We start from the raw sequence: 56303 nt of genomic DNA on the forward strand, positions 1-56303 counted from the left end.
AAGGTATGAAAAGCAAATGTATGAACAATTTACGTCAAAAGCCATTCGTATAAAAGACGCAATTTTAATAAAAAATAATGTCTCCAACATTGAAATGAAAGTCGTCAATATGTCGATCAAATTGTAGAACAAAGCATTGCTTTGTGAAATTCAAGAATTGACCTTCCGATAGTATGACACGATTTATTTGTTATTCGTGGTTAAAGTATGCTGGAGGTCGAACATTTTAATAAGATTTATTGACTTCTTTCGGCTCATAATCGGAACTCATCGGCTTGTATTGCTGAGATAAAGCCCCGTGTGGGTCCAATAGGGGCACGACTTTCTAATATGGGTCCCAGGTGGGCCCCCACATCGATAACCAATACAGGGCTTGCCCAGATATAGCCCATATGGGCCCCATTTGTGCTTGTTTGCTGGGATCTAGCCAATCTATCTCGAAGCTTGCCGGAGATGGCCGAGTTGTTACGATTGATATCAATATCAATAGCCATATCTTGATACTACTACTAGCCGAGAAATTCCGATTAGATTGAAAATGTCTCCCTAACGGGGTTTTTCCTTACCGACATACATGTATGTCTCCGTGCCGGATTTTCTCCGTACCGACATATCGTAACCATTCGGAACTCCTCAGTCATTTTATCGAAAACAAATAGCCGAGGAGCTCCGACATTCGGAGCTCCTCGGCCATTTTTATCGAAAACAACCTCGGATGTATTTGGACGGTTTATATACTCAAAAAGAGGTACGTTTAAGTCCGCTGCAAGTAGATCGCGTAGTAATTTTATAAGCAGTTAAACTTTATGACTTTACTCTTGGAAATCTTAATTATGTTTGCAATAATATACTTCACTGAAAATCAATTTAAACTTAGATCAATAAATACAATTCTAAAACACTTCATTTCATAAATGATATAATCAAAAAAACTACTTCAACTGATGTACCGGCATACATCCGAGGTTGTTTTTGATAAAAATGGCCGAGGAGTTCCGAATGTAGCTCCGAATGCTCCGGGTCTTTAGATACACATCTTCTTAAACAGAATTTACAAAATAGTTTTCCTGTTCGTAACGAAAAATAGATCTACTCGAAAATTAATAGAATTCTGGCAGGGGCGTAGCCAGGCCATAATTCGAGATACTCCCGCCTTTCTAGGGGGTCCGGTTCTAAGGTTCCAAGAAAACCTTGAGAATGACGCTGCTGCACGCGAAGAGATGGACCGGCGCACGAAGCTCCAATCTTTGTGCGAGACCCGCTGGGCCGCAAGGGCAGAGGCGTTGCACACGTTCCTGTGTTCATATAGGTATTTTCATAGTCAAACATTCAATACTTTGCAAAAATAATGAATACTCTGATGAAAAGAACAGTTTTTAACTTATTTCATACTATATTTATAAACATGCATAAAACATTAAATATAATTTGTACTCTACATGATTGTATTAAAAACATAAGAACATTTTAAATTGAGTTTATATTCTCTGATTTTTGCGATTAAAATGCCTGTAAATGCCTGAAATAGTACGTTTCAAAACCACTTTATTAATTCTTTACTTCCATATTAAACTATTCATATTTCAGAGTTGTTGTGGGGTCATTGGACGAGCTAGCGAGCGACTATGGGGACACAAAAGCCGCGGGATATAGCCGCTCAATACAGAACTTTTGAGTTTGTCATAACATTGGTCGCGGTAGAGCATGCGTTGTCGGGTCTTGTTAAGACTGCGACTTGCTTGAGGCAGCCGAGGAAGCACGAGTTGTTATCACCATGCTGGAGGTATTTTCGTTATTTCATTTATATGTAATATGTATATAAATAATATAGTATTAATATTGTATGTATGTATGATCAATTGCCGTTCAAGTTGTCTTGTTCCAGACATATTCGTAATGTCTATAGATATAGTATAATAATTCGACTTACTGGAATTAACAAATAAGTTTTACGCATAGCAACTCTCGAAAAAATAATTATGTACTATATGATTGATGAATTAGCCATTAATATAAGACTTAGTATTATGTATGATTGTGTAATGGCTGGATTAATGCTTATAAACAATATGCGTTTATATGAATATCAAACCACCGCATTTCTGTGTGGTATTAAAACAGTATTCTGGTCATATTTATATTTATACATTTAACCGGAACTCATTACAGAATGAACGAAATGACGATATGCTGTGGGACCACCTATATGACAAAGCCGTTTCTCTAGCAGACGACATCGGCGTGGAGGCCACCGTTCCTCGTTGCCACGGTCGGCAAGCCAACAGACCAAACGCTCCGGCCCAAACCCCTTCGCAATTCTGGAGAGTCAACATGTATCTACCATTCGTAGACCATCTCATTGTGGAGTTGACGAATCGGCTGTTAAATCCACATGGAAGATTCACTGCTCAGTATCTACTGCCAACAAAAGTACAAATTAGTTTGTCTTTAATTTTGTCTTATATTTATATTTTATATGACTAGTGAATTAATACATGTTTCAACAATGATATAGAGGATATTTGTTGACTTGAGTGTATGATCATGTTATCATTCACGGGTGGTCAGAGAAATAATATTTTCACGAGTAGCGAAACATGTTTCTTTATTATTAATAATATATTGGCGTGTAGATATTATATCGTTAAATGTCTTCATCATATTGGTAATGATACAAACTAGTCGCGGTAAAAAACAATTGCAAACTTTATAACCATGATTATTGTTTTATTATAACTATAGGCTGCTGGGCTCACACCTGCTCGGGCTGCAGAGATATACGCAGTGTACCAGCCAGACCAACCAGTGTGCGACCAGGAGACGTTCGTGCGGGAGTGCAACAGATGGACGGCTAAATGGACGACAACATCCCCTGCTCCATATCCATGCCTAGAATCAAGCTTGGGCGTGGCAACTGAGGCGTCCTATCCTAATATCCGGATATGCATGATGATTTTGTTGTGTATGCCTGTATCCACAGCTACGGCAGAGAGGTCGTTTTCAACGATGAAGCGGGTCAAGACCTACATCCGAAATACCATGACCACAGAGAGGTTATCCGGGCTTGGGCTACTGAATATTTACCAGGAGCGAAACATTAACGTTGAGCAAGTGGTGGATGTTTTTGCCCGTCAAAAAGATCGTCGCCTTGCTCTTATTTTCAAAGTTTAACCATACTGTAGACGAAATCTTTGGTTAAGTGGTTGCATAAACACTTAATGAACTAACTGACGCCGCAACGAAAGATGTTTGATATTATATGAATGTTATTTTAACTTTAAAAAAATGTTTAATGAAGTTAGTATTTGTTACGTATCGAATGTTAATATATGTGACTTTGCATTTTCCTTACATATTTCCATTAACCCCCCCCCCCCCCCCCGATATATTGCACGGTATAAGTCTTACAATTTTGATGCCATAATGCCCTCAGATGCCGTCTAAGACGGTCTGTGAATTAAAAAATTTCCGGGGGGGCATGCCCCCGGACCCCCCTAGAAAGGCGGGAGTATCTCGAATTATGGCCTGGCTACGCCCCTGAGACTGGTTTCATGTCTTTAAGTACTGGCTCTATTTTTAAACGACAAGGATAAAACTGTATTGAAAACAAATTGATTTTAAATTAAAAATAGAATGAATAATTTGGGGAAATCATAACCATCTGTGTCGTTTAATAAGTGAAGGGGAGTGACTGAATTACTAACTAACTGCATGACTGGTTGATTGAACGAATGAATCAATCGATCGATCGTTCGACGAATCTACCAATCATTCAATCAATCAAATAAACTTGCAATCCAGAAAATGAAGCAAGCAAGCAATAAAGCGAACATTACATTGAAAGTCAACAGAGGTCAATCTCTGATATCAGACCTGTTCGCAGTACAGTAGTTAAAAATACTTCTTATGATTACACATGATAAGGCAATTTGCATAAAAGACTGATTATCAGCTTAATAAGCACCAGATGTTCACTGATGAAATACTGATAAGCCATCTGGAAGGTTCTGGACCCTTCCGAATGCCGGAAACCTGCTGCGCGCCGGTGCTCCGCGCATATCCATATTCGGAAATACCTGCTGAGAAGAAGCAGTATTTATCTCCCTTGGAAGTGGCTGGCAATGTTTGCAAGAATCGGGTTTTCGTTGAACTCAAATAGATTAAGATCGTCTTGATGAATGAAAGTCCACCTGAAATATCTGTTAGTTTTGGAAAATATGTGAAACTCTTCACAACATAGCATTTTATTCAACTGTTTTGTTTAATTCTTTATAATTGAAGACATATTTTGAGAACTCTTCATCAAGGAGATTTTGTGAGTTCCGGCTGTCAAAACGTGAAAGTAAGTAAAACTTGATTAAATTATATTCCTGCAAGATACAGACGTTAAATAGCATTTAATACGTAATGTGTGAATCATGTTTGTACCATAGCACTTATATTGAATGAAGAAAATTTGAATTACTGTCGAAATGTTGTTTTTGATGAAGTCCTAAATGATGCCGGGTACTAAAGTAAATCTTGGGAGAAAAAGTGCCCGGTGTTGGGCTCGAACCCAAGACTGCCGTTACACTAGCAAGTTGCTCTAACCAACTGAGCTAACTGGGTGTGTTCTAGCCCACATACACTACACTCCTCCCCCAAGTACCCTTTTAGGGCTGGAACACTAGCACTGTGCTCTAACCAATTTGGCTAACCGGGCAGCTGGTTCTAGTCCACACACACTGCAGTACTTAAGCTGTGTAGAGTGTGTGGCTGTGGGTTCGAGCCCCACACCTGGCACACTTTTCCTTCCTGCCAGGATTTCTTTAGTACTACTTTCAAGCCATGTGTGACCTATCTTTAATCAGATGTACACTTTCAAAGTAAGCATAGCAAAAGGGTAAAGGTTATCTCTTTTTCCAAAAAAATCTCCATCTAAACCACAGGACCCTGAATGACCATGAGTGTTACAGAGCTGAAAGAAAAGGGTAATGAGAAGTTCAAAGCCGGAGAATATGAGGAAGCATTGGTATTCTACACACAGGTATGTTCTTACCAAATATTTATTGCAATGGCCTAGCTACTCTAAAATAATGGACATGTTATACGGGATTCTTCCAATCCCTAACAAAAGTTTTTGTGCAGGGGAGGTGTTGAAAAATATTGAAATTATATTGAGAGAAGTACTTTATATTTTTTGACAGTACGAAATGAATATAAACATATCAATATCATAATAATTCATTGGATATTTATTTATTTATTTTTTATTTATTGGCAAAGTAAGGATATAAAGTACAATAAATTCTGAGCATTGATTGCCTACAGATCAATCAATTAACAATAACATAAAGGCGCAAGCTAAACTTGTTTGAAATAGTCTTATAAACAGTCGGATGTCTCCCTATTGTGACATGAAGGAGAAGTCAGTATAAACATATATATTTATAAATAATATAGCTTGCTTGCCAAAATTCTTCCCAAAAATGATTATAATTCTCCCAGTTTAAGGGTTTAGCATGAGCCCTGAACATGTTAAGCTATGTACTTCAGGCACTGGGTCTTGGCGACCTTAAGGATTCTGACAAGGCTGTGATCTACAAGAACCGATCCATGTGTCAACTGAAACTGGACAAGTACGAGAAAGCGGTTGCTGATGCCACAGAATGTATGTCTATTGCTTATTGTATTTATATAAGGGAAAATCCTCTTGACTGTTTGCAGGGTATACTTCTTTCAGAAAATCTTAATGAAATGAAAAGATGTAGAAATAGGATATTACATTCATGGTCATTCCATAGAACTTATTGCCTTATTTCTAGCCCTGATGAGTTTTTATCAATTAAGGAAAGTTAAATTACTCCTGTATAACTATGAAATGAACTAATTAATGTGATATTCTTACCAGTAATACTAATGTGATGATTTACATCTCTTAATGTTGCTTTAAAACTTGCAAATTATCTGCACTTTTCATTTATGATGTCAAGTCAAAAGTTACTACACTAGTTTTATATGAAAAGTATTTGTGATATAAAAATTTGTATTAGAGCTTAATGTGATATTTTCTGTTCTAAATTGCCAAAAAATTTCGCTACACATTTAGAATTGTTTAACATCATGTTCATGAGTAACATAATACATGCAATTACCTATATCTTTTTGATTTTATGTTTTGTGGTGATCCATGCTTAATTTTCCAGCATTAGAGCTTGTTCCCAATGACCCGAAGGCGTTGTACCGACGATGCCTGGCGTACGAGAAGCTAGACAGACTTGAAGAAGCGTATAAGGATGCTGGAATGCTGTTGAAAGTGGAGCCTAAAAATGTGGCTGTTAAACCTGTGCTGGCAAGATTGACTCCTGTTATACGGGAGAGGGTAAGTGAAAAACAAAATAATTATGTTTATTCTTTGAATGATTGAAACGGCAGGATTTATTACAATATTATACGGAGTATAGGACACTAACATAGATAGGATGCAGGCAAAATATCGTTAAATCCTTAATACCATAAATAGGAAGCAGTGAAAAAATGTCAAAATAAGCAGACACCTTTTTTGGTTTTGATGAAACTACTGAATTGTGAAGGTTTTTAAATGGTACAGCACATGTACATAAATAGTAAAATAACAATCCCAATGTTGCTCTCTGTCAACGTAAATAGGAACAGCAACAGCCGCATTTTGTACATAAATGTTATCAACATGTTAACACTGTGAGCTAGTCAGAAGCCAAATACTATAGATAGGAAGCGGGCATTTCCGGGGCAAAAAGTGCTTCTTATACACAGTATAATACGGTATTAGTGCCATGATGTTTGCTTAACTATAGCTAGGCTTTAATAGTGGGGATTTCATCACATAGCAATTTGAAAACTTCACTATGACATCATCATATACCTCACAGAAATGGTAAGAACTCAGAACTTAAGTGTTCTTTATATTTAATTTTTCTTGATTGGTTTCAGGTGAAGATACAGAACAGTACACAAGAAAAAGTTCGGCAGATGTTCAACCTGGCATTTGATGGGGGAAAGGACAAGGAAAAACGCCTGCAGGTAGGGGATGGGAATTGAAGGGGGGGATAGGGGAAGGGCTATGAAGCCTATGATAAGGGTCTTTGCAAATGACAATGATGGTGTTTTTCCCCCAATGTTTTCACATACAGATATGTCTGATATGTATATTCATGAATTTTTAAATCAACAAGCAAGAAAAAACGGAAATGAAAATGTAAAATGCTCACATTTCAAAATAGAAAGACCTGACTGTCCGGCCATTTTGAAATATAATACATATATTCCTATATAATTACAGAAGGACAGAATGGAAGGTAGAGAACTGTGGTGGCTTCAGAGATACACATGCTAATACACTTTAAACACATTTCTTCCAGGCGTGCAACAATCTGATTGTTCTGGCACGAGAGGATGGCGGCCCTAGTGTGATCATGGAACATGGCGGGATGGGAAAACTGAAGGAGTTTATGCTGTCAGAGAAAGATCCAGACCTTTTGCAAGCTGGGACCAGAGTACTGTCATGTCTTACACAGACCTCCAAGGACAGGGTATGTACAATCTAACGCTGGTCTGTCTTTTAAAAGCTCTTGACTTGTATTTTCAGTTAAAATTTTGTTTCTTTTATATACGAGTGATGTTCTGATGATGGATTATAATCGGAAATTGATTGAGTAGGCCTGAAATCAGCCATAATTAATCTTGATTTAACGTTCTTTTTTCTTCTCGTTGTTTGCATTCAGTCAATGTCTGCCAATTTTCTCCACTGAGTTCATTTATACATTTGGTGTTCAATTGTTATTGTTAACAACATGTCCGAAATCAACAAAAACACTAAATAACTTCAAACACACGCACACCATCAGTTAAGGCTTACGAGTTATTGCACAAGAATAAAAATACAATTGAGGTATTGTCAAAAAACAATTGTACTACTGATAAAAGGTTTCTTGAGTTTCTGTTGAACTTCATTATCACTAGTTAAACTGGAACAGATTCCCAACACTATTTAATATAAATTTAGCACTCTTATTGTTTTGTTTCTGGTTTTTACACAACATAAATAGAAAAGTATGTGAATATCTAGTAGTGGTGGATAGTATTGGCAAAAACTAGTTGCTATGATAAAGAAAGATATTTATCCTGAAATTAGGATTGTAAGCATTAACTACAGACTACTGGTAGTGTACATTTGTAAAGATTTTTTTTGCTCAGGGCTATTCCAGTAAAACATTTAACCCCCGGGGGGAAGGCAATTATTTTAATTGTATATGGGTGGGTTTCTTTTTTGGCTAATTTAGACCCCAAAAGGGTGAATTTGCTTCTGTAGGCGGATGGCATAATTTAAAAGTGCCTTCCCCCTGGGGGTTATATATCAAAATGGAATAGCCCTCAGAAGAAATTGTAGGAAGTACCTTGAAATAAATTTAAAACACTTAAGAAACTATTTCAATAGAGATCTTCACTAAAACACCTGCAAAAATAAATATGTGAGAACCTTGGGTGGGTGGTGGTGTTTCTATTGTCAGACCTCATTCACTAAAGCACCAATAACGGTTATTTTCCTGAATTTGTCCCACCCATCAGTGGCTGTGGGTAAACAAGAACCAAGGTGTTATTCAGACGTTTTTTTTCTGATGGTGTTGTGTTCCTATTTTTTGACCAATGTATTTAATTCTGAAGCAAAATCTCATTCAGCCAGTTTGTTCCAACTTTCAGAGTCAGTGGGTGTATGAAAACCTCGGGGTTGTACGACTTGGGCAGTTGATGGCAATGCCGATCGAGGGTCTTTCTACATCGGTAGCCCATCTCATACACAATATGCTACACAGCATCACAGACTGGGCTGACTACCAGGTCAAGGTGGAGGAGTTTCAGGAGAAGAAGAGGAACCGTGACCCTGCTATCCATCCAAAATTTAAACTGGGTAAGACTTAATAACACATATCTGGTCTATTTGATAATTTATTTATTTTAGAAAGCACTGTGTAGATTTAAAATGCATGACATGATTATTTGTATCATTAAATTTTGATGAAATTTCAACTATTGGAAATAGCGAAAATGAATTATAGCAATTTTGCCAAAGAACTGCAATTTCCAATTGTTAAATTACATAATAGCTTTCTTTTACTCATGTTTATTGGTACAATGAATATTGTACTCCTGACTTTGTTTTCAAATATGCCATTTTTAATAAGTATACACTTAATTAAGACATCAACAAGTCTGCTCTGAAGTTCACCCTTATCTAACTCATCTTTCCGATTACAGAGGAGTACCAGCATAAGTTTATAGACGAGGTTTTCCATGGTCTGATCAAGATGTTACAGCATCACAAGGTGTCAGCATGTGGGCGAGACGCAGCCATGGAGCTCATGATTAAAACTGTTCCACGTAAAACTGGGCTGCAGTGGACGAAGAAGTTTTTGGAATCTGACGGTAGGGAGATGGGAATATTGATGTGGTAAAGGGGAATCTGTGTATCTGTATAAGCAAGCATAGAAGTTATTATTATGAGATACTTGTTGAAAATGTATGTTTTGGAAGTCTCAAAGATGTAGAGGATAATTGTTTGTTTCAGTGTAAGATCATAAAATATTTCACGTAATGAGCACCAAAGTTATATGCCACGAGTGAAATATTTACTTTTGGTGTTCATGAGGTGAAATATATTGCCATCTTACACCAAAACAAAACACTTTTTTTATGAAAGGTGGTTGAATTACACTTTTTTTTAAATTGCGCCAATTTGAATACACATATAAAGTTATTTCAGAAACAACGTTGTTGTAATTGAGTCCTAGCCCTGAGCCCGCTGACATATGGTTTGGACTAAGAGCAGGCTAAAATATTGAGACAGTGAAAAATATCAATTTGATATTTCCACTGTTTAAAACAGTGTGATATCATATATTTTTTTCACTGATAAATCTATAAACCACCGGAAATCATATAATAAATCATCAGTGGTAGTTGAAATGATGTTACTAAATATCAAGATGATCAAAATGAGCAGCTTGACACAGATCCAGTAAGTCTATAACAAACTGGTTCCTCGCTTGATAGCATCGAAAGTGACATATCTATAACCATTTTCTATCCAACTACAGCTATCGAAGGCCTGCTGGTCATTGCGGGAACTGTGATCCAGCACCAGAGCATACCTGTCACAGAACAGTCACGCATGCACGCATCTCTACTACTGAACACGATCTGGGAAGATTTGGCTGGCGAGAAAGAGGCGGAAAAATTCAAGGGAAAAGTCAGCGAATTCTTCACGTAAGCTTTTATTTCCACATATTGCAAGCCTGTCGACCTCATTTCAACATGTGTCTCGTATTCCCGTTTACATTTCTGTGCTATGAGTGGGCCTATTATATCTCTTGTACCACCCTAGCTAGACAACTAGTTGGTTGAAAAGTGCTCTAAATGATATGAATTTTATATTATAATGAATTACCATCTATAATAAACATCTATTATGTTAAATAATACAATGAAAACTACAAAGACAAGCCCACACATATAATCACCACATACACAAATACAAACTACACAGACAGGCCTTGTGAACCTTAAAACTTCAAAAAGGGAATCATTTGTTACTGACAGCAACTTACTGCATGTCATGACATTGACATCAGTTAATCACTACGCATATGCTTTAATATAATGTATACAAATAGCATTTACATCATCAGATGGTTCAATATCTCAGCAACCCTTGATAGAACGCATGCTCTTGGGTGGGATGTTTGAATCTGTCACATACACCTGAAACTTATTATGTACATGTTGTTTTTACATCTTTGAATGAAAAATGTTAATTGAAAAATTGTTTGCAAATTCAAGTTTACTTTCTGTATTTCAAAATCCCAGTATAAAATTCCAGTATTCTTTGTGTATATCAAAATTCCAGTATACTTTGTGTATTTCAGGGAGATGTTTGCAAATGAGGACCTGGACTCTAAGGTGGAGGCTGTGAGAGCCATCTCCATGTTGCTCCAGGTAATTACATGTACTAGTATTAGGGGATTTTTTCAGTTGAGTGGGAAAGGTGGACATGCCTTTAAAGCTGCACTCTCACAGACTGACTTTTTTTACAACTTTTTTTATTTTTTTGTCTTGGAAAGAGCAAATTTTTGTGTAAATATTTACAAACCAGTGATATAAGACTGCTGACAAAAAATCAGATCGTAGATTTTCATATTTCCGTTCGAAAATTAATGTGTTATGGCTTAAACCGTTACTAACGGTTTAAAAAAAATGCATTAAACATTAATTTTTGAACTTAAATATAAAAATTTGCAATCTGATCTTTTGTCAGCAGTCTTATATCGTGGTTTCCATGGATTTTTGCAAAAATTGGCTCATTCCAAGACAAAAAATAAAAACAACTGTTTTAATTTTTTTTATTTTTTGTCTTGAAATTAGCCAAACTTAGCGAAATGTCTGGAAACCAGTGATACAAGACTGCTGACCAAAGATCAGATGGCAGTTATCATATGTACATTTAAAAATTGCTATCTTATGGCAAAAGTGTTAGTAAAGCTTTAAGAAAAATGAGTTTTTCGGCAGTTTTCCAAACAAATGAGATTTGTTTTATTGTGAGTTATCATATCTGACTGAATTGGAGGCATTGATACCCAAATCCGCCGATTCTGAGACAAAAACTTAAAGAAATGTCCATCTGTGAGAGTGCAGCATTATTAGGTGAAGTTTACGCTTCATTTTATCATTACGATTATTTTAAGTGTACTCAAGAATGCATGTAGCATTAATTTTCTTCATTTCAAACAGACACCAGTAGTTTAACTTTTTTCACAAGTGTAGAATAAACTTAATTGAACCGCAGCTAAAAGAATCACTACATAATATCAAAACATGATGGTGTTCGATCAGATGGCATTTTTGATTTATGTTCACTTATACATTTACTAAAATAGGAATTACTTTAAATGATTATCATTAACTATTGGGGGATAATAAAAAAAAATCTTAAGAGTCATTTAGAAGAATAATCTGCAGACCTAATGACACCCCTGGATCTTATCATTTTGTGCAATATTTATTCATGATTTTGGTATTGATCAACATGTAATGATTTAAAAAAAAAATGGATATATATTGATCATATGATGTGATTTCTGAAATTTGTTTGGTATATAACTATATTGTGAATTTCTATATTGATATGTTTTGATTTCTGGCTTAACTTGTGGTTTATTTAAAGTCTTTCAGAACATTCATTATGTGAAATACTATTTTCAGGGTCCGTTTGAGATTGGAAACATGATTCTCGGGTTTGAAGGCGTCACACAGATCATGTTGGCCCTAGCTCAGAGCGACCGAATCATGCATCAGGTAAATGGCAGAGTCTATTCAGAATTTTAGATTGTTTTTGCTTTTGGAAGAAAAAATGAAAAAATCTTGGACTTGTTGTAATTTTGATATCATTGTTAGTGACAATAAGGTCAGGCCCCACTTTCAACCATGGCCATTGCATGAAAATTATTGGTGTATTGATTTTCATTTTATTAACCAGTATAATTAATATATATCTAATATATACCTGTGAATGATTCATGATTTATTTCAAATCTAATAAGCCATATGGCTCTTGTCAGAGGGCAAAATGTGAGACATTATCTATGATATCTCTTGGTCATAAAATAATACTGACTGTGTATGTAAATGGCCAAAGGTATTATGTTGATTGCCAATAAACTCTGACTGAATGACACATATTCAGATGAAATGAACTTGTTAATGGTAAAACAAAAGTTGTTTAGCAAATGGAGTCATTCTAATCTAAATATTTGGAAAGATGTGTGCGTATACTTGTATAACTGATAAAAAAGAGATTCGGCATTCTATCATCATTGCACACTTGTTATTGAATGATGATCATTAGCAGTGAATCATTAAAAAAAATATGTGAGAAGCCTAATACTATAGATAGGATGCAGGCATTTTTTTCCATTGAATTCCGGGGCATGTGTCCTGTAAACAGTATAATATAGTGTGTATGATCAGCATCAGCAGATTGTATAAAACTGTTTAATTCTTTGGTATGGTTATGGTGAGACAACAAGTTTATTCATTGGTCAAAATTTATCCCATAACTACCGTTGACCAATCAAATGTGCTAACTAGCTAAAAGATAACCTGTGGATAAGTTATCCAGTTTTATATAATTGGCTGCAGATGTTTGACCTTGTAAGAATGATGCAATGAGTTCTTACTATCTTTTATGAAATAAACTGCCAATTAAGAAGACATTCCTCCTATTTCAGCAAATAGCTGTGGAGGCTATCGTTCACTCGGCGTCCAAGAAGGATCGATGTACAGGGTTACTGGCAGAGGCGGTGCCGGTGTTGAAAAAGCTCTACCACGATGGAGGAGATGACAACATCAAAGTCCGAGCTCTTGTGGTATGTATAGTTCTAGACAATTATTATACTAGACAAGCTTAATTAAATGTCACTTGATATAAACACAGGCATCATAAGTTTGCTTAGGTATTTGAGACACAACAGGAGCGGTATTCATAATGTCTTGAGTCCAAGTATGAGGCTCAGACTCTAAAAGCAAGATCTTATTTTTGTTGTAAAAATGTTATTACAGAGCAAAGATGGTAACCATTGTTGTATCTGTCACAAATAAGCTTTCTGCATTCAGGCACACATTTTTTTGTCAAAATTAGCTAACTTATGGATATTTTGCAAAAAATTAAAATTTCTGTTTCTTAGCCTGACTCAAGACATCAGTGAAAATGGAGCCAGGTGTCGACCAGTGCTATACCACTTACTTTATTGTCTATCTCTGAAATCTGCTGATATTGGAATGTCTAGATATATTGTCTACTTTCCATTAAAGTCTGCTGCACTGGTATCTATGCTTAACTGACTAGGGAGCCATTTAATGTCAACTGAATGCTCTGATATTCACTAGCTGATATTCACTAGTAGAAAGTCATATTCACTCAGAATACTTTTCTGCCAGTGAATAGATCAGGTCTTATTCTACAGCTCCCAGGTCAACATCTGTACATCCAAAATATGGCAGGGTTATTTTCATGACCAAATTTATTATGAACACTTAAGCATAAGCATACGTTTTATGATCAAGCTAAAAAGCGTGCCAATGAGAGCCTTTTAAAGTGACATAATTTACTGATTACTGTCATTTAACTTCCATAAACTCATGTAAGCTATAGATAACTCTTATCTTTGTAAACCAAGAGAGACAACTCGTATTTAGTTACATATTTGTATTTTGTTATATTTGATTTGCATTGTAACATGTATTATGGGCTAGAGGCCTTTTATTGAATAAAATTTGGTTCATCGTTCGTTCATCATTTTTGACAAAATACTGGAAATAGTTACAGTACTTCAGAAATGAATTCATTGAATTTATCACTTATGTCTCTCTGTTACTGATGAAAGAGACATGAATTGGGTGTTGCTAATGGACCATGAATATGAGTAGGGAAGGAACCCAAATCATGAACTGCATTACTGATTGTGCTCTGGGCTTATGAGAGTCTATTTATAGGTCATGTAATAAAAAAGATTAAAGGTTCTTAATGGCATTTGCTGTATACCAAACATGTATGTATTTATCAATAACCATATATATTTTTAATAGGGCATGTGCAAGCTAGGGTCGTTTGAGGGATCAGATGCCAGCAATCGACCAATGGCTGATGGCTCCACAGTTACGCTCGCCAAAGCCTGTAAAAAGTAAGGTTCAACATTTTTAGACTGTCAGTGTTTCTGGGAATAAGTCAAAGTATTGTCATAGATTTAGTTGCGTTGGGTTGCACAAACTTTAATATAATCGGCCATAACTCAAAAAGCATTCCAGTGGTTTACATGAAATTTAGTATCCATGTTATCAATGGCCATAAACACATGTGTAGCAAGGCCCATAACTGGGGTTGTGTATTTGTTGCTCTGCCAATCAAATCTATGAATTTATAATCAATGGGCATGGTAGCTGTTTTTAATTTTAAGTATGGTTCCATCAGTAAAACATTTTCTTTCCAATTTGAGGCTTGGTTGATAGCAAGTTTAGGCTTGGTTGATAGCATTTGACTGAATCAGCATTATTCAGGGGCCCTGAATTCAATACCGATGCATGGACACTCTTAAGACCTCTCATAATGGACACTTGTACTGGCATCCTACAAACCATAGATAATGAGCTATAATCTGTGACATTTATCATACATGAGGAAGAATAAAGTGTTAAAGAATGCATTTGTTTATTCTAAGTTTTCTTTTGAAATTTTATTGAATTTTAAACTGAAAGCTTATATAATCATGTAAACGAAGCTACTCAGAACTTTTTTCAAATCCAGCACATCCTGTCAAATTCATCTTGGTTAAGCTAAAATAATATTTTATTGCTTGCAGATTTTTGTCAAACCCCGATGGGAATCTGCAGATGAAGCAGTGGGCTACAGAAGGTCTGGCGTATCTCACCCTGGATGCCGATGTGAAGGAAGAATTAGTCAACGACCCTCAGGCACTGGATGCTGTCATACAGGCCTCTGCCGTAAGTTGTGTTCTTGGCTGAAAAAGGTTCATTTGCCAAGTATGCAAAATATTAAGGTTCATTTGCCAAGTTTGCAAAATATTAAGGTTCATTTGCTAGCTTTGCAAAATATTAAGGTTCATTTGCTAGCTTTGCAAAATATTAAGGTTCATTTGCTAGCTTTGCAAAATATTAAGGTTCATTTGCTAGGTTTGCAAATAAGTCAAGCTTATTTGCCATATTTATCATTATCAAGTTTTTTTGCTAGTTTCCCTAATCAGTAGGGTTATTGGTATTGTTAATACCATAATACGTAAATTACATATATTAAAATAGGTTATTAGTAAGGTTTATTATCTAGTATTGTGAATTAGTAAGGCTTATTTTCCAGTATAGGGAATTAGTTAGGTATATTTGCTTTATAGCTAAAAAGTAAGATTTATTTTCCAGTATTGCATAAAAATTGATTAGTTCATTTTCCTAGTATTGCTATATAGTAAAGCTATTTTGCTATTTTAGCCAATAAGTATGGTTTATTTGCCAGTATTGCAAATATGTAGTGTTTATTTGCAAGTTTTTCTAATAAGTAAGGTTTATTTGGTAGTATAGTTCATAAGGACAAAATGTAAGATTGATCCCACCCAAATGTCCAATTTTGTATTTTTCGTTTGTCTTGTGCAGAATATCCTCATGTAAGTATGTATAAGGTGAATTGTTATTCAAGTTAATGTATATTTAACCTTAAATTTTATTGGTTGATATTTATGCCTTCACCCTCACATACTTATTTTCTCCATCTCTATTGTTTACCAAGTAGTCATGGTCATTTTTGCATGAACCTCCTGGGTAAATAGTATTAAAGAATGCTGTTAAGAGGTTGAATTTGAATTGTTGGTTGCGGTGAAGGGCAGTGCCAATTGTTGGAATTATTTTTATGACCTTGTTTGCATTTAAAACTTATACTAAAATCCTTTTTTTGTCACATTGCGGCATTTCTTGTTATACTTCATGAGGATAAAGATCATGCTTCATTCACTATTCGAGTTACCTCTTTCATTACTTAACTCTGGGTAAGACTGTAAATTCAATGGTTAGAAGTTATAGCCAACATGTTATCTCCTGTTTCAAATCAAGATACTAATCTCTGTGTCTGTATTTTTCAGAACCCAAGCACCAGTCTGATGTACGCAGCAGCCATATTGTTTGTCAACCTGACCAATAGCACGGACAAGCAGGAGGTTGCCCCAGAGATGGTTGAACTTGCCAAGTATGCCAAACAACACATACCTGAGGAACACCCCAAGGTACAATTTGACAACAGTACATTATGTTGCTTTTATGACTTTACGTACCACAACAACTTCAGAAAAACCCTATCCTACTCTTGAACTGCTGCTGGTAATTACCTTGGAGAACTAATACCCAAACTTATAGGTCAATTTGGTATCACTCCAACAAGACTAATGTTGGGGCATTTATCACATTCCTGTGACAGATCTTATTCATGCGTTTTTGCAGTATTTAAGCTTGAGTGTGAACTTGAAATTTACTTGAGGATGCTTCTTGTATCTCAATCTTTTATCAATAGTCAAATATTGTTATATTGTCTTTCCAATTTATTCTTAATTATTTTGTGAAGTAAACGCCAGAAAATACCCAAATTATATTTTAGTGTCACTTAAAACCTTTTAATACTAACCCCCATTACATAAGCATACTTCATTTTAGGACAAACCAGAGTATGTGAAAGAACGTATCAGTCGCCTTATATCGGCTGGAATGCTTAACTGTCTGATGGCTCTCACCAAGACCGAGAGTAAAAACACCCGCGAACAAGTCTCCAGGTATATAACTTTAGCAATATCACATTCTAAGCCAAAATGTTTTGACAGTGTTCTGCTATAAACTTTGCAGTATGTCCCATTAATTTCAAGAATTTGTTAAGAGTTATGCTCTCAAACTTGCAAGATGTGATTAGCAATCTTTTACACTCAGGTTTGTTCATTTCATACAATATCTTGTTTCTATTTGCTATTCTTGCTGGGACACCCCTCGTACATCTAACAGGTGTTGTAAGAACAGGGTTAATCCTGAAACCAGCATTGAGGGCTTATAACTTCAGACTATTGTACAGTTGTCAAGATTTCGTTTTGTTGACATGTACCTTGAAATGAATAAAAATGACTTTGGAAATAATTTCAAAAGGAGTCTTTGCCCCTCACCCTGCTTTGGGCATAAATCCCCAACACTCAAACAGACATTTGTCTTTTTTTATAAGATTGACAATTTTCAGCTATTAGAATGGTTCAACCCCAGATATAAGTAAAATGTACAAGTTATATGTATGAGGGCGTGAAAGAAAACGATAGGTACACGCATATTCACATTGATTGATTCCTGATTGAACACTGGTACATGTGTCCCTATATCGGTTGCAGGGTTTACCTGACAGTTGCCACAGATGAAAGCTACAGAGGTCAGATTGTCCAGACAGGAGGGGTCAAGGTATGATTACCAGCACATCATTCTAAATGATGTATATATAATTGTATACTGTGTTAACTTTTTCGTCAAGACTTCTGGTTTCATTTCGTTTTTTGAAAAATAAATCAAGGTAATTTTGATAGCCTTGGCATTGTATGTCCTCGGCATGCTCTAAATTTAACCTTGGTCATATTTTAAAAGTTGTTCATGATATTCAAATGGAAATTGTAAAAAGTACACTTGTTGCTAGGATAATACGCACATGTATAGTAAGGCTCGAAACACAGACAGATGACGTGCTGCATATAATTCATGCACTATTGTTATGTCTTATGCTTGTCTTTGTGACTAACATTGCATTGTAGGCTATAATATAAATACAAGTAAATGTTACTCTCATATTTAAAGGATATGATCATATATAGGTGTTTATATTTGAATCCACAGATATACAGCAGTTATGCTGTATATTCATTTAGTTGATGCTTGATGGTGATGACAGCTTCATTGATAAGCTGAAACGAATCAGTCGGTTTCCTTTGGTAAAAATAGTACCAGTGTCCATTTTGGTTAGAGTAAAAAGACAAGACAATACATTTTTAGGCTCACATTATATTTCAACAAAATTATACAAATAATTGTAGTCTAAAATTTTGAAGAATTTAATTATTTGTTATTAGACAAATCTCACACTTACCCATCAGAAAGCTTTAAAAACACACACACACTCTTCTCTTGTATAACAACTGACTTTTGTTTGCTACTTTTCTTTCAGCTACTGTTGGCGCTGTGTCAGGACAACAACACAGACCTTGGGAAACAGGTGGCGGCCCAGACCCTCGCCAAGCTGGCCATCACACAGGACCCGCAGATAACATTCGCCGGACAAAAGGTAAAGGAAATTGTGAAAAAAGCTTTGGAAGTGAAAATCGTCAAATATGTTATAAAAAAGACTTGTTTTACTGTTGTTTATACACATGTTGTCGAAATAATCGCTATTAAAGATGTTCAGGAACATTCCAGATTTTACTTTTTATGCCCCCGAAGGTGGGCATATTAAAATCGCACTGTCCTTCCGTCCGTCCGTGTGTCCGGCTCAATAACTCGTGTCCGGGCTGTAACTTTCCCTTGTATGGACAGATTTTAAAATAACTTGCCACATGTGTTCCACATACCAAGACAACGTGTCCCGTGCAAGACCCGTGTCCCTACCTCAAAGGTCAAGGTCACACTTACTCTTTATACACAATGGAGTGCTGCATATAGGACATAGAGTATAGGTTGTCGTGTCTGGGCTGTAACTTTCCCTTGTGTGGACAGATTTTAAGATAACTTGCCACATGTGTTCCACATACCAAGACGACGTGTCGCGTGCAAGACCCTTGCCCCTTCCTCTAAGGTCAAGGTCAAACTTAGTGTTTATTCACAATGGAGTGCTGCATATAGGACATAGAGTATAGGTTGTCGTGTCCGGGCTGTAACTTTCCCTTGTATGGACAGATTTTAAAACAACTTGCCACATGTGTTCCACATACCAAGACGAACTGTCACGTGCAAGACCCGTGTCCATACCTTAAAGGTCAAGGTCACACTGAGTCTTTATTCACAATGGAGTGCTGCATATAGGACATAGAGTATAGGTTGTCGTGTCCTGGCTGTAACTTTCCCTTGTATGGACAGATTTTAAAATAACTTGCCACATGTGTTCCACATACCAAGACAATGTGTCGCATGCAAGACCCATGCCCCTACCTCTAAGTTCAAGGTCACACTTAGTGTTTATTCATAATGGAGTGCTGTATATAAGGACATAGAGTATAGGTTGTCATGTCTGGGCTGTAACTTTCCCTTGTTTGGACAGATTTTAAAATAACTTGCCAAATGTGTTTGACATACCAAGACAACGTGTCGCGTGCAAGACCCGTGTCCCTATCTCTTAGGTCAAGGTCACACTTAAGTGTTTATTCACAATGGAGTGCTGCATATAAAGATATAGTGTATAGGTTGTCGTGTCTGGGCTGTAACTTTCCCTTGTTTGGACAGATTTCAAAATAACTTGCCACATGTGTTTCACATACCAAGACGACGTGTGGCTTGCAAGACCTGTGTCCCTACCTCTAAGGTCAAGGTCACACTTAGATGTTTATGCACAACGGAGTGCTGCATATAAGGACATAGAGTATAAGTTGTCATGTCTGGGCTGTAACTTTCCCTTGTATGGACAGATTTTAAAATAACTTGCCACATGTGTTCTACATACCAAGACGACGTGTCGCATGACAGACCCGTGTCCCTATCTCTAAGGTCACGGTCACACTTGGGTGTTTATTCACAATGGAGTGCTGCATATAAGGACATATAGTATAGGTTGTCGTGTCCAGGCTGTAACTTTCTCTTGTATGGACAGATTTTAAAATGACTTGCCACATGTGTCCGACATACCAAGACGACATGTCATGTGCAAGACCCATGTCCCTACCTCTAAGTTCAAGGTCACACTTAGTGTTTATTCACAATGGAATGCTGCTTATAAGGACATAATAGTGTCGGTTGTCAAGTATGGGTGGTATTTTTATATGTTTAGAGGCAATTTAAAATAACTTGCCATATGTATTTGACAAGTAAAGGCAAGATCAACTTTTCATGTACTGACTTTGTTCATAGGTCAATGTCACAATCGGGGGCATTCGTCACATACTGTGACAGCTCTTGTTTTGAGTCTGAGTCTAAAACTCATTCTTGAGTGGTTACAGAATACCATGGAACATGATTATGTACAGTCTTAAGTCTGAGTTCAGCCTCAAGTGGCAAAACTGCAAATCTCTGTTCCCTTGTTGTTTATTATTGATAATTTAATTTGATCATTCGTGGCTAATTTAATTTGCTCAATTTTTGTAAATGTAAATTACGTTATGTTTGTACCGGTAAAATGAATTGAAAAACGGATAATTTCTTTTGAAAAATGGATAATTTCTTTTAATGTGATAAAGGTGCCTTTTCTTAGTTGGAGTCTAGACCTAGTAATCATTAACAGTTTAATTAATGAAAGTTATGTTGTTGTTTTATTTCAGATGTACGAGGTTGTTCGTCCTTTGATCACACTGCTGCATGTTGAAAGGACTGGCCTGCAGAACTTTGAGGCATTGCTGGCACTAACTAATCTATCCTCCATCAGTGATTCTGTCCGGTCAGTTTCCTATTATGTCAGTTGCTATGCAGGGATGCCAATTGTCCTCCTTTCAGCTGATTTCCTCTTTTTTGGCCACAAACCTTTGAATTTAAAAGACTTTAATTTGATCTTTACAAAAAATGCGTTTTTTGTATATAGTGTGATGGGGATCTTCTTATTTCGTACTGGTTTTCTCTTTTTTTACAAATTTGTGCTGGCATCCCTGGCTTTGATATTTCTTCTGAATAAAAATGACAGGAAAAAAAACCTTTGTCTTAAATATTGTACCCTAATGATCTCAAAAACCTTGTTGTCACCTTACGATGAATCACCAGCATTTATATGAATTAAATTCTTTATGTTGAATATTTCATTTTTTGTTATTAAAGTATTAAGAAAACGCTTTATAACAAATTTCTTATTTTGTATATCTGTCTACATCACTATCAATATGACAAGATGACTCAAGGTATTGCACACTTGTAACAACTTCTTTCAAATCTCCTTGCAGACAGCGAATCTTGGCCGAGAAAGGGATTCCGTCTATTGAACAGTACATGTATGAAGACCATGAACTAATTCAGAGGGCTGCAATTGAGTGTATGTGCAACATGGTCCAAAATGAAAAGGTATATCCCCATTACTATCAAGATTAGTGCTTGTTTATTTATAATGTCACCCCCAAGATTAAGGGCCAGACCGCTGGAATTATGAGACCTTGCTTGATCAATGTCATTACTTCTGATTTCCTATCCTTGATACCTGTCAGATAAGGCAATTGGTACCCTTTATCTAACTAGCTGGGTCAGCAACTGCCCATATCAGAACAAGCCTGCAGTCCTTGAGCTCTGTAAGCTGATGCCCTTACCACTAGGCCACAGAGGCGGTATACTTGTATGCATGTAGATGTTCTTTCCCTGTTGCTTTATTTTGTGTGTCATAGAATAACATTTACGTGTAGTTCTATAGCTTACTTTTGAAGAAAACCCCACAAATCTTTCAGGTAATTAAGACGTTTGAGGGCGAAAATGATCGTGTGAAGTTCTTCATGCTGATTTGTGGGGACGAAGATGAGAAGATTGTACGAGCTGCGTCCGGGGCTCTGGCCGTACTGACGTCAGAGAGCGATATTGTGTGTAAAAAAATTGTAGAGGTAAGCATAATTTTGTTCAGCTGTGGTGTGATGGGGTGTCTTAGACTGCTTTGGAACTCTACGTTTCTTTTAACTGTAAGTAGTGTTGTTATCAGTTTCTATCTGTCCTAATGCCCATATGAATCAAAGCTATGTACATGTTACACTTGACTAACGATACATGTTTTTTTATGACGTATAATGACGGTTGACAAACAACCACCCTTGAACTTGAATTTCGGATATTCATAAAAACTCTTATTTAAGTCAATTTTTTAATACCTTTTTTTCATAGTCAAATTTTAGGAAAATTGGAAGTGATTTTTAATCATAAAAGTATGTATTTTGATTCAAACCAATGAAAATAAAGTATATCAGATATTTTTAAAATATAATATCATATGATTGGTGCGATACATAATTTAAAAAAATGTCTTGAATTAGAAAATGACTTGAGATGTTTTATGGATACTGGCCCTGCTTTTTTATGAAGCCTTAATTCTTTTGGAAGCCATTTTTCACACAAACCGCCATGTATGTATGTTTCCAGGTAAACAAGTGGGATGAGATTCTACTCGCCCTCCTAGTTAACGAGCTGCCAGACATCCAGCACAGGGGCTGCTATATCGTCAGGAACATGGTGCATGTCAGCAAGGAAATTGCTGAAAAGGTCTTTGCTGGACAGGTTAGTTAAAAATAAAGTTATATATGATATATTTTGTCCTTAAGGTTTGTCTTAATGTCCTTTTAAAAAATGGTAGTGTTTTAGTGTGTAATTTGAGAGTGTTTCATCCTGTTCTTTTTTCATAGCAAATCCCTACCGTAATGGATACCAGCATGTGCACCCTTCTGCCGTCTTAGAACTGGTTGCTTTAGATAATTCAATATTTTCTTTATTTTGTTTAAAAGCTTATTTTATTATTATTATATTTATTACAAATACATACAAACTTAATATATTTAGCAGCTGAAACCTAAAACTACTTCAATGAGACACATTTCTAACATTTGTTTTCAAAATCATGATATTAAGGGTTCTTCACAGCCAGATACAAAATACCCTTTAAATCCCTAGCACCCTGTCCTGTGTCTGCAGCACCCTGCCACTTATAAAACCAAGCAAATACCCTATGTTAAGGATCAAGTCAGCGATCATAATCAATTCTAATGGGGCTGATATAATTCAGTATTACTATTAATATTGAAATAGGGATTGCGAGCTTTCAACTACAGACTTTTGGATGTTTGTTAAATTTGTTTTTGTGCTGGACTTTTGCAATCAAAATTGTAGGAGGTACTTTCAAATGGCTTTTAAAACAATATCAACAGTATGTTTGACCCCTCAACCATGTTCCCTCATTCTCAAACTTACTTCTCGCGATTTTTGCATTTATTGTCCCTTTCAAATTAAATTAATGTTTGTCATGTTTGCAAACATAGGAGATGCTTAGTAAGATAAGATACAATGATAAAACACCCTCTTACACACATATAAGAAGATGTCTTCACTCAGTATATTTAACTCTTCTTGGTGTTTCGACAGTAACTTTACAAATTAATGTTTGTTGCCATCAATACTGATCATGGTGTTTTTCGTGGACATGATTTCTATTGCTTTCAATTGTTTGTACATTATTTAGACATATATACCCCCCTCTGTTTCCCAGCCTACCAGAATCAGTTACTTATAACGGTTGTTTCTCTTACCCCGCAGGTTATGGAGGTGATGATGGCCTTGTCGATACTGACAGAGCCCGCACAGCAGAAGGTCAGAGAGTTGAGTAAGGATGCCTTACATGTTGCTGAGGAACATGGCATCATCAAAAAGAACCCGAACCAATCCTAGAATGGAATTATAAAAAAAGGCTGAAATCCTAAGGCCTTATACAGAAAAGAACTCCATGTTGGCTTTGTGTGTGAAATATCCTTAAGAATCCTTGGAAGGCTTCAAAAACTTTTCACAATTTCACGTAACCCTGGATGGCATTATTCAGATATAGAACCGTGGCAATGTGTTCTGGCAATCCTAGGATGCTATTCAGGTTATAATGCCACTCCTTGAATTGCTTTATTTAGGGGGTAAAAACACTATTGTCGAATGGCATCGATGGATCTTCTAAATGACAAACGTGATGAAATACTTTCAGAAACAGCAGAATAATTCCTCATTCAAACTAATAATGTGGAAAAGAAAGCTAGAAATAGATGTTCAACATTATCTTCAGCTCTATATGTTTCTTTAGGATGTATTTTAAAGACATTGTATATGATTATATTTTTTTTTAAATTGGCCATAGTGAGTGGAATTCAATGCATGATACTAAACATATTTGGTGCCTGTGTTGTTTTCAAAAGCAAGCTACATATCATATGTAATATGAATATTAACTTACTTGAATATGGGGTGCAATTTAAGAAGGTAAGGGAATGGTCAATTGGTCAAGTCAAACATATTGTTAAGATAATCATCTATGAAGAATAGAAGAATACTTATTTTGGACATGATTTAGGAAAGCTGTTGAATGTGGGCCTGGTTTCATAAAAAACTAAGTGGCATTACATATAACTGTAAGCGATAACTTTTCGGCAACCTGATTTGATTGTTATATATATTACTATAGGACTATTGTCTTAGTATTTCATGAAACATGGGCCTGGCACAATATTCACTAAAGTCTGGAGTCTTAGTTTCAGACTCAGAAAACTGAATCTTTAAATGTTAAAAGATATCAAGAGTGTTACTGATTTTGACAAAAAATGTGTACTTGATTAAAGAACAGGGCCGGTATTGATAAAACGTCTTAAGTCATTTCCGAACTTAAATCATTTTCCTCGGTTTAGTATCTCACTTCATCACTTGATATAATAACTTTATACTACATGTATCTAAAATGCTTTATTTTCATTAATTTGTAATAAACACCCTTGTAATTTCAAGGCACTGGTACGTTTCTTCCAATCTGACTACGAAAATCTGAGGAAATTGACTTAAGATAAAAATTGACTTTAGATGTTTTATGAATACCGGTCCTAATCATCTGAACAGACACAGCTATTTTTGCCATCTTTGCTCCTGTCATAGCATTTTTAAAACAAAATTAAAATTTAGCTTTTCTGAATCTGAGTCTATAACTCTGATTTGGGACTTTAATGAATATGTCCCAGATTTCTGTCATTAGTTGACAATGTGATGTTCTACGCATGTTCTTCATGATCAAAGCTCCCTTTTAATGCTTTACATGCACAACCTTATTGTTCATAACTATGCCCTGTGCAATAGATCTGTTTTGTTTATGTTTCATATTTTCCTTGAGTGCAGTGATCAATTTGTATCCATTGTATATATCATCTAATACGTATTTTACATACCATGTTTTGATAATATATTTTGAAATAAAGATATTAAATAAAAAAAAAGTTGTATTGTGGAATTATAGCCTGTAGTGTGGGGATCATTTTGTCCAATTTTACCTGGATCTGGGCTGGAGGCCTTTATTTACAGTAAAGTTGGGTTGAGTTGAATTTTAAAGGCAACATATTTGATACATCTTAATGTTTCTTTTTTGTTTCTCTTCCTAACAGCAAGAACACAGTCATGTTAAATCCTAGGGGAGAACTAACGAAACAAAAGTAAAGTAAACTTACGTTTATGAAACTTGGTATATGGATCAAAGGCAATGAGCAAATTATGCATTTTTTCATTCCTTTTGTCTGACAAAAAATGTGAGGGCAACGAACATAGTATGAAAGTGGTCCTGTCCAGAAACATCTAAATCAGCGATGTTTCAAGAACTATGCAAGCTAGTTTAATGAATATTTGAATTTGGTTTGATGGTTATATGCACAAAAATCCACCCAAATTTTAGCTTATTTCAAAAGGGATTAAAAGCTACATTCATGAAACTTTGAATGCGTAAAGAGGGAAATAAGTGATCCCCTTAGTTTACATTTCCAACAGACGGACCAAAAATGTGGTTGCCATGGAAACGGATACAATATGGAGAAGCAATTACATTGTGATTATTAAAAACATTTCTTTGCGCATATGTAATGATAAGGCTTAAAACCGGTCGAGGACTAAATGTATTGCAAGCAATACTCAGTGATTTGTTGCGCTATAGCAACAAGGTGAAGCCTGCATGACAATGCCTCTGAATTGTAAATACCATAGGACAGCCACATAATACACCTTAAAACTTACTATTTTCCTTGCTAGGTTTAATCATTTATGCGGAAATCTGGAAGAATATTATACAATTCTAAACTATGATTTTGTGCCTTTTTTACAATTGCATTTGTTTTGATCATTAACATTTGTGATTTCATAATATTGATCTCTTCATAATTACTGACTTTCAATGTCAATTGTTCGAAACTATCAAGCCTAGTTCAGAACTTCTTGGAGAGTATGGTACAAGCAAAAGTGGGTTTCATAACCTAAACACACAATTGCTTTCTGTATTAAACCCTAAAGAAGAAAGGATTTCACACAAGGATCATGTCGGACTGGTGTTTGTGGAAGGATTTCACACAAGGATCATGTCGGACTGTTGTTTGTGGAAGGATTTTACACAAGGATCATGTCAGACTGGTGTTTGTGGAAGGATTTTACACAAGGATCTTGTCGGACTTGTGTTTGTGGAAGGATTTCACACAAGGATCATGTCGGACTGTTATTTGTGGAAGGATTTCACACAAGGATCATGTCAGACTGTTGTTTGTGGAAGGATTTTACACAAGGATCATGTCAGACTGGTGTTTGTGGAAGGATTTTACACAAGAATCTTGTCGGACTGGTGTTTGTGGAAGGATTTCACACAAGGATCATGTCGGACTGTTGTTTGTGGAAGGATTTTACACAAGGATCATGTCAGACTGGTGTTTGTGGAAGGATTTTACACAAGGATCTTGTCGGACTTGTGTTTGTGAAAGGATTTCACACAAGGGACATGTCGGACTGGTGTTTGTGGAAGGATTTCACACAAGGGACATGTCGGACTGGTGTTTGTGGAAGGATTTCACACAAGGGACATGTCGGACTGGTGTTTGTGGAAGGATTTCACACAAGGATCATGTCGGACTGGTGTTTGTGGAAGGATTTTACACAAGGATCCTGCCGGACTGGTGTTTGTGGAAGGATTTCACAAAAGGGACATGTCGGACTGGTGTTTGTGGAAGGATTTTACACAAGGATCCTGCCGGACTGGTGTTTGTGGAAGGATTTCACACAAGGAAATCATAGTAAAAATTTCTGTAGTTTTAAAAGTTAAAAAAAGTTGGTCAAAAGGTCAAAGTCAAGGGCATCCTAGGACAACATTGATCAATTTGAACAAACATTCACAATCAATTGTGCTGAGATGGGTGCACGAACACACAAAAAGATTTTCAAACCTTTCCAAATTTATGTTTACCAAACCTGTGAACCCTGGGTGTGGCCAGTAATGACACCAGGTGCATAACTTAAACATTCACAACCAATTTTGTTAAGAGGAATGCGCAAACTACAGAACTTAAAGCTAAAAAATGGCCTTTGGGCTTTTAACAAGAACAAGGCAGAGTAATTCACAAAATCAACTGCAGAAGCAAAAAGCAAATTGTCTCTCAAAATCCTAGACTTGCAAATTGTCTCCTTTAACTCTAGACTTGAATTTACATGTACATGTAAACTTGGCTAAAAATAGAATTCGCTCATGCAGACCTGGCTAAAAATAGAAAGCATTTCTTTAAAACTTTCATGGCCCATAATCTAGGCATTCATGGGCAGATCTGGCTGGTTTTCGAAAGGAACCGAGCTCTAATGGATATCTAGATACTGTACAAGTTTCATCGAGATACAATCAAAACTGAAGACTGTATCGTGTTCACAAGCAATTGTTTACAGACGCACAGACGCACGGATGCACATACTACGTACACATTACCATCGCATAAGCTCTTCTGGCCTTTGGCCAGTAGAGCTAAAAACCTTGACCATAAGTTTAAGTTGATCATCTCCAAACCAACAAATTTGGCAATAAGACAAACACAAAACAAATATTACAGTAATTGCTAATTTAATAGTAAAATACAAAAACATAATCATTCAAACAAATCTGAAATTCAAAAGCATTTTACAGCTGCCATCTTAATATTATGCATTTTTATGAGTATCAGTTTAAACAAAATATGAGGCACAGCAATTTCAGTATTTCACCTAATCTGGTTGTCCCCTTTTTCACCCTCCTCTGAATGTCCCCAAAAAAACTACTGTAATTAAATTAGAAATATTCAATCAAACTTTTAAAGATGCACTCTTACTCCCAAATAATATGTACCACAATAAGTACAATTGTTTTAATTTAACGACAATCATGAATACAAATCGAAAACAATGTTTTTTATGAAGTTATTAAAACCATGTTTAAGTGCAGTAAACATGTTTTTTTCTTCCTAATGAGATGATAGTTGATCTCTGTACAACTTTTAGGACAAACCAGTCATTCAATATTTATGTTTTCAGCTATTTAATACATGGTTACAATCTTGTTATCAGTATTTAATAGTTTCCATAAATGCATCATTTAATAAGAAGTTAAGGGTTTATCACTTAAAATTTATGTTTCTTATGCATGTGAATGTATGATTTTAAATAAGCTATTAGATACATGGTTACAATCATGTTATTAGTAATTAATGTTTTCCATAAATGCATTATTTAGTGAGTAGTTACAAGTTTATCACTTAAAATTTGTTTTTTTACGCATGTGTATGTATTGATTTTAAATAAAAGTGTCACTTTTACTAAGCTAACCCTAGTATAGTACATTTTAAACACTGGCTATCCTTTGTATACAAATGAAATAGAATTAGCAAAATAATGAAAATAGTAACTGTTTACTTGAAAATATGACTTGAAAACCAATTGACTTAAACACAAACTTAATAATAGAATAACTTAACGCTAACCAATCACATTACATTGTCTGACCACACTTGATGTTATTCAATAATCAGGTAATAAATTCTCTTAACAATGAGAATTTTTCCTTGAAATGAGGGTTCATATCGTTGAAGACCCCTCTAGTGAACTGAGCGTCGCGTTCTGTCAACGTGCGCAATTCAGTGATAATGTCCACGATCTTGTAGAGCAGGTTTCCCGTCCCTCCGTGGCGAACATTCAACATGTGTTGTAAACACACAAACAGCTTCTCCTGAATGCTTTCCACTTTGGCTCTATCCTTCAACTCACACTGATCTGAAATGAAATGGTATACAATAATTGTATGCACACAAAATTATGCATTTATTATATACACACTACTAAACTGCAGGCAGTGATGAACACAAAAAGAACATTAAACTGTTTTCTACTTAGTGTAATATATAGTGAAGTACAGTTGTATTTCACACTGCTGATGTCACATCATATCTCATCTCATGCTTCTTTAAAGATTTTAATTTCACTCTGCTAGTACCTTGAAAACTGAATTGGCAAAAATCATAACAAGTCAAAATCGAACTTCCAGATAAAAATGCACTACTTATTTAGACTTTTCAGAAGTGAAACCCCTTTTTTCATACATTTATATTTTAAACACTTTTATTTCTAACGAACCCATGTGCAATACTGCATAAAATGCAAGCAATTATTATTATTACATACAAGAAGGCCACTTATATATATATGACCATCACTGTACATGACTATGGTATGACAAATGTTGAAAAAAAATATCATTGATAAAATAAATATATTGATAAAAGGATGAATAAAAGGATGAATATTTGTATAGATTTGTTTGATTCTGTATTATTTATTGTATTTTTTATTATTGTTCATTGCGACCAAATGTTCATTCAATAAATTAATTTAATGATGTTGCCATCATGAAATAATGTCATTATAATGCATTTTTGATATATAACTAGTGTATTACTATCCAAAAATTGTGATGTTACGTCATTAATAAATAACACTGAAAATGAATGCGCTATTTAGCGACACTCTTTGTATTTTTCCGTAATTTTGCTAAGAAGTATATATGCTATAAATATAATCTACATTGGTTTTATAATCATAGCTTGATAGCTTTTTTAAAAAGCCCCTGAAGGGGACATAGTAGTCCCAGAGTTTGTGTGTCTGTCTGTAACTTATTGTGTTTTAGCTGTATTTTACTCAATTTCATTCAAAAATTGAGAAAACTTTATAGAACTGCATGGGGAAATTTTGTTAATTTAACAATGGCTAATTTCACTCTAAAAAAATCAACTGGCCATCAATTCAACAATACCAAATTGGGAATATTTGCCATATTCCCATGACAGCTTTTGTTTAATCATCAATTTTAAACTTCATGTAAAATAATACTTTATCCTATTACTAGAAGCTTCATATATATACCTGGGCACATTGCTACGATGCCCCTTAGAATAGCCTCCTCCTGTAGTGAGAGTCCCAATGCATTCAGCCGAACAGCCATCTTGTATCTTAACTTGATAATGTCTATTGGGAAAAAGCGCTCGAGCTCGCTCAGGTGAAATGTCCGACCCCATGGAGTGACCACTACTTCAGTGGACTTGTTAACGTTGACCAGCATTTGCTTGTAGGCACTTATAACGGTGCTTTCAAATCTGGTAACTAAAATAGATGGATTTTAACTATTAATCATTATTAAAGGAAAAGAAAAACATCTACACATTTATGATAAACACTGTTTTGGGCCACCTAAATCAAGTATTGACCTTCATACAAATACCATGAAATATAATTTGTGATAATAACTACAATTAAGTAAACATGCCACCATTTTAGATACACAAACAGTAAACTCCTGATAAAATGATTATGAATATATTAAAACTCTGGATATAATGAACAAATATTTCTGGCCCGATTTTCAACAGTCTTTATTCAATATTAAAGAAATGAATGTGGTATAACATAGTGATTCTCTGAATATAACGAAACCCCGGAATAAAAGGAATGATTTTTTCTTGCCCAAAAGTGAAAATTGTGCAGTGAAACTTATGTTTATGGCAAACTGTTTTTTTTTACCAAAAACAAAGTGAAAAATGGTGTGTTGTTGTTATTGTTTTATCATTTCACGGAACTACTTAGAGTAATTTAGTATAAAACAAGAGTTGTCACCAGAGTGACAAATACCCCCAAATGCTGAAAACTATTTCTTTGGAAAGAGGCCATCACTCCGAGGTCTTTGTTCACTGCATTTTCACTCATCGGGCTTGACCAAAGTATGTTTTATAATTAAAATTCATCAAGTAAATTTGAAGTTACCCTGCTGACAAGAAAAAATTAACAAATAACTCTGTGATTAACTGAAATAGAGTTATGGTTATTGCACACTGCACTTCCTCTCATTGTACTTCACCATTGTATGAAGATTAATAAATTCCATTGAGTAGTTTACAAGTAATGCTCCAGACAATTCTTATACTTCTGGATGACCTGAAACTGCTACATTGAAACCTTCAAAAAAATTTAGTCTTGTGCTTAACAAGATAGGCTAAAGCATTAACAATGAAGAGTTTCAAGTGGAGGTTTTCATTAGGGCTGTGCTACCTTAATATGTATGAAGGAGTATGGTGCTTGTGCACTGCGCATCCTCACATTGCCATTTATCTATATACCAAGTTTTATTTCAGTCCCATCAGTAGTCTTAAAGTTATGCTCCAGTCAAAGAAAAGTAACAAAGGACAATAACTTTTAAGTAATTATCTTCAATAGAGTTATGGTTCTTGTATTCTGCAATTCCTCTCATTATGTTTTATCATCATATGATGTTTAATTAAATTCCATCCAAAAGTTTTTTAGTTATCAGGACAAGGAAATTTGCAATTGACCGGCCAACTGACGAACTGCATGGTGACTCCAATAAACATTGTACATTAAAAACCTTGTTGGTCAGGGTATTGTAATAAACCTACTTTGTCAAATCAGAAAATTACATGAATTCTTTTTTAAAAATATTGGTGATAATCATGTTATCAGTCAACAATAGCCAAATGTTATTTGATTGGTCAAAATTATTCTAATAATTACTATCAACCAATCAACTAAGCACATGCACCTCTCACAATGGCACCCCTGGTTCGATTCCCAACCTGGGTGCTTGTGAGTTTGGTTAATGGTCAACAAGCCAGACAAAAGGGTTTTCTCCAGGTACTCTGGTTTCCCCCACAACACAAGACTACACTCTCCGCAACATCGTGCCAACGAGAGTCACTTAGTATAAGTTATCATAACTTATTTCAATATCGTTGACAAATATATAATGGTTAAACTAACCAATCAACGCATTTTAATATGCAAACCAGCCTAAAGACAAAAACATTTTATTTAGATGCAAGCACAATCATACAGCTTTTGATCATCTAAATGGTCTTCATAGCATGCACAAACACATGAAAAAATTAACATGGTTATTTAAGGAATGAAAAGTAATTTGCGTGATTGATGTCTTTATCAGGGTAAGAATACAGTTGGGCTGGTTAAAGTGTTAAAGAGTCCAAGGTCTCTACACATACTTTTTCCAGCCCAACTGTGTTCATCTCCCAGATAATGACATTAATAACGCAATCCGTATATTTCTACACCATTAGTTCATAATAGTTCATTTCCAGAATTGTTCAAAAAATGTCAGACATTGTTTCTATGAGGTGGTCATAGTAATACATTGGATTATACAAGTGTGTGCTATTAATTTAGTTTATTTAGCTCAATTGTATAGAGTGCTTACTTAGAACAGCCTCAAGTCCACTTCCAGGGTCAGATTCACTGGTACTGAGTGTCTATGTAACTTAAGAGGCAGCGAGTAAGTTCCCTGACTGGGGAGCTACTAATTTGACAAGTATATTTGATATAATCTATTTACTGGCCAATTGATTGATGGTATGTAAACCATCATCATGTTTATTTAATGAAAGTTCACCTTTGATTAATGATGCCTGGTCGTCCAAACACAAATCCTTGAAACCAGGTATGGCTTTTGCAAACGCCACTATGAATGCTATTCTCTTCTGGAAAAATTCCAGAGCAGCTTCAATTTCCCCATGACGGCCATCGATATCAATTCCTGAAAGATAAAAGTTTCCCAAATGTGCTGATTGCATTTTAATATGCTGAGCTTGATCAAGTTAACCAGCGCCTTATTTGAGTTAAACTGCCTGCATATAAAACAACCATGTTATTCTTATTGAGCTTGTTATTGAGTCAACCTTCTCAAGAATTGCTAAGAAATCAGGGCCTGACTTAAAACTGCACTCACACAGATAGACCATTTTTAAAACTCTTTTTTTATTTTTTTGTCTTGGAAAGAACCAATGTTTACGTAAATATTTGTAAACCAATGATAAAACATGGCTGACAAAAGATCAGGTCACAGCTTTTCGTATTTCTGTATTAAAAATTGGCTGGTTCCAAGACAAAAAAAAGTTGTTAAAACATTCAATTTGTGAGAGTGCAGCTTTAAGACGTTTATGAATACCGGCCCTGGTTTGAAGCAAATCCTCCAGATGGTGAAAGAGTAGTTTAGATAACACTACAGTTTTAGTATGCATATCACATATGAGTCTCATATGGACAGAGAGAACCCATTGTTACTACAAAGAAGCTTTTTTTGAGTAACATGCTTGCAAAGAGGTCGACGTAAATAAACTCAACAACCTCCCCACAAAGACTGGGCCAAATATGTTTGATGTTCCGATAGAATCAAAATGGTAGAAAATTAATAAAGCTTACTTGTCTGATTACAAATAACACCATATAAGTTTTATCAGACAAAAATCTTACAACAATCTAACTTCTAGTATGTCTCTGTTATTTAGTTTTCACACATGTGTATTATATTAAACACGAAAGTACCTGTTGCCTTATAAAACTCTGCAAACTCGGCCCGGGAAATTGCTCTCATTTCCCCGAACAGCTGTGTCTTCAATTTGTACTTCTCCTGAAATAACAAAAAACACACTCGGTGAACATCATCAATGGAAAGTCGTCTGGACCTAGATAAAATGTCTTATATCCATAAACATTAGGAAGATTATTCAGTTTAGGTGAACAATAAACAAGAGGGCCATGATGGTCCTAGATCGCTTACCTGTAAAACAGTCTAAACTGTTGTGTTAACAAGGTTTTTTCCATATTCTGGCTCTGTGACCTAGTTTTTGACCCCAAATGACCCATATTCAAACTTGACTTAAATTATCAAAACAACCTCTCTGACAAGATTTTGACACCAGATGTCTCATATTAAAACTTGAGCTAGAAATCATTAAAACAACCTTTCTGATAAATTTTCAAGATATTTGGGCTGATAATGTTACCTCTAGAGTTTTTACTAGGTTTTTCTATATTTGGGCTCTGTGACCTAGATTCTGACCACAGATGACCCATATTCGAACTTGAGCAAGAAATCACCGAAAAAAACTTTCTGACAATTTTTCAGGATATTTGGGCTAAAAAATGATACCTCTAGAGTATTAACAAACTGTGGACGACAGACAACAGACGACTGACAACAGACATTCATCAATTCTATTAGCTTACCCTCAGCCTACGGCTAGGTGAGCTAATAAAAATCATCAATCAATTACCTTTGACATACTGACCTCACAAAAAATAGGGGTCACCAGCTGGCATCCTTCTGATGTCACAAACTAAATGGGTCATCAAAGGACACACCCAAATATAACTACAGAGAATTTTTTTATATAGTTACCAGGTACTCAGCCTGCCTCCTCTTGATCTCATCAGCTGATCGTTCTGGGATCACCCCTGTGCTCTGGTGAGCCTCTGTAACTATCTTAACTGTTGTATCAATCTCCTGAAAGGTTTGCAGAATAACATCATATCAAGTGTGTATAGAAAAATCCTTCAAGCAAGAACCGGCAATCCCCATCATGGCCAACTGTTGCTGAACTAACAGAAGTTATATAAACATCACTTCGCTTGATATCAGCATTCTAATAAAGAACTTTCATTGCAAAAGATAAACCCAACATAAACATGGTTGGTAGATGGTTGGTAGTTTTTAAATATGAGTACACATAAACTAAAAATACACTAGACAAAACATACAAGAGAAGCTAACATACTTTCAGTGTCATCCCAGATTTTAGGTAAGATGGAGTATTGGAGATGGATGCCACTGGCCGACCCTGTGATCCTGAGGGTTCTAGGGAGGCGATGGAGGAGGTTGGGCTGAGAGCGTAGTCTGAATCTAGGGCAGACGAGGAGGTGGCAGATGATATAGGGGATGACAGTTCAACTGAAATAAGTGGGTAAGTATTTAACTATGAATAATAATTAATGAGCTTGTCTGTGTCCTAAAAGCAAATACAGATCAGTCATTGTCATATTGTTTATCGCCTTATTTCCAATCATACTAATTGTATTGTAAAGACACTTTCTGCTATTTAATCAATGGACAAGTTGATTTCCATTCTCTCCGTCACTCGTGTATTTTTTAAGCATGCAAATATCTACCGTTGGATAGTGGACTGGTTTGTGAAATCGCCTGGGAAAAAGCGATCTCAATCAAGCTTCTCGCGGCCTGAGTTTCATCTGTGTTGCAACCACTTGGTCCTGGTTGTGGATCTTGGACATTTAAAATGTCTCCTTGGGACTCTTCAGGAGGTTGTGGACTGGTCACAAGGTTCACCGGACTGTTGTCTGCTCCGTCGGCTTGACTGGTTCTTTCTCTGGACTCCAGGCTTTTTACTTGTTTGATATTGCTTGTTTTATGGCTGATTGTATATCTTCCAATTTTGATTGCTGAAATGAATAGTTTAAATTGATTTATATTCTATTTGATTATAACATGACTTCCTTGGTGTATCCATTTCAGTTTATTTGTGTGTTTTTTATATTCAAATTAATATTACAAAATATATTTTGCAGCAAAACATCAGTATGTACTTTTCTTAAAGAGAATGATAATTGATTAGATGGATTTAAAGCTGAACTCTCACAGATCGACTATTCAACAACTTTTTTTTTTTTGTCTTGGAATGAGCATTTTTTGCATAAATATCTGCAAACCAATGATATAAGATTGCTGACAAAAAATCAGATCGTAGATTTTTGTATTTCAGTTCGAAAATTAATCTTGTATGGCTTAAACCGTTACTAAAGGTTTAAGAAACTAGAACTCCGCAAGTCGGATGTGTCGCCTGACGAATTATTTACTTCATTGAATTTGGCCGGGTAGTTTCAGAGGAGATGTTCTTTAAGCAATTGTTGACGGACGGACGACGGACAAAGACCAATCACAATAGCTCACCTTGAGCACTTCGTGCTCTGGTGAGCTAAAAAAGTGTGCAAGGTAAAGTTAAACATGAAAATAAACAAAGGGCAATAACTCTAATATGGAAGCAAGAGATACAGATCTATCTATCTATAAAGTTTTAAGTTGATAACTCTTATAGTTTTCGAGAAAATTTAAGCTTGAAAATTAACAAAGGGCAATAACTCTAAACATATAGATGCAAGAGTTACGGTTTGCGTGCACTGCACTTTCCCTCAATCAGATATACCTACGGAATAAGTTTCTGGTTGATACCTCCTATAGTTTACGAGATATGCCACGGACAAAACCTAAGCATGAAAATTAACAAAGGGCAATAACTCTAAGAATATGACAGCAAGAGTTACAGTTCTTGTGCACTGCGCTTGCCCTTAATAAGATCTATCTAGCTATGAAGTCTCAAGTTGATACCTCTTATATTCTTCAAGATATCCCCGGGACAAAACTTTAAGCATGAAAATTAACAAAGGGCGATAACTCTAAACATATAGATGCAAGAGTTACGGTTTCTGTGCACTGCACTTTCCCTCAATCAGATATACCTACGTAATAAGTTTCAGGTTGATACCTCCTATAGTTTACGAGATATGCCACGGACAAAACCTAAGCAAGAAAATTAACAAAGGGCAATAACTCTAAGAATATGGCAGCAAGTGTAACGGTTCTTGTGCACTGCACTTGCCCTCAATGAGATCTATCTAGCTATGAAGTTTCAAGTTGATACCTCTTATATTCTTCAAGATATAACCCGGACAAAACTTTAAGCATGAAAATTAACAAAGGGCAATAACTTTAAAACTAAGAAAGCAAGAGTAACTGTTATTGTGCACTGCACTTGCCCTCCATGAGTTCTATCTACATATGAAGTTTCAAGTTGATAACTCTTATATTCTACAAGATATGCCCCGGACAAAACTTTAAGCATGAAAAATAACAAAGGGCAATAACTCTAAAAATATGGAAGCAAGAGTAACAGTTGTTGTGCACTGCACTTGCCCTCAACTAGATCTATCTACATATGAAATTTCAAGTTGATACCACTAATAGTTTAGGAGATATACCCCAGACAAGCGAAAATGGGACGCGGACACTGCCGCCGCCACCGACGCCGCCGACAAAAGTAACCCCTATATGTCGTCTTTTCAGGTGACACAAAAAGCATAAAACAATATTTTTTTAACTTCAATATAAAAATCTGCGATCTGATTTTTTGTCAGCAGTCTTATATAACCAGTTTCCATGGATTTGTGGCAAAAGTGGCTCGTTCCAAGACAAAAATAAAAAAATTGTCAAAACGTTTAATCTGTGAGCTTATAAAGAAACCCATGTTAGTTATACATTTACCAAGAAGATGTTATTCATTTCATAAACAAAATTTCATGAACATAGGATAACTAAAAATATGTAAAAATGAGGAACATTTATATTGATTACCTTACATTTTTTATAAAAAAAGGATAATTATGAACACAAAATAATTGGAGTTTGATTTAGATTAGTATTTTTGTGAAAAAACTATAGAAACAACGAACGAATGTAAATCCTTGCTATTCTCATGCTGCTTCATTACATCCTTTATCAATGCAATTTCTTTCTCTTTACTATGTCTAATTAGCATGTATTTTCTGTACCGATTAATTTTTTTTTTTTTTTTAATACTTTGAGTTTGAACCAAAAATGTACAATTTGATCAGGGGAAAGCAGTAATTGCTGTGTGTTTTTCATTGCTGAATATTCCAAAGCTGATATTTTTTAATGTTCAGTCTAAAATTAATATAACTATTTTTAAGAATTGATTCAGTCTTTTCCATAGAGGTTGCATTTTTGAGCACTCCCAGAAAAGATGTTCCAGTGTTTCAATATTTGACAAAGGTCGCACAAACTTCTTTCACTTTTGTACATTTATAAAGGAATTTATTACATGGAATGTTTCGGTGTAAACATTTATATTTAAAACTTCTTATGTTTATGTCATAAGAACATCTTTATGTATTCAGATTTATATTTTCCCATTATTTATCTGCTTTTGGCATAATTGCATTTAAATATAGTTTGTGTACCCGCTTCTGTTTAATTAATACACATGTGCAAGTTAAGGAAGTAGTCTTTGAATATAGAAACTTATGGGGAGGATTAAAATGCTTTAATTTGCTAAATACTGATTTTGAGTCATTCACACAATTTGATTATTGTCGGAAGATTATAAACATCTTCCATGGCGGCTCGTGTAATATAGGTATATTCCAACCCAAGCATAGTTTTTTTTTGCGGAAACAAGGTTTACCGAGTGTAAGATAGGTATGTCCCAACCCGAGCATAGGGTCTTTTGTAGAAACAACGTTAACCGAGTTTCCACTGAACACCCTGCGTGAGGGTTGGGTTGAACCTATCTTACACAAGCGGCCATTGGTAGATGCTTTTTCTCCCATCTCAGTTAAACAAAATAAAGTTGAAATGTATTTTTTCACTGGAACTCTATGTGAGTAGTGAAAATAATTGGCGTATAGATATGTTATAATTTGTGGTTGTCATGGATATGCACACAGTTATTCAAACAGTCATATCGTTATTTAGATTGTTATGAGGAGGGTGTAGCATTTTAGAGTTAGTCTATTATAATTACCGTTTTTGGACATGCCGACAGTGAGGCATCGTTCATAGCGACAGGCTGGGCAGCCGTTTTTGTAGGGACCCTGTTTCCATATTTCCTGCTCGCCATGGCAGCATTTACACCTGAAGTAACAAGAATAATAATTAGTTGTAATGTTTTAGAATTGTTCATATGGGTACCATGGTATTGATAATGGTAACCTAGCAACAACAATCATTTGTTAACATGGAAGTTATTCATCATCAGTGACAACTTTTGCCTAATAAGAATATACCCCGGTAGTATTGATTTTTTCACCCCCAGTCTCCATACATGCCATATCTGAGAGAGGTCTGGATTTTGGTCTGAATTCCAGAGGATTTTGATATTATATTACACCAGGGGATTTTCATGCAGCGAAATTTTGCGCAATATCTACATTTATGATATAAGAATAAATACAGAAACACACTCTAATTACCATAATTGTTGGGCTCATCATGGTCCTTCATGGATTTTCACACTAATAATATAATGGATGCTTTCCACTGTCAACCTTGAGCTAGTTTTAAAAAAAGGGTTTTTTAATTCCAGGGGATATGGATCCCCTGCTGGGTGGATTATTTCCCCGCTGGGGGATATGGCATGTATGAGTTCATGAAAAACAATAAATTTAAGGCAACAAAAACTATGAAATGTATAAGCAATATTTAAGCTACATATTGTATTTGTAAATATAATATTGAATGCAGTACAATAAAAGCCCTAGCAAACATTACACAATACATGTACATACATTTGAAAACTACTAGTGCAAATTATTGAGAACGGATCAAGTAAAAAAAATAATTTCAGAACAAACTTTGTTATTATAGCATATTTCAATACATTTATATTGATGTACTATATAAACAATACAATTGTAACAAAAACACAAACATCAGTGTATAACATTATCTGATATGTATTTTACTGAGTTGTTGCTAAACAGTAAAACCAACTAATGCACCAGTCAATTGTAACCACGCCCCTCCCTAGGTTTGGTGGTATACCGGGGATAGCCAGGGAAATGGGCCGTGTTTTTATCTTTCAGGTGGCCCCGCAGTGCCGGATGATTGCGGTGGTTTTGTCTTCGCTTTAAATATAGCGAGGAGTGGGCCTTACCAAGGGTTGGGTGGAACGAAAGTCGAAGTCCCAGCTTTTCCCCGTACCTGGGGGGGCCGTGGTTACAATTGACTGGTGCATAAGGAAAAGCTATTTTCCTACTCAATTCTGTAAATCTAGATATTTTATGTTCACATATCTCTATTTTCAATGTGTTGGCTGTCATATTTTTGATATTCTATTCACTTATGGGAGTATGTCATATAGTAATTCGCTGAAGGGTATGTCGTATAGTATTCATGTAAAATTTTGACGTATATTAATTCATCAAAAAGTATGATGTATGTTAATTTACAGAAACAGTGAAAAAAAATTTTTTTTTCACTGATAGATTTCTTCAAACCTTGGAACGCAATATAATAATTATACTGGTTAAACAAAGCGTTAAATATAATATATTGATAAGTTGTTAATCAGTATTAAAGCTGCACTCTCACAGATTTACCATTTTTACAACTTTTTTATTTATTGTCTTTGAAAGAGCAAATTAATGACAGAAGATTGCTGACAAAAATTCAGATCGTAGATTTTCATATTTCCATTTGGTTATGACTGTTTTTGAACTTAGATATAAAAATCTGAATTCTATTTTTTTAGCCAGCAGTCTTATTTAACTGGTTTCCATGGATTTTCGCAAAAATTGGCTCGATCCAAGACAAAAAATAAAAAAAGTTGCCAAAATATTCAATCTGTGAGAGTGCAGCTTTAAAAAGATACAAAAGAGAAAACGTACTTGTAGTCCACCTCTTTCTTCTTCAATGTGCGTCGGAAAAATGCCTAAAATAGACAACAACATATAGAATCAATCCTTCTAGATGCACGGCAATGAATTTTAAAACAAAAAGTGCCTTAAAACTGATATCTGTACAAGTTAATACTTTATTGAATTGATATTGACTCAATCTAAAGCATTCATTATTAAAACGGTTTTCATGCCTCATCTGATGTCTCCGAATTTGCTGGGAACAGCTAATAAGATATATGTAAATATATTTTATAACTTAATATATAACTTTTAAGTTTTTTCTCTTAGCTGTATTTAATCATGTCATTTGACATTACTGGACAATGGGATTAATTCAACCTCCATTAATAATTCATTTTAGTATGTTAATAAGTATTAAGTAAAGATTTGTTTCAAAATGGGTTGACCAATCGCTTTGAAACTTTCAGGATGTTTGACATAAATTTCATAATAAATAAATGCATATTCTTGATTGAATATATTTCATGTTGCATAATTTTTGTTTTTATTTTGACCTTGCACGTAAAAAGTACCATCTAAATCAACATTTTGCTAGAAAGTGGGAATTTCAAAATTTATTTTAACAAATTATGAAGTTAAGCTATGAATTGAGAGTTAAGCAGATAACATATTTTATATCTTATATAAACAAAAGCATTTTTGAACATTGAAATATAAACAAACTTGGTTCTAAAGGTTAAAACACACACAAACTAAATTTAAACTCCTTATGCTACTTATTTTGACACTAAGTCTGGCTCATCGCTTTAGGTGGGATTAAAACTCTGTAATCTTTAGTCATTTTTTTTTTTTTGATAATATTAAAAATAAATTAATCATTTGACTTTCATGCCATTTAAAGTGCAAGTATGACCATTTGTTTCGTATCTGCCCAAAACACTGATGATGAATGATATTGGGGTACCCAGGAAGGAGTTTAATATAGTCACCTCTGTGTCAGACCCATTTTACAGGGTATAAAGGGGGGGGGGGGCGGGTACCCACAGAGGTGTTGAGTTTAATATAGTCACCTCTGTGTCAGACCCATTTTACAGGGTATAAAGGGGGGGGGGGGGGGGCGGGTACCCACAGAGGTGTTGAGTTTAATAAAGTCATCTCTGTGTCAGACCCATTTTACAGGATATAATGGGGGGGGGGGGGGGGGTAGCCAAAGAGGTGTTGAGTTTAATAAAGTCATCTCTGTGTCAGACCCATTTTACAGGGTATAAAGGGGGGGGGGGTACCCACAGAGGTGTTGAGTTTAATATAGTCACTTCTGTGTCAGACCCATTTTACAGGGTATAAGGGGGATCTACCCACAGAGGTGTTGAGTTTAATATAGTCATCTCTGTGTCAGACCCATTTTACAGGGTATAAGGGGGATCTACCCACAGAGGTGTTGAGTTTAATATAGTCATCTCTGTGTCAGACCCATTTTACAGGGTATAAAGGGGGGGGGGGTACCCACAGAGGTGTTGAGTTTAATATAGTCATCTCTGTGTCAGACCCATTTTACAGGGTATAAAGGGGGAGGGTACCCACAGAGGTGTTGAGTTTAATAAAGTCATCTCTGTGTCAGACCCATTTTACAGGGTATAAGGGGGATCTACCCACAAAGGTGTTGAGTTTAATAAAGTCATCTCTGTGTCAGACCCATTTTACAGGGTATAAGGGGGATCTACCCACAAAGGTGTTGAGTTTAATAAAGTCACCTCTGTGTCAGACCCATTTTACAGGGTATAAAGGGGGGGGGGTACCCACAAAGGTGTTGAGTTTAATAAAGTCATCTCTGTGTCAGACCCATTTTACAGGGTATAAGGGGGATCTACCCACAGAGGTGTTGAGTTGAATATAGTCATCTCTGTGTCAGACCCATTTTACAGGGTATAAAGGGGGGGGGGGTACCCACAGAGGTGTTGAGTTTAATATAGTCACCTCTGTGTCAGACCCATTTTACAGGGTATAAGGGGGATCTACCCACAAAGGTGTTGAGTTTAATATAGTCATCTCTGTGTCAGACCCATTTTACAGGGTATAAGGGGGGGGGGGGGTGTACCCACAAAGGTGTTGAGTTTAATATAGTCATCTCTGTGTCAGACCCATTTTACAGGGTATAAGGGGGATCTACCCACAGAGGTGTTGAGTTTAATATAGTCATCTCTGTGTCAGACACATTTTACAGGGTATAAGGGGGATCTACCCACAGAGGTGTTGAGTTTAATATAGTCATCTCTGTGTCAGACCCATTTTACAGGGTATAAGGGTGGGGGTACCCACAGAGGTGTTGAGTTTAATATAGTCATCTCTGTGTCAGACCCATTTTACAGGGTATAAAGGGGGGAGGGGGGTACCCACAGAGGTGTTGAGTTTAATATAGTCACCTCTGTGTCAGGCCCATTTTACAGGGTATAAAGGGGGGGGGTAGCCACAGAGGTGTTGAGTTTAATATAGTCACCTCTGTGTCAGACCCATTTTACAGGGTATAAGGGGGGGGGGGTACCCACAGAGGTGTTGAGTTTAATATAGTCATCTCTGTGCCAGACCCATTTTACAGGGTATAAGGGGGGGGGGGGTACCCACAGAGGTGTTGAGTTTAATATAGTCATCTCTGTGTCAGACCCATTTTACAGGGTATAAAGGGGGGAGGGGGGTACCCACAGAGGTGTTGAGTTTAATATAGTCACCTCTGTGTCAGACCCATTTTACAGGGTATAAAGGGGAGGTAGGGGTACCCACAGAGGTGTTGAGTTTAATATAGTCACCTCTGTGTCAGACCCATTTTACAGGGTATAAAGGGGGGGGAGGGGTACCCACAGAGGTGTTGAGTTTAATATAGTCATCTCTGTGCCAGACCCATTTTACAGGGTATAAAGGGGGGGGGGGGTGTACCCACAGAGGTGTTGAGTTTAATATAGTCACCTCTGTGTCAGACCCATTTTACAGGGTATAAAGGGGGGGAGGGGTACCCACAGAGGTGTTGAGTTTAATATAGTCATCTCTGTGCCAGACCCATTTTACAGGGTATAAAGGGGGGGGGTGTACCCACAGAGGTGTTGAGTTTAATATAGTCACCTCTGTGTCAGATCCATTTTACAGGGTATAAGGGGGATCTACCCACAGAGGTGTTGAGTTTAATATAGTCACCTCTGTGCCAGACCCATTTTACAGGGTATAAAGGGGGGGGGGGGTGTACCCACAGAGGTGTTGAGTTTAATATAGTCACCTCTGTGTCAGACCCATTTTACAGGGTATAAGGGGGATCTACCCACAGAGGTGTTGAGTTGAATATAGTCACCTCTGTGTCAGACCCATTTTACAGGGTATAAAGGGGAGGTAGGGGTACCCACAGAGGTGTTGAGTTTAATATAGTCACCTCTGTGTCAGACACAATTTACAGGGTATAAAGGGGGATACCCACAGAGGTGTTGAGTTTAATATAGTCACCTCTGTGTCAGACCCATTTTACAGGGTATAAAGGGGGGGGGAGGGGTACCCACAGAGGTGTTGAGTTTAATATAGTCACCTCTGTGTCAGACCCATTTTACAGGATATAAGGGGGGGGGGGTACCCACAGAGGTGTTGAGTTTAATATAGTCATCTCTGTGTCAGACCCATTTTACAGGGTTTAAAGGGGGGGGGGGTGCCCACAGAGGTGTTGAGTTTAATAAAGTCACCTCTGTGTCAGACCCATTTTACAGGATATAAGGGGGGGGGGGGGTACCCACAGAGGTGTTGAGTTTAATATAGTCATCTCTGTGTCAGACCCATTTTACACGGTTTAAAGGGGGGAGGGGTACCCACAGAGGTGTTGAGTTTAATAAAGTCACCTCTGTGTCAGACCCATTTTACAGGATATAAGGGGGGGGGGTACCCACAGAGGTGTTGAGTTTAATATAGTCATCTCTGTGTCAGACCCATTTTACAGGGTTTAAAGGGGGGGGGGGGTGCCCACAGAGGTGTTGAGTTTAATAAAGTCATCTCTGTGTCAGACCCATTTTACAGGATATAAAGGGGGGAGGTACCCACAGAGGTGTTGAGTTTAATAAAGTCACCTCTGTGTCAGACCCATTTTACAGGATATAAGGGGGGGGGGTACCCACAGAGGTGTTGAGTTTAATATAGTCACCTCTGTGTCAGACCCATTTTACAGGGTATAAAGGGGGGGGGGGGGGGTACCCACAGAGGTGTTGAATGTAATATAGTCACCTCTGTGTCAGACCCATTTTACAGGATATAAGGGGGGGGGGGGGTACCCACAGAGGTGTTGAGTTTAATATAGTCACCTCTGTGTCAGACCCATTTTACAGGGTATAAAGGGGGGGGAGGGTACCCACAGAGGTGTTGAGTTTAATATAGTCACCTCTGTGTCAGACCCATTTTACAGGGTATAAAGGGGGGGGGGGCGGGTACCCACAGAGGTGTTGAGTTTAATATAGTCACCTCTGTGTCAGACCCATTTTACAGGATATAAGGGGGGGGTGTACCCACAGAGGTGTTGAGTTTAATATAGTCACCTCTGTGTCAGGCCCATTTTACAGGGTATAAAGGGGGAGGGTACCCACAGAGGTGTTGAGTTTAATATAGTCACCTCTGTGTCAGACCCATTTTACAGGGTATAAAGGGGGGAGGTACCCAAAGAGGTGTTGAGTTTAATATAGTCACCTCTGTGTCAGACCCATTTTACAGGGTATTAATGGGGAGGGGGATACCCACAGAGGTGTTGAGTTTAATATAGTCACCTCTGTGTCAGGCCCATTTTACAGGGTATAAAGGGGGGGGGGTACCCACAGAGGTGTTGAGTTTAATATAGTCACCTCTGTGTCAGGCCCATTTTACAGGGTATAAAGGGGGAGGGTACCCACAGAGGTGTTGAGTTTAATATAGTCACCTCTGTGTCAGACCCATTTTACAGGGTATAAAGGGGGGGGGGGTACCCACAGAGGTGTTGAGTTTAATATAGTCACCTCTGTGTCAGACCCATTTTACAGGGTATAAAGGGGGGGGGGGTACCCACAGAGGTGTTGAGTTTAATATAGTCACCTCTGTGTCAGACCCATTTTACAGGATATAAGGGGTGGGGGGGGGGGTGTACCCACAGAGGTGTTGAGTTTAATATAGTCACCTCTGTGTCAGACCCATTTTACAGGGTATAAAGGGGGGGGGGGGGTACCCACAGAGGTGTTGAGTTTAATATAGTCACCTCTGTGTCAGACCCATTTTACAGGGTATAAAGGGGGGGGGGATACCCACAGTGGTGTTGAGTTTAATATAGTCACCTCTGTGTCAGACCCATTTTACAGGGTATAAAGGGGGGGGGGTACCCACAGAGGTGTTGAGTTTAATATAGTCACCTCTGTGTCAGACCCATTTTACAGGATATAAGGGGGGGGGGGGTGTACCCACAGAGGTGTTGAGTTTAATATAGTCACCTCTGTGTCAGACCCATTTTACAGGATATAAGGGGGGGCGGTGTACCCACAGAGGTGTTGAGTTTAATATAGTCACCTCTGTGTCAGGCCCATTTTACAGGGTATAAAGGGGGAGGGTACCCACAGAGGTGTTGAGTTTAATATAGTCACCTCTGTGTCAGACCCATTTTACAGGGTATAAAGGGGGGGGGGGTGTACCCACAGAGGTGTTGAGTTTAATATAGTCATCTCTGTGTCAGACCCATTTTACAGGGTATAAAGGGGGGGGGGGGTACCCACAGAGGTGTTGAGTTTAATATAGTCACCTCTGTGTCAGACCCATTTTACAGGGTATAAAGGGGGGGGGGGTACCCACAGAGGTGTTGAGTTTAATATAGTCACCTCTGTGTCAGACCCATTTTACAGGGTATAAAGGGGGGGGGATACCCACAGAGGTGTTGAGTTTAATATAGTCACCTCTGTGTCAGACCCATTTTACAGGGTATAAAGGGGGGGGGGTACCCACAGAGGTGTTGAGTTTAATATAGTCACCTCTGTGTCAGACCCATTTTACAGGATATTAGGGGTGGGGGGGTGTACCCACAGAGGTGTTGAGTTTAATATAGTCACCTCTGTGTCAGACCCATTTTACAGGGTATAAAGGGGGGAGGGGGTACCCACAGAGGTGTTGAATGTAATATAGTCACCTCTGTGTCAGACCCATTTTACAGGGTATAAGGGGGAGGGGTACCCACAGAGGTGTTGAATGTAATATAGTCACCTCTGTGTCAGACCCATTTTACAGGGTATAAAGGGGGGGGGTACCCACAGAGGTGTTGAGTTTAATATAGTCACCTCTGTGTCAGACCCATTTTACAGGATATAAGGGGTGGGGGGGGGGAGGTACCCACAGAGGTGTTGAGTTTAATATAGTCACCTCTGTGTCAGACCCATTTTACAGGGTATAAAGGGGGGGGGTACCCACAGAGGTGTTGAGTTTAATATAGTCACCTCTGTGTCAGACCCATTTTACAGGATATAAGGGGGGGGGGTGTACCCACAAAGGTGTTGAGTTTAATATAGTCACCTCTGTGCCAGACCCATTTTACAGGGTATAAAGGGGGGAGGTACCCAAAGAGGTGTTGAGTTTAATATAGTCACTTCTGTGTCAGACCCATTTTACAGGGTATAAAGGGGGATCTACCCACAGAGGTGTTGAGTTTAATATAGTCATCTCTGTGTCAGACCCATTTTACAGGGTATAAGGGGGGAGGGGGGTACCCACAGAGGTGTTGAGTTTAATATAGTCACCTCTGTGTCAGACCCATTTTACAGGGTATAAAGGGGGGGGGGAGGTACCCACAGAGGTGTTGAGTTTAATATAGTCACTTCTGTGTCAGACCCATTTTACAGGGTATAAAGGGAGGTACCCACAGAGGTGTTGAGTTTAATATAGTCACCTCTGTGTCAGACACAATTTACAGGGTATAAAGGGGGGTACCCACAGAGGTGTTGAGTTTAATATAGTCACTTCTGTGTCAGACCCATTTTACAGGGTATAAAGGGGGGTACCCACAGAGGTGTTGAGTTTAATATAGTCACCTCTGTGTCAGACACAATTTACAGGGTATAAAGGGGGATACCCACAGAGGTGTTGAGTTTAATATAGTCACCTCTGTGTCAGACCCATTTTACAGGGTATAAAGGGGGGAGGTACCCACAGAGGTGTTGAGTTTAATATAGTCACCTCTGTGTCAGACCCATTTTACAGGGTATAAGGGGGGGGGGTACCCACAGAGGTGTTGAGTTTAATATAGTCACCTCTGTGTCAGACCCAATTTACAGGGTAAAAAGAGGGGTACCCACAGAGGTATTGAGTTTAATATTGTCACCTTTGTGTCAGTCCCATTTGACGGGGTATGGGGGGTACCCAGGGAGGTGTTAAGGTTAATAAAGTCACCACTATGTCAAACCCAGTTGACAGGGAATGGGGGATACTAAGGGAGATGTTGAGCTTATTATCCCAACCGATAGGTTTGACTCATTCAGTGGGGGATTGGGGATACCCGGGGAACAGTTGAGTCTTTTATCATAATCTTTGGTGTACTACCCCCACTACCCCTCTTTTTATAATGAAACCTGTAAATATTAACTCTAAATGATCACTTACCTTGCATGGTTCACAAGTGTTTGTGCCGTAATGATAGCCTGACGATTTTTCACCACACACTTTACACGGGGGCAGTATCGCCTCAGGAGGTGGGGCCGGATTCTTCTCCCGTCTTCGTCGTTTCTTTTCTCTAGGCTTCATTTTTGAACTATCGTCTTCCCCAGTAGGCTGTCCTGATAACTGTGGTAGTGATGAACTGGACAAGTGTTGATGAGAAATATCACTATCTGCCTGGTTTGTTGCTGGAATGTCACGGTTGTGATCGATGATGAGATCTAATGCCTGGTCTATATCATGCTCTGAAGTTGTGGTTTCCATAATACTGATACATGTAGGTTCACTGGAATGTATTTCAGTTTCTCCCATTACAAAGACAGCCTCTTGAGGCTCACTATCCATGTAAGAAGGCTCAGTAAGTGGACTGTGTGTGTTTTGTCCAGCAGATAAAGAATGGTAGTCATGTCCAGTGGTATAAACCACGTGATTTTCACCTTGCGTGTAAGTGTTTGATTCTTGTGGCACATTTGTATTAACACTGAAACTGCCATAAGAATTTTGACCCATGTTTAACAAATCTGAGCTATTTTCGTATTGTACTCCTTTAACATCACTTGTAGCCATGGTAACAGAAGGTGCTTCTAGGGTGTAGAAGTTGGGATTATCCAATTCATGGCCTGAGTTTGCCGTGCTTCCGTGTTCAACTATGAACCTATGTATGTCATCATCTGAAGTCACTACTCCTTCTTGTGTTCCTATCAATGTGGTCATACAACCTCCAAAGTCAGATGCCTTACTCACTGTCTCAACTCCAATATCTGTGCATCTTTCAGAGCCACCTTCTTTACCATCGGTGTATTTGAGCTGAGAGGACGGACAATTGACCAGCTTTTGCCCCAGTGATGTATTCTTGACATCAACATGTGTGTCCTTCGTGACAGGCAGTGGTGAAACTCGGCTCAAAGTCTCCTCTAGAAAATTAGATAACGATGCATCCATGTCTTCTGCAAAAATAAAAATCTTTATATATTCATTTAATGAAACTAAAACTTTATATTTCAAGAATAACTATTGCACATATTCAACATATTAACTGAAACACTATGTGGTCAGTTAAGATATGCCAATTTGCCAATAAGTTGGAAGTTGTCCTATTTAAATATCATACATAACTGAATATTACAAAAAAAGACAACACACAGCTACTGTTCCCGTCTTATGTGACATCAAAACAGGAAGGCATAGAAATTAACCATTTACAGATGAAGATCCCTATAAGGCCTACCAAAACTGAAGCTGGGATAATCCATGATGCATTAACTATTCAATGTTTTGGTACAGTTTGTATATGTGTTTAACAATTTGTATGATGTTTATAATACCATGTACATGTACATAGATAGCAATATACTAATTGTGCATAGAGGAGAATGCAAAGATAGACATTATTTCATAATCTTATTGTCTTATAAATATAATGCAATACATTCATGTATTTTAAAGTTAAAAACTGGAACACATAAATGCATGAACCATGGATACAAATACTCAATGAGTCAGTGGATACTGTGCAAGCAGTGCGTAGGAGTGCATTCACCATTATCAGAAATGCCGTGTTGGGGATTGGCTGCTAGGTACAATACAGGTACAATTTACAATTTACTCATCTATAAGCACTTTCTTTTATGCCGTATGTATACATACGCAATGAGTAATCAAAACATACAACGCTTGACAAATAAAAGCGTCAAGAATGATGAAGACATATCAAAAATTTAATTTACTTTACCTTCAAATAATCAGTTGTATGTTGACGTTCTGACTTTTAACCTTGTAATATAGGGGTACGTAATATAGGTGCGTCATTGTTCACGTGACTTATTGGTGGTGGTGTAACGATTCACCGAATTTCACCGGCTGTAAAGAAAGGGTGTCAGTAAATTTATACCGAAATGTGAAAGGGATATTAAAATAAAGAGAAGAATGTCACAAGGTACAAGAATCTTGATTTAAAGTATATGCTTACAAGAAACATTAGCTGAATGAGCCATTTTCTAACCTGAATAACAAACAGGCACAACATATCAGAACATATTAACTAAGAGCTGGTGACCTGAATTGATAAAAAAACTTATATTTTATAGGTACATTACAGATTTTTTGAAAAAAATATTTACAAAAGTTCCTTCATATATTCATGCATTTAATTACCAAAAGTACGATGATTTAGAATACTGTACTGTATACAGTGATGACATCAACTACATGCCATGAAATCCTATCCAATTTTCGATTAAGAAGGAAACCCTTGTTTTCAGGGGCTATGCCTGCATATACCTGGCATATTTAATGTTCCAGTGAATGGTTTTGTGATTCTCCAGGCAACTTTTATCAGTTATCTGCTAATAGCTAAATCATCGAAATTTAATGGACAATACGCCCAGTATGAATTGCATTGGAGTAATGACTCTGGTCAGTTTTTGGAATAGAGCATGATTCTCAGGTTTTACGCTTCATCTCAATTTTTATATTTCGATACTTGTCAAGCATAACATAAACATTTCAATAATGGTTTATTACTGAATATAGACATGATTTTCTGAACTATAATTAACTAAGTATTAAATCTTTGATGTAGTTTAAAATCTCATTGACAACGGAGTTTAACTCTCTAAACTAAGCATTTGAGTTATGTTTAAAGATTGAAAACATCAAGTACAGATATATCTTTCTATATTTCTTTGCTTCGCAACATCTAAATGTATTGAAATAGCGCCTTTAGCTTAGATTGTGTTGATTAATTTATCAAATTCATTACTGTATTGTTGTATAAGAGGCTATTAGGATATGGCCGGTGTAAGGATGTATTTAATTAAACCCTAATAGAATTACGACTCAGTCATTATTCTTAAGAAAAAATGGCCCATGGGTCACACTTTATCGACTACTTGATTGATTGTCCGGTTAGCGCAATGGTAAGCGCGCTCGCTTCTCACCAAGATGACCCCACGTTCGATTCCCGTCGTGGGCGCATGTGAGTTTGGTATAGGGCCGCGTTCTCCGGGGTTATATACTTTTTTACAGACACGATCGTGGAGAGTCATTTTATTATGTTTTAGAGGTGGCAGGGGGAGGGGCACAATATTATTCAGGAAATGAGTCACTTAAGGATAATGATTTTATGTCGGCCCAAATATGTTCCTACACCGATCAAGGTATGAAGACAATGCAAGATGCATCTCACGGATATACGAAAATGAATTCACAATGCCCCAAAATGTGTTCATGATGATGTAAACACAATTGAAGTAGATTTGACATTCGGAGTTCAGTTTCACCAATATGATATATTTTCAAGTTTCGATTGTATTTTCCACGGTGTATACGTATACAGTAGAATTCCGTTGGGTCTAGCTCGTTTTGCTCGAATTCCTCGTTGGCCCGAAAATGTTTCATGATACTGAAGGTAAGCATTTCCGCTTGGCTCGAATCATCCGAGGCTCGATGTATGTTCGCCGGTCCCTATGAGTTCGAGTTAATGGGGTTCTAATGTACTAACGATTTTTATCAAAAATAATAGTGAACAACAAAGCTTTTAAAATGAATAATTATAAGAGTGTTCATATCTTTTATGAAATGCGAAATCAATCAAGCTTCCATTGTAAAATCAATATTTAGACGCTTAGTAAAGCATACCCCTAAATACAATTCAACCTATGAAACGACCAGATTCATATAAATCAATATAGGTTACATTTACATTCCAAATCAAACAGTTGTAATAAGCGTTCTATTTTAATTAACAGCTGCCACATGTTTAAAAAGTTTAGTGTTACTCATTAAAAAAACAGCAGCATATTTTATGTATAAGTTTACATTTAGTTTAACTTGTCAATAATTATGTATAACACTTAATACTTCTTCATGTTTTTCTTAGCAAAAATTAATACATAATTCTTCCAAATCTTGACCCAAACCGCAGCACGGTACGAGCAATCCACACGCGCACGGTTCCGCTAGTTGACATGTATCATTGCAAAATAGTTAGTTACTTAGATAGTTTATAATAATGGATACTCGTTTGCATTAACGCTTGGCGTAGTTCGACGCGCGCTCCGTCAGCTCTTCGACTTCAGTCGGTAGCCTGTTCATAGTCAGAATTTGAATTGACATAAACTTAGCATAAATTGTAAGATTGGAGGCAAACAGTAGAGGCATAAGCTGTAATTTGGCGTGTTGATGTACTGTCCAACTTGGAGACCTTGTAGAAGCCAGGAGAATTTAAAGGGGTGTTAATACTCTTGATAAATAACTGTCCCATACCTGGAACGTTGGGGATACTTTCCGACCCTCCTCTCGGAATTCGTCGAGCAGAGGCACCAAATGAGTCGCAATAGCTTGGCAGAAACTTTCTATTTCAGGCTCTGGGTAAGAATCATCATTCAAACATCTGAGTGTTGACAAGACCGATGTAACGTCATAATGTATATGTTTGTTGTTGTTTATACACCAGCTTTCAAAGTTAATGAGCAGACGGCTGTATAACACTTCGTCAATCAACTTGAAGGCTGTCAATGCCAGGTCGAAATCTTTCCCAGTCATGATGTTGGCTGCTGTAGCTTGGGCATATGTTCCAGCATCGGTTAAAAGATGCTTCAGGCCTGCTTCCCCGTACAAGTAGCCGATTCCAGCAAAGATAGACATGAGAAGGTGCATCCCACCTTCGACAGAAATAACACCTTTCAGAGAAACGTCTTGACTCCATACAATTTCACAAGTTTTTGACAGCAGTCCCATGTCAAAAATTACAGGGATATGACTGTCCTAACTCGTGCATAACCTCTTTGGCCCGAAGAAGTGTTGTGTACACAGTGCTGTAATCTGTTGGTTTGGCCATGATGATTGGGTTGTAGGCGATAGTTGAGATGGTTTGATTGGCTTGCCCAACTGAATTTGCGAAAAAAATGCTCCAGTTTGGAACTTTTTTATCTTCAGCTAAGTCATCACAAAAGATGGAGCTCCGTTCCAATGAGTATAGCAACTCCTTCAGTCTTGCACATTTTACAGCATTGGGCTCTACTGGATTTATTTCGTCTAGTGTGACAGAGCTTTCGAAAACGGGAGTTGGTCTTTGACTCGGATTCTGGTAAGCAGTGAGGCAGCATAAACTACCACCTGGTAGGCATTTTTTTTGTCGAATGTCCTTCTGGATGATTTTCCTTATCGTTGACTGATTCTGTTTTCAACACTTGTACTGGACACTAGAATACTGGTCATTGCATGAGTAGTCCTTTTCCCATCAACCGTCCTCTCATTATGGTCCCAATTATCTGCCACTGCGACCACTAGTTTACCTCCTCTCTGTTTGGAAGCAATATTATCCGGTACAATTCCTCCAGATGGTGTAACTTTTCTGTGCTGTAATTGCTTGATGAGCAGCCGAGGTTAGAAACATTCTTAGATCAGGATACGTTATTGTATACCCAAGGGCTGACATGTCTTCAATTAAGTGCCGGCTGATGAATTCGTGGTAGAGATGAACACCTAGCCCAAGATGCTTCGGTGATGGGGTTGACGTAACTAGAGTAGTAGTGTCGCGAGCGAGTGTTATACATTTTCTGTTTGTGGTTTCCGATGCGGCATTGAAACATTTCCTGTCTGATAGCCAACATACACCTTTATAAAGCAAAGGCTCGCAAAATTCTGCATGGGCAGACATGTTCATTTCATTAGGTGAATAGTATTCAGAATGATAATACATATCGACTGTAGAATTATAGTCCATTACTCTTCTTCGTAAAATTCCAATCGCTTTATGCACAATAGTTTCGTCTGTTTCTGGTTCTGATTCTGTGGTGTTCTCATAAGAGCATTCGTTGTCGTGTTGAATGATTTGTTCGATCTGTTTCGCTTCTCTAATGGCCTCACCTATTGTTTTATTAGACGAACACACCAAATCAGATTTGCCATGCTGGTGGACAAATGCTATCTCAGGCCATATAGCCCCAAGCAGCTTCTTCAAAAAGCACGTTTATAACTATGTGCAGTTGTACACCCCTCATCTGTTGCTACTTGGATGAAACGTTCTCTTAACGTAGACAAGTAATACACTTTATTTTGGACTACAATCGAGTGCTCGTACACTTCCTGTAGACTCTCTGCTGTTTTTTTATATATATATTTCACTATATTTGTCAGATTCATTGAATACAGTTTTGGGTTGAGTACGGCCACAAGTGCGTGCATAACTGTAGTAAGTCGCAAGACAGCCTTTTCTCCTGTGATAGCGGGCTTCAACTGCTACAAGATCACCATTTGCAACAGCACTTAACCGATCGATAATGGTTTTATCATTGATCTGTAGAGCAGTTTTTATCGCCTTGATATATGGAACATACGATCAACTTCGCGAATAACATTGTGATGACAATTTACAGTTAGGGTCACATTTACATCCACAAATAAAACAATGTTCTTTCCAGTCAAAGTTATCGCTGTAAGATCTTGTTCTTAAATATGTTCCAATATTTTCCTTGTTGGCCATATTCAAAACCCAGCGTTATTCCAGCTGATGGTTCTGAAAGTAAATACATTTAGATTGAGAATGATATGCATCATGTTCTCTTATACATGTACGGATGCTGCTCAGGGAGTTTGAGTAAGAGTGTTTTAGCTTCCTTATAACAAACATTACAATCTCTTTGCAAAATGAGTTGACATTTATGAAGTTGTCCAACAGGCTACAGTATATGATTTTTTACCTAATAGTGTGTACTTCAAATTTTCTATAAAGATGAAAACATATGTTTTCTCTCAACATGTATGAATTTTGTTATAATATTGTTTTTTTTACAAGTTACTAATGTACTGATAACTAACTGTATTTGAGTTTATACAAATGTACATAATGCATGAGCTATATACCTCCATGTATAACATGCATAAGAATCAGTTTTGTCCTGTGCGTAAAGTGTGGTGGTGGTCGATTTTTTTCATAAGTGTTTGGCTCATCAATGTCAGCTGTTCACAAAAAGCTTCTAGATGGATTCCCTGAAAATAATATTAATTTTATCTTATTTTACATAGATATAAGCTTGATGCCATCTTTCGAACATATCGGATATATATTTTTACGAGGATTATATATTAAATACTTTGTCAAAAAGGATAACTCGTATATCCGGCTACTAGTGAATACTCGGTTACTACTCAAGTTTCTTAAAATAATTACATGAGGTGTGTGACAAAAGACCCAAACATACGTAGTATTTCACCCTTACTACCTACCTATTTTTTCTGCCTAAATTCGTATTTTTTGAATTCAAATTGTACATTTTAAAATCATTTAGTTCTGTTTAGTTCTGTTTCATGAATACTCAAGTGGCACTCCAAACTGTACTCAAACTGTCTCTTAAAGATATTGAATGTGTAGCAAAACATAAAGAAACATACTTTAACAATTCTATGAAATGATTCATACCATAAAAATTACTTGTCTCCAATAATATCAAAAGCATTAAATGTGAACACCACTGACTTACAAACTTACAGTAGATTTTTTCATGGCTTAATTATATCAAGGGGGAGTCAGCTCA

The 56303-nt window shown here is 36.8% G+C and overlaps 3 protein-coding genes across 5 annotated transcripts; 2 read left to right on the forward strand and 1 right to left on the reverse strand.

The window, feature by feature from the left end:
• Nucleotides 1–1212: 1212 nt before the first annotated feature.
• On the forward strand, nt 1213–3171 carry LOC128204311 (52 kDa repressor of the inhibitor of the protein kinase-like). Its single transcript, XM_052905724.1, has 4 exons — nt 1213–1309; nt 1588–1783; nt 2170–2430; nt 2743–3171. Exons 2-4 carry the CDS (start codon nt 1775–1777, stop codon nt 3169–3171), a joined length of 699 nt encoding a protein of 232 aa, XP_052761684.1. The 5' UTR covers nt 1213–1309; nt 1588–1774.
• Nucleotides 3172–4123: 952 nt separating this feature from the next.
• LOC128206825 (protein unc-45 homolog B-like) lies at nt 4124–25738 on the forward strand. Its single transcript, XM_052909505.1, has 23 exons — nt 4124–4342; nt 4929–5026; nt 5536–5650; nt 6186–6361; nt 6952–7041; nt 7380–7550; nt 8719–8926; nt 9274–9441; nt 10113–10281; nt 10941–11010; nt 12274–12366; nt 13299–13436; nt 14656–14750; nt 15426–15567; nt 16710–16850; nt 17275–17390; nt 17985–18051; nt 18806–18922; nt 21102–21217; nt 21711–21828; nt 22203–22352; nt 22882–23016; nt 24046–25738. Exons 2-23 carry the CDS (start codon nt 4937–4939, stop codon nt 24175–24177), a joined length of 2817 nt encoding a protein of 938 aa, XP_052765465.1. The 5' UTR covers nt 4124–4342; nt 4929–4936; the 3' UTR covers nt 24178–25738.
• Nucleotides 25739–28367: 2629 nt separating this feature from the next.
• On the reverse strand, nt 28368–50592 carry LOC128205558 (nuclear receptor ROR-alpha B-like). Of its 3 annotated transcripts, none has more exons than XM_052907289.1 (11): nt 50498–50592; nt 48712–49712; nt 41122–41165; nt 39258–39367; nt 35815–36102; nt 35424–35596; nt 35048–35152; nt 34192–34276; nt 33260–33403; nt 30712–30948; nt 28368–29565 (listed from the first exon to the last, which is right to left on the reverse strand). In XM_052907289.1, exons 2-11 carry the CDS (start codon nt 49705–49707, stop codon nt 29321–29323), a joined length of 2427 nt encoding a protein of 808 aa, XP_052763249.1. In that variant the 5' UTR covers nt 49708–49712; nt 50498–50592; the 3' UTR covers nt 28368–29320. The 3 variants fall into 3 exon arrangements, with proteins under 3 accessions (XP_052763249.1, XP_052763250.1, XP_052763248.1); XM_052907290.1 differs by having other exon boundaries at nt 48712–49709; nt 50498–50579; XM_052907288.1 differs by lacking the exon at nt 50498–50592 and adding an exon at nt 49994–50110.
• Between the last annotated feature and the right edge of the window lie 5711 nt (nt 50593–56303).

The sequence above is a fragment of the Mya arenaria genome, chromosome 10 (genome assembly GCF_026914265.1).
Source record: "Mya arenaria isolate MELC-2E11 chromosome 10, ASM2691426v1".
NCBI lineage: Eukaryota > Metazoa > Mollusca > Bivalvia > Myida > Myidae > Mya > Mya arenaria.

Coding starts and splice junctions, on each gene's coding strand:
- LOC128205558 (XM_052907288.1), bottom strand. CDS start 50,018: ATGGATTATCCCAGCTTCAGTTTTG. Junction 49,713..49,993: donor TTATCCCAGCTTCAGTTTTG/GTAGGCCTTATA, acceptor TTATTTTTGCAG/AAGACATGGATGCATCGTTA. Junction 33,404..34,191: donor AGAGTTTTATAAGGCAACAG/GTACTTTCGTGT, acceptor TTTATCTTTCAG/GAATTGATATCGATGGCCGT.
- LOC128204311 (XM_052905724.1), top strand. Junction 2,431..2,742: donor AGTATCTACTGCCAACAAAA/GTACAAATTAGT, acceptor TTATAACTATAG/GCTGCTGGGCTCACACCTGC.
- LOC128206825 (XM_052909505.1), top strand. CDS start 4,937: ATGACCATGAGTGTTACAGAGCTGAAAGAAAAGGGTAATGAGAAGTTC. Junction 11,011..12,273: donor CCATCTCCATGTTGCTCCAG/GTAATTACATGT, acceptor TACTATTTTCAG/GGTCCGTTTGAGATTGGAAA. Junction 21,829..22,202: donor ACATGGTCCAAAATGAAAAG/GTATATCCCCAT, acceptor CAAATCTTTCAG/GTAATTAAGACGTTTGAGGG.